The sequence below is a fragment of the Mesocricetus auratus genome, unplaced genomic scaffold (assembly GCF_017639785.1).
Source record: "Mesocricetus auratus isolate SY011 unplaced genomic scaffold, BCM_Maur_2.0 contig_4718_pilon_obj, whole genome shotgun sequence".
Lineage (NCBI taxonomy): Eukaryota > Metazoa > Chordata > Mammalia > Rodentia > Cricetidae > Mesocricetus > Mesocricetus auratus.
In genome coordinates, this window is record NW_024430971.1 from 9,627 (window position 1) to 71,925 (window position 62,299).

Genomic DNA, 62,299 nt, shown 5'->3' on the forward strand with positions numbered 1-62,299 from the left:
ATTTGTTCCTGGTGTTACTTCTTCAAAATCCCTGCCCCAACCAACATCCTTTATTCTTGACTCATTTTAGGTAATATCCTCAGGACAAACTTTATCCTTCCCTGTACAGGTTTTCTCATTTCCTCTTTGTCCTCTCCAACACCCTTTCCCTGATCCTCTCCATTATCTCCCTTATCACATCTCCCACTGGAGTGGCAATTCCTGAAGTTCTTAAAGCCAGTCAGAAAGCAATTTTGAAGGGATGGAGTCATCAAAGAGGAGTGATGCCTGAGACTTTTGTCAAGTCAGTCCTGTTAACAGAGACGAGACAGCCCTATTCGAGGCTATGGAATTCTGGTCCCCCAGGTCCATGAAAACAGGGAAGTAGACCTTCATTGGGTCAGTGCTACATAAGACTCTTTAGGGATGTCCAACAACATTGCAGGGTGACACTTACATGAAGTTTGGGGAAGATCATAGCTGAGGCTGTAAGGATGAATGATAGATACTAGAACCTGTTGCCCTGATATATTGCTGCACAGGACACTGAATTTTGACCTGGATCCTTCCTATTACACAGCAAGACAGTTGTCAAATGGGATATTGCATTTTCCCCAACTGCACACCAAAAGAATAATCAGAGTGCCTCATTTAGTGATTGTAAATGAGGACTTACTCAGCAGAGAGGAAGAGGGGACTCTACTGACCAAGGCTGCCCTATTCCAAACCACATCCTCGCTCACTAGGTAAGGATAAGATATTTCAAAGGCAGAATCCTACTTGTGTGCCTTGATGCATGCTAGTATCTTCAGAGCAGGCCATATCCATCTCATTGCTCATTGTTCCTAGCCCCCTCCCAATATGCTCCTCAAGGGTGGTTTGTTCCTGCTCTGGCTTAACCAGAACCCCTGTCACAGGTCAAAACACCCATCTCTTTTTGGTACTTTGTTGATAGGAAATTCCTCAGGACAGACTGTATTCCTTACTCTACTGCACCCCTCATTTCCTTTTTCCAATTTCCTGCCTCAATCCTATTTCCCAACTGGGCTCCATCTCCCTGTTCCAGGGGACTTACAGTGGTCCTGCTGTCCTTTCCAGAGACACTCACAGATTGAGTGGGAGTGGTTAAAGTGACCAACTTGATGAGCTGCCAAGACAGGTACCAAAGGCATTCCTGGTGGTATAAGCAGCTGTTTACCATGCTCTTTGAGTGGAACTACAAGCACAGCCAAAGCTAGGGAAATAGAGGGTCACCGTGCAGATGTGCCTTATGACCATCTCTTTGTACAAGAGCAACTGCTGCTGCTGAAGGAACCTGAAGGAGATGCAACCATGCACATCACACACAACATCAGGAGGATAGAGGCAGGTGGTGGTTGAAGGTGTTCTGATGGTCTGTCCTGGATCCCTCCTGTGGCAGTCACTCCTCACCAGGCTGGTGTTCTACTAGACCATTTCCGTTTCCTCACTTCCAAACAGAAAGAAACATGAAAGCATCTCTATTAGTGACATTGATAGGACAGGATTTGGTACCAAATATTCCACTATTCTGAACATTTTGCCCCCAGAGCAAACTCTCCTCCCTTCCTTCCCACGTGCTCATGCCCATGCAATGCTGTCTACTTTTACATCAACAGTCCAGTATTTACATATACAGGAAGCTGGAAATGTGCCATCTAATGTACTAGACATCTTAAAATCTGTGCCCTCTCAGTGGGTACAACTGTGATTTAAAATGATAATAAAATAATATCTTATAAACACATGGGACTAATTCGTCTGTGTTAGCAAACCAACCGTACTGCATGTAGGACTCCATGCAGGGCTCACCGTGGGGTGGTCACGCAGCAGCAGCAGCAACAACAGCAGCACAGCGCTCTCAGGGCTTGGGAAATTCGCTTCCTCATCAGGTTCCAGCCCCTGAATGGCCTGGATCCAGATGTTGTGGGTGCCACCTGGGACTGGTCACTCTGACAGTCTGGCCGCGTAGATGGTTCCTCTGTGGAGAAGTCCATGCTGACAAACACAGTAGGAGTTCCATCCAGAGCAGCTTCAGGACAGGGGAGACTGCCAGGTAGACTCTCAACTGAATTCCTGGTGACTGCAATGTCCCCTGTAGCAGTGTTGGTGACGTCCTTCATAGAAGCCTCTCTTTCTGGGACTGTGTTGTCAGGGCAGGGCATCACTTCCCGGCAGGAGTACCTGCTGAGCCTGGGGCAGCTTCTGCACCCCTTGCCTCTTTCTTCCACAGGTTTTGTGTGAAAGTGATTCCCCTGAGCAGAAAGAACTGGTTCACTAGCTCTCTTCTTCAAGGGCAGAGGGAGGCTAAGAAGACCTGAAGAGACCATGTTTACCCAGGACTCATCTTGCACATGGCTATCCCCACAGCTCAGCCTGTGTTTGAGGATGTTTATGGTTGCTGTTACATTATTTGGTTGCCTGTGTTTCAGGGATGATACTATCTCTTCACAGGTGTAGCCCATGGTGCACATAGTCTCCACGACCCTGGGAAGGATTTCCTTATGTGCAGGTGGTACATGTTCTTCAATGTGGCCCAGCCATGGTCGTTCCACAAGCTGACTTATTGTCATTCTGTACCAGGTGGGGACCGTGAGTAATCGTGCAATGATGGTATGGCACGATTTTGACAAGTGGCTGGGAATGGGACACATCGTGGTGGTGATGAGCTGGTACATTCCTTCAATGGTGGTTTCTATATATGGGAAGTGCCCTGTGACCAGGATGTATAGGAGGACACCCAAGCTCCACATGTCACCTGCCATTCCATTATAGGGTTCACTTGCCAAGATCTCTGGGGCACAATAGAGCAAGGAACCACACAGCTCGTCCAACATCTGCCCCTCTGTGATCTTAATTGCCATACCAAAGTCACACAGCTTTGCATTTCCTGCTGCATCGACTAAGATGTTTTCTAATTTAATATCACGATGCGCAATGTGCCTTTGGTGGAGGAAATGAAGTGCTGACACAACCTGCCGGAAAATCGGTCTAGCCTCATCCTCCATTAGACAGCCCAGTGCCCTGAGGTAGCTCTCCAGATCTACTCCTGCCACATATTCCATGATCACATAAGTGGTTGTCACTGTGTCGATCATGTGAAAAAACCGAACGATGTTCCTGTGTTCCACAGACTGAAGGATGTTCACTTCAGTGCTGATGTCAGCCACACTGTTGGTGTTTTTCTCCAGGACCTTGACAGCCACTCGCGTATGTGTGGGAAGGTGGCAGGCCAGCATCACCTCCCCAAAAGAGCCACAACCTAAAGACAGTAACATCTTGAAATCTTTTTCAAGAATGTCCTCTTCCATGTGGCTAGCCATGGTGTTCTGCTCAATTTCAACCTCTTTATCTCCTGTGATAAAGTCACACAATTCTAAAAGAAAGAAAGAATGAAAGAAAGAAATAATGGTAATGCAATTTTAGGAGTACAGTTTACAGCTTTGAAATCTCTGTCATGAAATATGAGATATCCTAATGACAGTCTTCAGTCCTGTAAAAGTACTAGAATACACAGTTTACCTTGTGACCAGACTTAGAAAAAGAGATAAACACACAGAACAGATTTCAATATAAATTTTTACCATTCCTTTATTGAAAGGAACTCGATCTACAGTGAGTGCTCTTGGTAATCAAACACGTATATCTCCTGGTGAAAGAGGAGGAAGATGTTCTAAGGTGTATAAGTGAAAGTTATAAATGTCTGAGGATGAAAAGGCAGAATTGAAGTAAAAAGAAAGAGATTTGAGGAGCATGAAAGAATGAACAATGTTTCAGGTGTCTATTCTCACTTAATCTACTGCTATGTTAAGAGCCCAAAAGTTATAGTCTTAAGATTAACTAATAGTGTTACGGTAAGCTAATAATCTAGCCCTGCCAGGGGACCGCTAACTACAGTTACCATAATTACAAGCTCAAGAGTTTAAATTCATTTTGGTTGTTTTCTAAGTTCACATTACAACCTGCTTCTCATTGTGCTAAAAATATCTGCCTAATCTATAAACATCCAGTGTTCTGGAAACAACATAGTGTGTTAATGCTTTTAACTAGAATCACTTTGGATCCCCTACAAACTGAGTCTTCTGCTTCTTCTAAAATTCAGGTGTCAGTACAGAGTTGGCGTTAGTGAAGTGCGCATGTAAAGAACATGCTGAGATCCCTGACAGAATGAGCTAGTTCTTTTCAAGGATGTGCCAGAACGCACCCCCTCAACCAAGCTCATCAAGAGAGATTAGATACAGATTACATTATAGAACAATTGATATTGTAATGGATAGAACTACTGTCTAGTGGTTCTTTCAGGAATGTTACAGTGTTTATATGATGGGGGAATTCCTATGTAAATGTCAATAAAGCACTATTGGGCCAATAGGGAACCAAGATAGGTGGACAAGGACTCCAGGGGAACTCTGGGAAGGAGAAACACGGAGAGTCAAGATGGAACGCCATGGGGTAGGAAGCCTGGAAATATTCTTCATTAAGAGAAATACTTAGATTAACAATTATGGGATAATTAGTTAAGTCAGAGCTAGCCAGTAAGAAACAAGCGAGGCCAACAGCTTCATAATGAATATTTCCTCCTGTGTGTTTATTTGGGCCTGATGTGGCTCTACAACCATGCTGACGGGAAGGCTTCTCTCAAGGAAAAGGTTTCTCTTAACATTTATACACAGTACACTAGCAAATATGGTAGGAATTCCTACACATGTGTAAATATTGAAATAAGTTAAAATAAGATCTCTTAAACATTCTAATAAATAGCATTATTATATATTTTATAATAACACACATAATTATAAGTCCAATATATAGCATATATACTACACATAATATATATTATTTTTACTATATATTTGTTTAGTTAATTAAGTACAAAATATTTTTTACAAGACAAGAGAAATAAAAGACTGAATATTCAAAATTAACATTGGGTAATTTTTAATTTTGAAAGACAAAATAAAAGCACAAATCATCATAAGCACAAATTTAAAAATAATCTTATTGCATCTTGTTATCCTGTGTTCTTTTGCTATCTCGAGGGAGCCTGGCTATTTTAAAGGGAAATGGAGGAGAAGTGGATCTGGGGGAGACAGGAGCTGGGGGCAGCTGGAAGGATTAGAAGGACATGCAACCAGTATGGACTCATGACAGAAGGATAAATGAAGAGAAAACACATGGATACAAATTTGAAACTGCAACCCTGAAAACCAGAATTCAAAACCAACATTCAGGAAAGCTGCTCCTAGCAGCAATGTCCCCGAGCATTTCAGTACTTCAGAAACCAAGGAAAGGAACATTTTCAAATTGTTTTCATAATGGAAGCATTACTCTAATTTTGAAACAATATAAGACATTTTGAAAGGCATTGTTGGCACACACCTTTAATAACAGCACTCAAGAGGTAGAGGCAGGAAGATCTCTGTGAGTTCAAGGCCAGCCTGGTTTATACAACAAATTCCTGGACAGCCTCCAAAAAACACAGTGAGACCCTGACTCGAACAACAACAACAAAAAGATTCTAGTATCAGGCAAAATGCTTCACTGACAGGTTGCAAAATCCTGAGTGAGAGAAGTAGACAGTGCACATCAACCTCAACACTAAATTAATAACTCCATGATTCCTGATCAAGATGTCTTTAACCAGGAACACTAAATATTCATTCATGTATAGGAATTGTGAAAGCATAACATACACACAATACTGAGGTAAGTCATATAGTCAGACACCAGTAGAATGAAATGTCTTTTTCAGGGAAAAGTTTGGAACTACAGAAGGTGTTACTACAAAGGTGCAGTTCCACAAACACAGGTGTCACATTTTGTCTCCCACAGGTCATCAGCAAGTAGAGAAACAATCTGTATATAAAGAGAAGTACTTGTTAAATTCACTGGATGGGGTAGGGAGCTATAGCAGATGTATATGATCAAACTAGAGTAAAGTCATATCTCAAAATCATGATCGAAATCCTCATCTTTAACAGTTAATGAATACCACTAAATTTGTAAAATACACAAAAAAACAGGAATAATAAAATGACAAAGAAGTTGATTGAAACCCAACCCAGTAATGTAAATGAAGCAGAAAATAAGTCAAGTGCCAAAAGCCATAATGCACTGAAACCTTGGGAAATGCACTCACTATGCGCACATCCAAAAGGTTGGGGGGAAAGGCCAAGTATATGGCAACCAACTGAATCCAACTGCTCTCCCAACACACAACTGCTCTCTGAAGGACAGACAAAGCTCAGGCTCAGGCAGCACCATTTTATTGGCTAGAGACTAGCATACCTCACAAGGAATCTGAGTGATGTCACATGCAATGGACCAATCAAGGCTCAGCAAAACACATCTTATTGATTTTTAAATGTTTTCCAGTTCGCAATTTGCCCCTGGGGACAAATTTCCTAGTAGAGAGGGCTGCCACCCATCCCTACCCCATCTGTGTTAACTTCCCAAAGTCAAAATAGATACATTGCATTCACACAATCACTCATTGATAATATCTATACTACCTACACCCTGAATATAATCAATGAGCTCTTCAAGTGGCCTAAAGTCCAGATCCAATTCTCTTTCCTGTAGCATAAGTCTCATGTTACCCAAGTTGCAACTTGGTGTTGTCCCAACTACCTTTCCCTCAGAAACCTTGAAATTCATGGAGACATTCTTGGTTTGTTAGAATTAAATCTCCTACAGACCACCATTTAAGTTCCCATCTCTACTAACAAAATTTTGTCTCAAAGGAAGTGTGTCCTAACATCACTGAACCTCTGTAATCTCGGGCAGATCCTTCCATACTCTGCTAATAAAGAAAATATAACCAACAGGAGGAAATTAATAAATCAAAGAAAAATCAAAGTATAAGAAAAAACTAGACAAACACTGAAAGTATTGAAAATTTCAAGAAAGTCATTTACAGTGATCAAAACAATTCACTGCTGATTTCTATAATCTCAACATCTGACAGCAATGTTCTCCAAATATTTCAGTAGTCTATATTCTGAGAGAAGGAACATTTTCAAATGTTGTTATAAAGATGCATTCACCCTTATTCTCACAAGTTAATAAACCTTAAAAGGGGCCAGTGTCAGGTAATGTCCATGACTAACGTAGATTAGAATATTCCTTAGGAGTAACCATCCTTAATGAGAGATAGTTCACATCAAATTCACACCACATTAATGATCAAGATTCGTTCACACAGGAACATTAAAATTCCTCCACACACACCATAGCATAATATGCCATTTGTGCATTGTTATCATCACTCATCAAAGGTATGAAATGCCTTTTTTATGATTAAAATAGGAAACTAGAGTGTTACTTTAAATATTCCACTTACACAGACACAAGTTACACATTTGATACCTGGAGGTTCATGAACAAGCAGTGGGAGCAAACTTTCTTCCTTTGATTTAATTCTTACATTCAATGGGAGGGTAAGTGAAATAGAGCAAGTAAATAAGATCAAATTGCAGTATAGGCAGATGTGGGAAGTCAACGTCAAATTCTTCATCTTACACAGTTCATATATACCATTACATGTATAAATTATACAAGGACAAAGGCAAAAATGATGAAGAAAAGAAACTGATAAAAGAAAAACGAGGTGAAGGGATAAAAAAGAACTTACAGTCAAACATTATAACTCAAACTAATGATGTAAATAAGGAAATAAATAGATACCTGTGACAAAACACCAAACTGAAAACCTGGGAAACACACTCACTATGTCAAGATCCTACAGGTTTTGGAAAGTCCAAATTGAAGGAGAATCAAGTGAATCCAACTGCTCACTCCACCTGGACCAACTGATTCTCTGAAGGACAATAACAAGTCACAGTCCTAGGTGGTGTTCTTTCATTGGCTGATATCTAGCTTACCTCACGTGGATTCCAAGTGATGTCACATGCAATGGTCCAATCACGACTTGGCAAAATTCACAGTGATTTTTAAAATTTTTTTCTTTTACATTCGCACCTCCAGCCAGTATACTACTATATTTCTCATGACTGTAAACTAATATTTGTGAATGGTCTCTGTCCAGGAGGTAGAGTTTATTTAACCTCAGATTTATACACTCTAAAGTCAATGGGAGAAACTGATGACCTGGACATCAGCAGAGTTGTGAAGTTGATTATATAGCATTGTAATCTCGAAATTTTTCTGACATCTCCCTGTCCTCACCAAGTACGATTACTGCAATCTCAGTCATTTTTCTCTAGTCGAGCAAGGTCATGTTACATTATAGGTGTCAATATGAATACACACAATCAGAGGTTCTTTCTTTCCAACAGCCCTTTCTCAATGTTAAGAGCATGAGATATATGAACTTTAAACTCACTGTGTTTAAGAGTGTCATGTCCTCCTTCAGTGAGCATCTTACAGAATTGACACGAAAACTTCAAAATTTGTAGTAGCTCCCTGATTCAGATCCCTATATTTCCTATGCTCCAGGAAGACACTGTCTTCCAAACAATGTCTATGCTCTCCTTAACTGCTGCAGTTAGTAAAACTTCTGCATTTATGCCTCATCTCTGCTTACTTTGGCTCTGCAGGTCCTTAGTGTTCCAACACAGTAGCTTCTAACATCTCTGTGAAGCCACAGAGCAAACATCAGCAATACTCTTCTCTACTGTGATAATAGCCTGTGATGTCAGACTTTCTGTAACATATTTGTGTCCCTTTCAGAGCAGAGAAAGGACTTCCCCAAAGGATTAATAAAGGACAGTTCACCTGGATGAACATGGTTCAACAACTATTTCATAGGCTTAGCCATTTGGGGGATTTTTGCATCAATGTTCATGAGGGAGATAGGTCTGTAATTCCCTATCTTGGTTGTGTCTTTATGTGGTTTGGATACTAATGTAATTGTAGCATAGTAGAAAGAGTTTGGCAGTGGTCCTTCTGCTTCTATCATGTAGAAAATTTGAAGAGTACTGGTTTTTTTTTTTAGTTGCATGCAAAGTTTTTTTCCCCCCGCAGATAATTTCCTTTTTTTTCCAGTTTAAATTTAGATAAGAAACAAGGTTGCTTCACAAGTCAGTTCCAGGTCCCTCTCCCTTTCCCTCCCCTCCTCCCGTGCCCTCCCCCAACCCCCCGTTATCCCCTCATTCCCCAGGGAGGGTGAGGCCCTCCATGGGGGTGTCCATAGTCTGTCATTTCATATAGGGCAGGGCCTAGACCCTTCCTCAAGAGTTCAGGGTGAGAGTGCACCTCACATTGTTCTATGGGAGTCTAAAGTCCGTGTGTATACTTGGGATGGGTACTGATCTGCTGCCCAAGGCTCCATAGATTACCTAGGCCTCCTCACTGACACCCAGATTCAGGGGGTCTTGATCAGTCCCATGCTGGATTCCCAGGCTGATGCCTGGGATTCAAGAGTTAACCTTGTATTGTTATAAGCTCTTCCTTGAATTTTTGGTAGAATTCTGCACTGACAGAGAGGGAGGATTGACAAGCAAACTAGTTAAGACTGGATTGGTTTAACCTCCAGAAACAGCTGACCTGACAAGGGTTAGCTCTTGAATGCCAGACTGATGCTTGGGAATCCAGCATGGGACTGATCAAGACCCCCCTGAACGTGGGTCTCAGTGAGGAGTCCTAGGTAATCTATGGGGCCTTGGGTCGTAGATCAGTATTTATCCCAGGCACAGAAATGGACTTTGGGTGCCCATCCAACAAGGAGAGATGCACTGTCACCCTGGTCTCTTGGGGGAGGGTGCAGGCCCTGTGCTGGATGATATGACAGACTATGGACACTCCTCATAAAGGGCCTCACCCTCCCTGGGGAAATGAGGAGATAATGGAGGGGTTGGTGGGATGGCATTGGAAGAGGGGAGGGAAAGGGAGAGGGACCTGGAATTGATATGTGAAGCAACCTCATATCTAATTTAAATTTATTTTTAAAAATAAAAATTAAAACAAAATTAAATGTTAGTTAACGATTATTTAACCTGTTTTTGGGGGTCTTTGTTCCTCCTGGCTATTTGTGAAGCATTTCTTTTAAGGTTTGGTTAGATCTTTCAACCACTGCTTGTTCTGTGGGATTGTAAGGTATACCAGTTATATGTTTTATATTATAATATTTGAAAAAATGTTCCAATTTACTGCACACATAGGCTGAAGCATTGTCAGTTTTTACTTGCGCAGTATACCCATAACAGCCATCACCTCTAAGAGGTGTGTAATAACAGAATCAGCCATTTCAGAGCTGAGGGCAGTAACCCATTGGAAGCCTGGGAACATGTCTATGGTATGGTGTACATATTTCAAATTGCCAAATTCTGGGAAATGAAACACATCCATTTGCCAAAGTTCATTTCTGTGAACACCTTTGGGATTACAACCTGTGGTAAAGGAGTTTGATTGTAGAATGAGCAAGTGGGGCAATTTATTACTATTGTTTTGACTTGTTGCCAGGTGATAGAAATATACTTCTTTAAACCTTTGCCATTAACATGGTGTTTCTTATGAAACTCTGCAGCTTCCAACACATTACCAATTAATAAATGATCAATTTCATCATTTTGGCAGGGCTATTAGTGTCATACTTATTTATTCTTTGGCAGTCATGTTGGAGAGACTTCAAGGGCATAGTTTCTAAACTTATTAGGAGACAGCTGTATCACCAACTTCCTGATGCTCTGGCCTTTTCAATCTTAACACACCCTCTTCCTCAATTTCCCCTGACCCTTATGTCTATGAGTGTTTGACACACTTAACCATTTGGATTAAGCTGTACAACTCTACAACTGATTGGCTTCAGTTTGCTGTAGTGGTCTTTTTATTTTTCAAAGAGAAGCTTCCTTGAATAGAGTTGAGGACCACATTTGTTGTGGATGCACACACTAATGTATACAGATTATTTTAGGAAAGATGCTGGTTTAAGAACTTAGTACTTGTAAATTCTCCTCCAGTATCCATGATCTCACTTACCTTGAGTGGTTGTGTTGGTTTCTAGTACCAGACATGGTTGCCCTCTTGGTGAGTGGTCTTAAGTCACATTAGTCCAATTAATTCCAAGGTATAGTTGACACTATCGCACCCTGGGTATCATACCATGCTGGTTGATGTGGTTCACAGGTGTCATTGCTGCAAAGAACATTGCTTGATTCCCATCTCTGGGTGTTTTGTGGTTACTCTTAGTACATGGAAAATAATTCACAGGAAACAAAAATCCAGGTCATTTCCAGTTCAGGTAACATTAGACATTTATAGAATGGTTAAAAACAATACCCTCTTTTGGAAATAGTTTTGTTTTCAGCTATTTACAAGGGCGAGTGCTTTTTCCCCTGTGGTCTTCAGTTGTTCCTCTTCAAGCTGCTACAAAGCAGCAAGGCTAGAGAGATGCACAACAGGGAGTTTGGCAGGACACTTTGAGACCTAAATGCTTGGGTCTATGGAAAATCTCACCTCTGGAGCCAGCTTCACTGAGTTTACATAGCACATGACAATTTACTAACAAACGGCATTCATCCCACTGTAAAAGTGAAGAAAATACCTGTTTCTGAAGCAACAGAGAAGGGAAAGAGAAGGAGTGTGTAGGCCTGCTGTGATGCATATTGACATAGGGGACTCAGGGGAGGTAATGACCCACCCCTGAGAGTATTACCAGGGAAGAATCCTGATTTTGAATGGTAATCTCTGACATATTTGTATTTTGGAAAATTACACCTCATAGCTTTCAAAATCCATGATCCAAGAGGATCAAGTCGAGAAAAATGTTCTGCTTTTACCCTTGTGTAGGGAAAAGGCCAGCAAAAGGAAAACACGCTAAGCAGAGCCTAAGAAACACACTTTGGCCCTGCAACCAGAACCAAAGAAATGCACCCTGACTTGAAACCAGTTACAGAGTAACACAGTTTGCCCCTGGAATCAGAGCCTGTGAAAGAAATACACGCTGATCCTAAAACTAGAGTCAAAAGGCTAAAAGGACCAGATAAAGTGACAGTTTGACCCTAAAACAAGAGCCAAATCTTACCCTAACCTTATACAGAAAACTAGACAATCCCTAAGCAGGAGATTGAAATCTGACCAATACCCACCCTGGAAACACTTCCCACCCCCCCCAAGGAGCCCTATATGACCTTGTGTCTGTTTACCTTTTGACTGCTAATACTACCCAGCTGTCCTCTGCAACTCTGGCAGAGGTAGCCACTCTCCTGGACTCTTCCCTCCCAATAAACCCCTTGGATGAGCTTTGGGAGAAGAACTTTTGGCATGGAGCACAAACAACCCTGGGCAGAGCAGAGCAAAAAGTGCTGTTAACACTTTTGCCAGGGAAACCTTCCCTTGGCAGAGCTCTCTCCCATTCTCCTGGGAGCAGAGCTGAACTGTAGCAACTTTCCCTGGAAACCTCCTCCTCCTGGAGCAAAATTGCTACACAGGGCAAACATCCCCAGCTGGAAGACCCTCTCCTGCCAGAGCAGAGCTGATTCACTGGGGAAGCCTTTCCCTGAGGCAGGGCTGTAAGCTGCTATGCTTTCTGCCACCTGTGGTAGTCCGTGGCTCCTGTACCTTTCCATTTGAGATGTGTAACACTCAGTATTCTGTGACTCCCAAGTGCCAGAATACCTGTCCCATCCAATCCTTCTCAAATGCCTACACCATGTGACTTGATATTCTCTGGCTATGTTTGGGGGTGAAGGACAAAATGCTTGAAGATGTGTACTTACAATCAGTGTGGGTCTACACAGGGAATTAGGCATGCTGAGAAACCTGATGCATGAATGCTTTTTCACCTACAAAAATACAACAATAGGATTGATATTCCCCTAGAGGCCACTAGTTTAAGTTTAGAACAGGCTTAACTTTAGATTTTTAAGGTCAAAATTTTCCCCTTACTCTGTGTTCATCACCTTGTGAGCAACCACAAGGGAAGGGGAGGCCTGTCAGTCTCTCAGACAGAACCCTTGAAACCCTGTTCACGTCCTTCTCTCATTAGAGACCACTAGGGACACAGGCTGCAGACACTAGTCACTCTTAACCTCCCACAGTGACCTTGATAAACACTTTCAGAAGAATGCTGCTGCTCCAATTGCTTTCCCATTTTCTTGCAGCCTTGGACTTCAATCCATAAAATGCTACCATGACATTTATTGTGGGACTCCCTCTCTCAATTAATCTAATCTAGATATCTCTCTCAAAAAGGCTAGAGGCTTGTCTCCTAGGTGACTCCACATCCTTTAAATTGAGATGATTCTAAGTCACAAAAATTATATCAGCCAAGAAATTAATTTTTAGAAGGGCATTGTCAGCAAGCCTGCATTTTGCAGTGCTAATAAATTAATGGATCCAGATAATTATTCCCAATTACTATTCACAGTGCAACAATTTTTAAACATCTGACAGAATTACATCACCTATACACTACTTGTTCCACATATGCCCGCTGGTTGGGACACTTAAACTTATAAACCCCATCTCAAAAATTTAGGAAACAAACTGATAAAGGACCATGTGTGCTCAAACCCCTCACTCCGTGCAGTGCCCTGCTGTGATCCTCTTCCTGCTGTGATCCTCTTCCTGCTGTGGGTGAGGATCTGTGGACCAGCATACAGGCAACTTCCTAATGAAGTAAGGAGGAGGCAGACACGCTGCTCCATGTAGCTCTGGAGACACCTGGGAGGCGTTCTGTTACCATGAGTTCTGACCCTCTTTGGGCGAAGTCAGAGGTGGAGCAGATTGGACCCCTGAAGATGTGGATGAGAAGGCCTGAGACTGTGGTGGCCACGGAGGTGATGTTGGGGCTTGCTGCCCCACTGTTCTTCGGCATCAATCAAGGTGTTGGAGAGCAGAAAAGGAATGAATTGGAAAACTAGGGCACAGGGATCAGGATACCTTTATTAAGTAAGAGAAGTTACCTTTCCTCAGGGATTTTGATTTTAATTGATAGTCACCCATTGATATCCTGTTCTTTTTTAATTTTCCCCATGTGCAAGCAGTTTGTTCACTTCCTGCTCCTTGTTAGTGCTATGCTGAGAGATCCTGCTATATTACAGATGTTTAACTCATCTGTTTTGTGAAGTTTACACAGTGAGCCAATGAAGATGGAATAGATAAGGTGAAGACTCATCCCAAAATATGCTGTTTGCATACTGAGCTACAGGCATTTGCCTGAGTGTCCCATTCTGTCATCTAAGCTTTGAGAAATGAGTACCTCCGTAATTTTTGTTCTGCATATGATGACACCGAGTACACAGGGATTAAGTAATTTTCAGACAGTAACTCCCAATATTTTAGTTAAAGCCTAAATGTTCCTCAATTCATGTGTGACTGTGGTTATATTTATGTTGTCATGTACACATGGATGACCATTGGCTTGCAACAGAATGAATTTTAGAGCTCTATAAATCATTGATCCAACCCCTGTGTGTAGACTTACAGCATTTAATGCTATCTGTAAGAGTTTTATGCTGTGTTCTATTTGTTTTTGACCCATCTGACTACATAAAGTTGATGAAGTTAGATTTGTTTAATTTTAATAGTATGTTTGGGTGGTAATCCTATGCACCTTGTCTAATACCTATTTAAGGGTGAGTACAGTGAAGGTTTGTCTTTCTGTGACTGGGTTACCGCTATTAGGATAGTTTCTTCTAGTTATATCCATTTGTCTATGTATTTCAGGATTTCATTGTTTTCCACTGAGTAGTGTAAATGTACCATATTTTCTTTATCCAATTTTCATTTCAGAGGTTGTTTCCAGGTTCTTGTTATTACAAATAATGCTGCTATGAACATAGGTGAACAGATGTCCTTGTGGTATATATGTGCATCCCTTGGGTATATGCCTAACAGTGGAGCTGCTAGATCTTGAGGTAGACTGATTTCCATTTTCCTGAGAAACTGCCATACTGGTCTCCAAAGTGGCTGTACAAATTTGCAATCCCACCAACAATGGAGGAGTGTTCCCCTTTCTCCACATCCTCTCCAGCATTAACAAAAATTCAATGCATATGGTAATACATGGATTACTATATTAATTATGAAGAGCTCACATGGAGTCATAGGAAAATGTTTATATCCCCATAGGATATATGAATCCTTGTGGTAATTATGTGTACACTCGTGGGAATCCATTAGTCCCCTTTGAAGGAGGGTTGCTGCTGAATATCAGGCATGGAAGCGCAGGGAGAAATGCTGAAAGCAGCCAGGAGTGTCTAGCTCTGTGACTGACAGTCAGTGTAGGGTCAGGATAATCCATGAGCCATCCACCTCATTCCTCCCAATGAGTCCTTAACTCAGAGTTTCTCAACCTCGTGGTTGTGACCTCTTTGGCAAACCTGTATCTTCAAAACTATTTATATAATATTCATGCCAGTTACACAATTACACTTATGAATTAACAACAAAAATAATTTGACATTTGGGGATCAGCACAACATGAGAAACTCTACTAAACAGAGAAGTTGGTCATTTTAAAGGAAAATGTGCACTTTATATGAACAAGTAGATTTTAAAAGCAAATGAAAGGAAAAATGAAATGAAAATGAAAAGAACAAACATAAAGTTTTTCTTAGCCATGAATGGCTTCTGTTTGAAAGGACATCTGCTGCTCTTTGCAGCTGTCACACTAGTTATAAATCCATAGATCAAGTAGACTGGAGCAGGCTGGGAAGCCCACACCATCCTCTATGCACCACACATGCCCTGTCATACCATGCACAGCACACACCTTGTCTGAAACTCACGTGGACACACTTTCCTTACAATGAGGAAAACTCTTAAATCACAAAGTTCAGGTTATAGATTAGATAGTAGACATGTAAAAACAGAGAATCAAGTGTCTATGAGTAAAGGCATTAAAGACATGCTCTTAAAATGCAGCAAAGTAGACAAACTATAAACAGAAAGAAGACCCATTGTATGAGACTGGGTAAACAACAGATTGGACGCTCGCCCTCCTCCCTTTTCATTGCTAATCTCCACTTGCAATAATTCAATTATACCGTTTCTTGCTCACACGTTCTGCCTTTTTCTTTCTTGACGTTGGGTTTACAGTGTCAGCCAGCAAGAGCACCCTGCTGCTGCGGCGCGGTCGTGCTGCACCATAGGCAGCGCTTGGAGTATGCCTCACTTTCTGAAGCCATGCTGGTGTACATCTTACTGCCCAGCGCTGCGTTTGTACCTTGAGACAATCTGCATTTCTTTTATAAAACTAAGGATATACTTTATAGGCTTTAGATGACTGTTAGGTTTGTAAGCAGTCACTGTGAATATTGAGGTGGTAGTTTTATATGTTAGTTTCTCAGACATAACCTAGTTTAATTTTATATTTTGTTATCTACAATAAGGGGATCACAGGAGGAGAAGGAACGCTGCCTCCAACAGGTAGTCACATTAGAAAGTGGCGAGCATCCAGAGTGAGAGGTCTCCCAGGGAATTAAGGGTTCCTGGGGATGTCTGTAAATTATGTATGTCAAGTGAACATGGTTGGGGGAATGACAGAATAGTTGTGTAAACTTAACCTTGACTTATAAGGTCTTAACTGACTATTCATTGACATCGCATGGAAAACGTTCTATTTTTAAATGATGTTTGTATGTGGACTTCTATTGTCACTCAACTTTGGGCTTTATATTTTCATAGAGTCTTTATGGAAAAATAGAATTTATTTTCCACTTGCTGTTGAGGCTGTTGCATGTCTCATTTTGTCTTGTAGCTTTATCAATGCACTGTTAGGACAGCTGACTTTGATTTCAAAGCAATGGTTGTGGTTGGGAGCTGCACAGTAGCAGCATCAGGGCTGTCTTTGAACTCAGCTCCATGTAAGGTGATTCTGCACACACAGCTCAGGACACAGTGGGGTGGAGAGAACCGTTGATCTTGTGCTTCGTCTCGTGAGTTCTTTCAGAATCTCAGTTGTCAGAATATTTGGAACCACACAGACGTTTCCGGTCACCTTTCTTGGGGGATTGTGCAGTGTTAGTTAAGCTCCCCTCAGAGGGCAGTGACTTGCTAGTGTGAAGCTAACCCGACCTACCAGGTCAGGCTTTGACTGTTTGAAAATGGCTGAGCCTGACAGTCTTGCTGATGGCTTTTGTTATTTATACAACTGATATTTGTATATTTAGCAAACCTCTGAAAGTGTATGCCTTTCTTGAAACCGTTCTAGTGGCCATGAATTTAATACCATGGCCTATCTGTAGAATTGAGTATTTTGGACCAGGTGACCTGTAGCACAGTTGGTGCTGTGTTTGGGGTAAATGCAGTAATGTTTAGTTTTCTACTTTGTCTTGTATAGGATAGAACTGTGTATATGTCACGTTTGTCTGTAAAGGAAAAGTACATAGTAATATTAAAATGATTTCTATGACTGTGAAGCACTCATTAATTTTTCCAATAACTGATAATGTACATTCCTAGTGCTACTGGCTATGTGTATATGTAACTTTTACAGTTCCAACTGAAAGTTGTAAGTATTTCGTTTGGTCAGGGCTCTTTAATCTCATTTTATTTTGCTTTGTTTGAGTTACCTGTAGGTATTTATCCTTGTATTAGCAGTCGAGCACCGTCTCTAATGACATGTATACTAATAAAGAATTGAACAGTTGTAGTTACAGCAGTGAGTCCAGTTATTGCTGAGTTTATAGATTAAAATATGGGAGTGATTTGCTGCTATAATTCCTTTGCAAAACACTGAAGGAAGAGATGGAGTCTAACCACGGTCATGAACTTCAGGGACAGTGCTAAGAAGACACGTTTCATCTCTGGTTTCTTGTTTGAATGGGCAGAGTGGAGCCATCAGACTCCCAGCTGATGCCCCATCTTAGGATGTGAGTGTTTGTGCTTTGCTTTATGAATATGGCCTGTTCCACCAGTGAGCTCATGCCAAGATGCCTCTGTTAAGTTACTTAAAAATAAAAAATAAACATAGATTTTGTATTTGCCAAAGAGAATTGATAGAGGCTGTATCCAGTTACTCTGCAAATGTTTAATTCCATTTGGCTGTACACTGTCCTCATTGTTTTCCTTTCTCACCGTTACTGTAGCTTGACCCATTGTGAGCAAACATGCAGACACCAAGAAAAAAAGAGCCATGAATAGCAAAAAGGGCATAGGTTAGTAGGGGCCAGGCTCACCGCACAGATGCATCTGAAACAGTGCGGCTTATGTCAATCACAAAGCTAGGGCCATTTGAGTCTTAAATCAGTGGTTCTCAACTCCTTCACAGAAGTCACATATCAGATACCCTGCATATCAGACATTTATGTTACAATTCATAACAGCAACATTACAGTTCTGAAGGAGCACCGAAAATAATGTTGTGGTTGGGGTCACCGCTGCATGAGGTCATCATCGCCTGAGATCACCATCACAGCATTAGGAAGGTTGAGAGCCACTGCCTTTCTTGTTTAAAATATGTAACCAGATGATTTTGTATTTCTTTGAGGGAAGTGATTTCTCTTACTGGGTGTTCTGTTTTCGCTGCCATTCACATTCAATTTTTATGTTCCATGTTTCAAATACACTTTATATTCAAGGATTTTAAAGTACCAAAACTGTAACTCAGTACAGTGCATTGTTTTCTGTCATGATGTTAATATTATACAATGAAATTGTATAAAGTGTTGTCAATTTGATTATTGACACAAATAAGATGTTTACAAATAAACTGTGGTGTTGATCAAAAAAAAAGAAAATGCTTTTGTGAGTTCCTCTTTCTCCCTTCAGCAAACAGTTTAACCTTCATAAATATGTTGTCTTTCTTTAAAGGTAAAAGAACAGAGATGAATATATGTATCAAATACACTACTATGATAGAATATAACATGATTATGTGCAAACTTTGAAAATGTCCTTAAGGATTGACACTTTTTTCATTTACTGAAGGTAGATGTTTTCATACAATATATTCCATCTGTTTCTCCTCCCCCAGAACATGTATGCTTGTGTGTGACTTTCAATGCAGCTGTGGCACACCCTTGAGGGTATCATGAAGACAAAGGTCTAGGATGTCCATTACCTTCCTTTACCATCATTCACTTTGGGAAAGGGACTTTCATGTAACTTGGGGCATGTCATTATGCATATACAGTTTAGCTGAGAGTCACAGTGGAGCTACTTTCTCAGTGCCCACCATTCATGTGGCTACAGATACCTGCCACCTTGTTTAGCTTTCTAAGTTGGCACAGATGATCTGAACTCAGGGACTGACAATTGTGTACTCCTTTCAATTCTCTAGTCTTGATCTTCGTGTAGATTACTCCACCATGTGTTATCCATGTGTTACAATGGACAAATTGGATGGTTTCCTTCAAACTATGTGACTGAAGAAGGTGACAGTCCTTTGGGTAACCATGTAGGTTCTCTGTCAGAGAAATTAGCAGCAGTTGTCCATAACCTAAATATAGGTCAAGTACTGCATGTGGTACAGGCTCTTTACCCGTTCGGCTCATCCAATGATGGAGAACTCAATTTTGAGAAAGGTGATGTAATGGATGTTATCGAAAAGCTGGAAAATAACCCTGAATGGTGTAAATGCAGGAAAATCAATGGCATGGTTGGCCTAATACCAAAAAACTATGTTACCATTATGCAGAATAATCCATTAACCTCAGGTTTGGAACCATCGCCTCCACAGTGTGATTACATTAGGCCTTCACTCACTGGAAAGTTTGCTGGCAATCCTTGGTATTATGGCAAAGTCACCAGGCACCAGGCAGAAACGGCATTAAATGAAAGGGGAAATGAAGGAGACTTCCTCATTCGTGATAGTGAATCTTCGACAAATGATTTCTCAGTATCACTAAAAGCGCAAGGGAAAAACAAGCATTTTAAAGTCCAACTGAAAGAGACTGTTTACTGCATTGGGCAGCGGGAATTCAGCACCATGGAAGAACTTGTAGAACATTACAAAAAGGCGCCGATCTTTACAAGTGAACAAGGAGAAAAACTGTATCTCGTCAAACATTTGTCTTGATACTCATCAGCAGTGACTGCTACACAGCTTTAACTCATCATGTAATTGAAGACTGAGAGTGTTGAGCCAATTGTACTTGCTTGGAAAAGTGTTGGTTCTAAATGAGAACTGACTATAATACATGAGTATTTTTGTTATAATTCAACCCATACATACATCTACATATGCATTGTGTCTATATATAAGAGTCTCTATCTTGCTGTCTTCTTTGCTAATTTCTCTTTACTTCTAACATTTAAGGTTTTGTGTTCTGAAAAAGAATAATTTGGTTCAAAAATCTTTATATGGAAGAGTTCTTTTACTGGTGTTTCTTTATTTCCTTGTAAAGACATCCTGTTCTCCCATAGTTCCTCTTCACATAAAATTATATCTATATGGCATATGCTAACCTACATTTCTTATAAAGTATTAATCCTTTCTGTGACTAAATAGCAATAATAAACAGGAAACTAGAAATTATTTCCAGATATTGTATCCATCACAAGCCATTGTAAATATATAGTATGTTGTTTGTGCCTTCATTTTAAAATCCATTCATTGTATTCAAAAGGCCATGAATATAGGTTAGAAAACATAATTTATGGCTGTCTAAACAAAAATGTTAAGAATTAAAGGGGGGTCTTTTCCTCACTTGGTTGTTCAAGGGAACAAAGTAGTCTGTGACAGCTGTTGAAATGAAATGGACGTTTCCAGTGTTCCTTGACCAAAGTGTGTTGTATTAGATAATGCCATATTTATGCCACTGTGAATTAAGTCATGGCCAAGTTTGAGGAAAATAGTAGACGGTGAGATGTGATTTTTTTCTTTCTAAATACCAGTAATTCTACATGGCAGTAAGTTTTCTCCTTTCAGTATCCTACCCTCTCCTCCAATATCTGATCAGATTTACTGGAAAACCATGTTTTGACACTGTTGCATATTGAACCCAAGGTTTCACACATGATAAGCGGGTGCTCTGTCGCTGAGTGTCACCCCAGCCCCTCCTTATCTTTTAGTTTCTTTAACTAGAACAATTAAATGATGTGCTGTGGGGAAATGTGCTATAGTATTATTTAAAAAACAATTTTTCCCATCTAGTACTTTGTGTGAATTCAGTCTTCTGTTGGTCACATTTTTCTTGGTCATTCTGTAAATTTAAGCAAAGTAACAAAAGCCTCTAATGCCATACAAGTAAAGAACATTGCTGTTCTTTGCGATTTTAGACACTAATGTACAAAAATTATAGTTGGTAAAAATTAAAGTTGCATAATTGCACTTTAAAAAATATAATAAAGGGAAGATGCTGAGGTTGGGGGTAAACAAGGGTTGTAGAGCCCAGGTCTCTGAAGTCAAAACAAGGCTGTTCTGAAAACAGCAGAAGCGAAACTCCTAAGTACATTTGCCAGCAGAGATAGGATACAGCATGGATGTCATCTGGACTACCCCAGACATCCTCAGCGTGGGGCCGCTCTATTTCAGCTCCATGTGGGGGCGATCTTCTCACTCACCTCACCTGTGCGGCTCTCATCACACCCTCCTGCCCCATAGCAAGGGCCTGTGACAGACATATCACCAGGAAATCTGAGTGGAGGAGACACAAGAGTCCGGGATGGGCACATCGTCCGGCACACTCTGATGGCGCACCAGGTGCGGGTCATCCCCGAACATTCCACACACCTACCTCCAGCTGGGGTCCCACTAGGATCGCAAGTGTCCAGAGCTGGATGCGAATGCAAGCATGCGCCGACATACACCGGGATGGCAGGAGAGAGGGTGGCAGCGTGACAGCAGCTTGCACACAGGCACATACAGAGCACACATCAGGCAGGGAGGCTAGCAATTTCAAGTGTGTGAGCAAGGGCAGTGAACGTGGTGGAGGCAGCGGCAGAGGCTGCAGGGGAAGCAGCAGCGGCGTGGGTGGGGGCAGGATGAGCTCCCCGGCATATCAGGCCCCTTGGAGGTAAAGAGCGAAGGTGGTGGTCCTCTGGAAGCAGAACAGCGCATCTGCTTTTTGACTTGTGATAAGAAGAAAAATTGGCACCTTGCCTACTAGGACACATTGTTCCAGGAAGACATGACTTTAGATGAACAGAAAGAATTCCTGTTTTAAAGTACAACACACTGACACTCAAACCCACAAGTCTATAGCCACTCAGTTTCCCATTACTCTTCAGATGGGATGATACCATTCATCAGTGCAGGGTAAGCTGGGACAAGGCCCACGGAGCCGTACATGTCTTCCCCTGGGAATGCACTACATCAAGCTCAGGCTTCTGATTCTCATCTTCTACTACAGAGATACTTCATGGATTCAAACATAGCATCATGTCCATATCGTGCACAGATGAGGCCCCTGGATTTCCTGACCTGTAGGTAGACATCTATGAGAAAGAGAGTTGCATCCCATAAGGAAGGTGCCCTAGAAAACAATGTAGATCCACACTCAACAGTGCGACCTAGATAACATCTACAAGGCCATGGTGATACATCTTTCCTGCTTATCCTTATTCTCTCCTTTCTGCACTGGGAATTTTGTCATCCTTACCTTCTGGTCCTGTGGAGTCAGGTTCTGCACTCAGAACCAGGAATACTTATTTACATTGGCAGATTGGAACAGAAAGATGTAATATACACAAATGAAAAGTGTGGACCCTTATTCAGCACCGAACTTTGCTGCTGTTCCAAAGCTCTTCTGGTTCCTCTCTTCTAAAGCTATGGCTCCTTTAGTCAAACTCCCTCCCTTCCCTTCCCATGCTTTCACACTCCAAGCTATGTTTTCTAGTTGGAGTTCAAGTGTCCATGCATTTACATAAGAGAAAATGGAATTGTGTGTATACATATATATATGTATATATAATATTATGTATATACACATCCTAAGTTCCTGCACCTCTGAGATGGTTATAACCTCTCATTTTCAAAGTATATTAAAATAACACTAAGAAAACACAGTGAAGTGCATCTGATTGGACCAATCAAATGGGCTCCCTATAGGACTCCTCTGTTCTCTCTTCACTTTGAAGCCCTTGGCACAAAATTTCTGGGTGTATCTTGGGGTGGGTAGGAAGCAGGAGCAGTACAGTGCATGACAAATTTGCTTCATCAACTTCCAGTCCCTGAGTGGCCCTGAAGCAGATTGTGGGTACAGTCTGGAGCTGCTCACTGGGAAGGTCTGCCCTGTGGAATGTTAATCTGTGCAAAGGCCCATGTTTAGAAAACCTAATGATTTCCAATTCAGAAGTTGCACAGATGAGGAGAAATCATCAGATCTTCAAGAGACTATCCACTGAATTCATATGGAGGGCAATGCCCCGTGTAGCAGGTTGATGATGGCAGCTGTAGTGGATTTCCTTCTGGGACTCTGTCATCTGAACAGGGCACCACCTACAGGCTAGACCACCTGTGCAGCATTATGTTTTTCTGCATCCCTTCCTTCTGATTGGAGGAGATGGTTCCCAGGCTCTCCTCTTCAAGGGAGAGGCAGACTAAGAAGAGTTGGAAGGATGATATTTAGTCAGGGTTTTCTTGCAGATGGCAATCCCCAGAGCTCAGTTTGTATTTTAGGATTGTAGATTGTTGCCTGTATTTAAGGGATGACGCACTCTGTTCACAGGAATATCTAATGCTGCACATAATCTTTATGACACTGGAAGGGTTTCCTTAGTGTCAGGTAGTGCATGTTCTTGAATATGGCCTAGTAAAGGCTGTTGCACAAGCTGACATGATGTTAGCCTGTAGTAGATGTGGACAGAGTGTAATTCTGCTGTGATAATGAGACAGATTTTCATCAAATGGTAGGTAGTGGAGCCCATTGTGGTGTTGATGATCCTTGGAATAGCCTCAATGGTGGTTTCTACTGGAAGAAATTGCCCATGGCAGGAATTGTAGGAAGATGCCCAAACTCCACATATCACCTGACTGTCCATCATATAGTTTCATCGTCAAGATCCCCAGGGCTGAATAGAGAAAAGATCCTCAGATCTCCTTCAACATCTGTCTCTCTGCACACTGAGTTGCCACAGGAAAATCATAATCCTTGACATTGCCAGCTTCACCAAGCAGGAATTCTCTCATTTTTTTTGGTTTTATGAGACAGGGTTTCCCTGTTTTGGAGGCTGTTGGTCCAGCCTGGCCTCGAACTCACAGAGATCCACCTGCCTCTGCCTCCCGAGTGCTGGGATTAAAGACGTGCGCCACCAATGCCCGGCTAAGAATTCTCTCATTTAATATCATGATCTAAAATGGGTCTATGTTGAAGAAAGTACAGTACTGAGAGCACCAGCTGGAATATTGATCTAGCAAACTTTAACCTCTGGAAGCAAAACCATAAAATGGAATCACACTCTGTCTACCAAAGTCCAGGAGATTGGAATATCCTATTTTATCAGATAGGGCCAATATAATTCCAAACTCTCTTCCTCTTCTCCCACTCTCTTCTTCCCAACTACCAATCCCACTACCCCTTGCCGTGTTCCCCATCTGTTCAGAGTATCTTGCTCATTCCTCATCTCTTGGGTACCATGCATATCTCTTAGGTTCATTCCTGTTTCCCAGACTCTCTGTAAGTCATAGGGGAACAGGAACGTTGAGTGGGGGGATAGAATAGGGGGAAGAGGGAATCATAGGTTAGAAGACAAATCAGGCACCAGTGTGACCTCTAGTGATCTAAAGGGATGATACCAATTGGCAAGCTAAGCAATAGTGGAGAGACCACCTCGAATGCTCATTCCTGAAAATGAACTTGATGTCTATAGCCATCCGGGAGCCTTCATGTAGTGACTGATGGAAGCAGAGGCAAACACCCACAGTTAAACACTGAATTGAACCCAAGGAACCCAGTGACAGAGAGAGGACTCCCCAAATGTGAGTGTCAGCGAGAAGGCCTGGGCAACGTATGGGGCCCTGAGCAGTGGATCAGTGTCTATCCCTGGAATACAAACAGTCATCATGTGCCCATAGCAGAAAGAGGGATGCTATCTCAGCCTGGACTCTTAGGGAGTGCCTGGACCCTACCCAGAGTGAAATGACAGATTCTAGATATCCCCTATGTGGAAGGATTTGGCAATAGGGTGGGAGGCAGGGGGGAAAAGGGAGTGCAGGAGGAGGGGAGGGAGAGGGAACTGGGATTGACATGTAAAACAAGCTATTTAAAATTAAAATAAAAAATGTTAAAAGAAAAAAAATAGATAGATCCTTTACTTCATCCTCAGTGACACTTGGAAAAGGTCATTCATTGTGAACAAGATGTCTTCTCTGGGAAGACAAGAATCACTCCACATACAAAAACTGACAAAGAGCATAGCATAGTCACAACCTAAAGTGTACATGGAAGGCAGGAAATCCCACTGCCAAGGACAAGCATGGAAATAAAGAAAGCTTTTTTTGGTTTTATGAGTCAGGGTTTCTCTGTATTGTTTTGGAGGCTGTAGGTACAGCCTGGCCTCAAACTCACAGAGATCTGCCTGCCTCTGCCTCCCGAGTGCTGGGATTAAAGGCGTGCGCAACCACTGCCCGGCATAAAGAAAGTTTTAATACAAACAATTCAATCCTACAAACACAAAACATCAATTGTCTACCTCTGGAACATATTCAGACAAGGGAATCAATATTTGTGTATTGGGAAGTATTGGTCATATGACATGGGCAGGGAAGTGACATAGAGCTTCTGAATATTATCAACTTCACTCCTAGACAACTGTGTGATCTTGATCACATTCCTCATTGTGTACACACATACCACCAAAGTATTAAATAAGCCTCAATATACCTAATACTGTCAAAGAAATGAGCTTATAAAACAAGGATAATCTCAGTCAGAGAAGAAATTGAAATATAGCTTAATTTTAAAGAAATGAATGTTTTCATAAAATCAATGGTGAAACCCACAGAGGCAGGTAACCTGAACAAGTGGGAACTCATGGACTCCATTGGTGACTGAGAGGACAGCATGGAAATGATCCAGACCCCCTGAACCTGGGTGTCATAGAGGAGGCCTTGGCCAATTTATGGGCCCTCACATAGTAGATCAGTATTTATCCCTGGCAGACAAATGGACTTTGGGAGCCATTCCAAATGAAGGAATGATGTCTCAGCCAGGACACATGGGGGAGGGTCTAGGCCCTGCCTGTAATGTTAGGAGAGACATTGAAAGTCCTCCATGTGGAAGGCCTTACCATCCCTGGGGAGCAGAGGAGGGATGGAGTGCAGAGTTGTGGGGGGGTGAGGAAGCAGTGGAGGGAGAGGGAGCTGGGAGTAACGTGTAAAAACTTAAATAAAATTTAAAAAATCAATCAATAAACAACAAAACAACTAAAGTCAAACAAATAATCAGGAAAAATCACTGTTTGAAGACACAACAAGCTTGAAGAGTTCAAATTAATGAGAAATGACTGACTACAAATGCTCCTTCACGAAACAAATCATTTGTAGTACAGAGACAGAACCCACCCCAGGTAACCTTACACTGACTGCTATCTAGCTTACCTGACAATGAGTCCTTGTGATGTCACATGCAACAGGCCAATCACAGTTCAGCCATAGCCATGGGGATTTGTTGTTTTTTCCCTCTCTTAGTGTCCTTATGAACTATACTTATATTTATAATGCCTATGAACCAGTAACTTCAAGAGACTTACTTATGACATGGCACCTTCTTTAACCTTGAGGTACAATGGCCTCCTGAAACATCAGAAGTAAAATTGGGACTTGCCTGATGCCTGGATCTATGCACTGGGGATCCCATCCTCCTGGTCCATCCTACCAAGAGGCTGACAACATACTAATTCCACCTATGCCCACAGGACTAGGTAAGTATTGGCCTATTCATGGTCCTCCTTACGGTGCGCTGCTCAGAGTTGCGTGATTACTGGAGATGGTGCACTAGAGATCCAATGCTAGTGGCCCAGACTAATCCATACAGACCCTGCCAGGATCCTAGTCACACCTCTAACCATGGGACTAAGTAAGTATGGGATCTGATGCTCTGCTTGGAGTCTCCTAAGGCCTGAGGACTGAGAACTGGAGATGCCATCCCAGCAATCCAGTCCAGCCCACCCAGAGATTGCCAAGGCCCTGATTCTAGTCCCGACAAAACCTATGGGAAGAGCACAGACAGGAGAATATTGGGCCTCCTTGTAGCCAACAGTTAGGGAACCTTGGACATGAAGCCACCAGGAGAGGAAGAGACTCCTCCTGCCCTCAATGGAAGAAGGAATGGGAAGAAGGCACATTCAACAACAGAAAATCCAAAATGACACCACCAGAATCTAGAGAAACTACACCAGCAAGAACTAACATCCCAACACAGATGAAGCAGAAGATAATGATCTTAAAATTAACTTCAGAAAAAGATAGAGGTCCTCAAAGAGAATATGAGAAAAATCACTTCAATAATTGGAAGAGAAAAAACTAACAGGAAAATACAAGGAATCAGCAAAACTCTTAAAGGAAGCTTAGAAAACAAACAATCAAACAGATGAAGGAAACATTTCAAGACCTGAAAACTGAAATAGAGCCAATGAGGAAACACAAACTGAGGGAATGCTAGAAATAGAAAAGCTTGGTACAAGTATCAGCAAACTACAGATGCAAGCATAACCAACAGAATACAAGAGATGGAAGACTGATCCTCAGGCACTGTAGATAAACTATAGGAAGTGGACTCCTTGACCAAAAAAAATCTTAAGTCCAACAAATCCCTAACCCAAATATTCAGGAAATATGGGACACCATGAAAAGACCAAACCTAAGAATAATAGGTATAGAAGGAGGAAAAAAACCTACCAAAAACGGTGCAGAAAACATATTCAACAAAACCATTGAAGAAAATTCTCCCAACCTAAAGAAAGGCATGCCAATGCATGTTGAAGAAAATTACAGAACATCAAATAGACTGAAAAAAATTCCCATTATCAGATAATAATAAAAACTTCAAACATACATAATAAAGAGAGAATGTTAAGAGTAGCAAAGGAATAAAGGCCAAGTAACATATAAAGACAAACCTATAAATAGAATTACACCTGACTTCTTCATGGAAACTATGGAAGCCATAAGGTACTGGACAAATATTCTACCAACTCTAAGAGACCATAGATGCCAGCACAGACTACTACACCAGAGCTTGACATCACTTTCACTGATGGTGAGGACACAAAGCACACCTTCTAATCCTTGTGCAAACACATCCAAACACACACACACACACACACACACACACACACACAGTTTTCTTTTTAATATGATCATCACCATGACTGTTTCTCATATACTGCTTTACATCATGCAATGCAGGACATATACAGCGTAGTGGAAATTTTCTTCACTGTTTTTATTGGACATATCCATGTTTTGGCAGGCAATTCACAGTTTTACCTTTTTCAACAGGGGTGATTTCTAAAAATTAACATGTTCCCTCATACTGAAATAAATTATCATTGAACTTTATTTAAATGACTAAACTTAACTTGCTTTCGAGCCATGTTTTCCATGCATTCTCAGTTTTGAGTATTTCCTCTTGACTTTTTGTTAAGACTTATTTTTTTCATTTCTATCTGTGGTTCTATTCTCTAGTACATAGGGCAGTCATTTAGCTTCTATTTTCAGCTATCATTTCATTTTGCATTTGTCTTCTGAATATATTCTGCAGACATTATTTGTACACCCAGAAGGTGTTGTTCCTCAATAAACTCATTGATGAAGTTTTATAATTATATACAAAACTGTTCATTTTATTTTAATAATTTATTTTACCTCCATATATGATTTGTCCCTGCTTCCTCTCCTATTCTTCCTCACTACTCTCCTCTGTCCACACACCCGTAAATCCACTCCTTCTCTGTTTCTGTTCACGAAGGTGTAGGGATGCCATAGGTTCCCATAATGCATGGCATATTTGTTCATATAGGTATATATTACATACTTATAGCTAGCACTCAGTAGATGGAGGCTGGAGGATTCTTAATTGAGGCCATTCCTAGAATGCTGTCCCAGTATTCTATCAATGACAGACACATCATAACAAAACACAAACAGGTGGAAAGAATTTATTTGGCTTCTACATCCTGATCTGCATATGTCACTATGAAAGTCAGTTTTGGAACTCTAGTATGTCAGAATACAGCTGTTTGCTAGAATGCTCTTCATGGATGGTTCAGTTTGCTTTCTTACACAATTCAGGACCAATATACACCAGTGGAGACTCCCACAGTAGGCCTGGGTCTCCCACATTAGGTATTAATAAAGAAATGTCTCCTGTTAAATACTTCCAACAACAATACCACAGTCCTAACTACAGGTTAGGATTGAAGAAACACCAAAGATAACATGACATATAGACATGAGTTTCGTCATTGACTGTAAAAGACAGAATTTCTATCATGTCCTGACTGACCTACCCATGTATGTGAGTGCCGCTTTTGAGGTAAGTGTGGAGATAATGTGGAGGACATGAGCCCTAGATGTGTTTCCTTCTCTCTGTTCAGTCCTATTCTCCATTCTCTACATCTGTCCTCTCCTCCCTTCTTCATTTTGTGTGTATAATAGAGAGAGATTTTTGCATATAAGGTAGGTGCCAGCAAATATGATTTTTATGTGTAGGTGTGGAATTTGGCTATAGGGGAAGAGGCCCTTAGCATGACATAACAGTAGCCGTCAATGTGTATTTGAAGGTTGGTTCTACAGGAGTTGTTTCTGAGGACCTAACACACAGTCAAGTGTATGAGACTCTGAATAGAGTGAGGTAATCCTAGAAGATCAGAACATGACTCCTAGGCCTGTGTGGTATTGACTATACATTAGGAAGTTCCTGGCAGGATCTGACACCTAATCCTCATTGGAGGGATTTGTCTGTAGGCTTGTGATCCTTTGCAGGTCTTGCTACCTAGCTGTGTAGAAAAATGTTAGTTGTTGGATGGAGGGTTAAATATCAGGATCATAGACCTTGACCTATATTCTTGGCATTGTCTATAGGAGAGCTATTCCTGGCAAAACCTGACCCCTAGCCAAGTATGTGTGCATGTGTTGGCAACAATGCTAGGACACCTTGTTGCAGACCTGTATGCACTGAAAAGTTTCTGATACTTCTGGATCCTCCATCTCAACTTCTACATTGTGCATGTGGCATCAAAATGGTGGGATGCCATGTATGTGCTGATGCCTATCATTGTTTGGATGACATCATCAGCACAAGAATGGCAGTAGGTGCTGATACCTAGAAGCTTGAATATGAGAGTGACATGCTTTCTATAAGGGCTAGCAGTGTAGGATGAAAGTGTGTGACAAGCTTGGTCTCACATTTAGCAAGTCCTTCGGGATAGCACATTGGCAGTCAGGTGACTAGATAGACATCACTGTGTATGCCACTGCAGTAGAAGTTAATGTGCAGCATGGCACAGTAACAGTAGTAGAGCCTGAGACACAGCACTCTGTGTGCTTGAGGAAGAGTTCATCAGAAATTGGTGACTTGTACTGAATTTGTGACATGCACAGAGGTAGGATGTCCAATGGGTCACTACATGGCTGGACAATTCTGTGAGTGTGACAGAAAGGTAAGTTCCAGGCATGGACTGACAGCTAGTGTTTTGTGGGGTAGAGAATCAAACAAGAACTGACACCCCGAAATAGACGTGTGGTCACAGGAGAGGTAGGGTGTCTAAAGGGACTGATGAATACCTTTGTACATCAGTGGGTACCAATGGGAGGGTGCATTAAGCAGGGCACCATATGTATTTAATATATTTTAGGTGACAGTATTAATAGGTGTCAATCCAGGCCTGTTAATATTAGAGTAGGTGGGCAGAGGCTGCTCGATTATCCAGAGGAACCTGAATGTAACTGTGTGAGGCACTAGGGAGTCACCGACATGATAGCTAACAATGAACTTGAGACCACTGCAGGAGGATGTTTATTTAAAGAGCCTTCAGCTATCAATATAGGAGCTGTCATGGTGAGTGTGTTGTTTCAGTACCTAGCAGGTGGAAAGTCCTAAATGTTTATGTGGGTTGATGTCATTAGGTGTCCTAAAAGGCCTGATATTAACACTGGAGAATGTCACTTGTGTGGTGGGATGCAGAAGAGGACCTGATACCTTTCAGTGCATGTGGGCCTTCCATGGTGTGATGGTGTCCTTTGGAGTCCAATAATAGCACTGTATTTTGGGCAGAGTGGTAGATTATCCAGCACAACCCTTAAAGCAAGATTAAGTGAGTGTCATTAATGGTTCAATGTCTAGAAATCTATAGGAGGTATGGGGGCTAGTTTGCTCAGCCAGAACTGACACCTAGCTTAGAGAATGTGGCTGGATGGGAACCTCTGCATGGCCAATATTTAGGGATGTTCTGAGGCTGTATGATATGTGAGGGGGCTGTTCAGCAGGCTATGACACGTTGCAGGGCAAGAGAGGTATGGCAAGTGTGGTGTCTAGCAATGTATTATACCTATTCAGGAAAGGAGGCAAGCATGTCATGACTGGAGATTTCTAGATCTGATTCCTAGAACTATGTGCTGAGTGTGTGTGAAGATGCCATTCATGTCCTTAAACTGACAATGATGTAAGGTATAACCAGGGGAGGAGCACGCAGAGCACACATGAGTATCTGGGTATCAAGGACTGATGCTTCCCCACCTGAATCTACCATCCAATAGAGTGCTATTATGAGATCCAGCTGGACAGCAATCTCCATCCCACACAATGTGAGGTATTAGCCCTCATCACTGTACACAGCATCAACCACACTTCTACCTTGACATAACCACTCAATGGACACTGAGAGGATTTGTTGTCTCCTGAGGAGAGCTGTCAGGAGTCAGGGTTTCTCTAGGTGTCCTAGGGAAGTGACTGCTCGAGCCCTGCTACAGTTTCTGAATTATCTTGGCACATGGCTTCAGGGCTCCCATTTCTACATGTTCTCTGTAATACTTATGAACTTTCTCCATTTACGGCAGGAACATATATGGATGTCTCACATGACATTTATGTTAAAATTATATGGTTTTGATTGGGGTCAGTTGACATGGTGACTGTGTTCAATTTTTCAATGTGTTCCCTATTCTTTGTTTTTCAATGTTTTTCTGCAGCCCTTTGTGTACACACCATTATCTCTGCCTTGAATTACATGGGTGACTATGACAAAATGAGTGACAGGATTTAGCTGTGTCTGTTGCTGAGCTTTGTGTTCTGTTCACTGTGTCGAGTCTCCTTTTTGTCCCTGAAAATTTTCTGGATCTCTGGAGATTTACGTGCAGCAGTATAACTAGACACTGGGCCTGCAGGTATACCTTCTGCCCTTGGCATCTCTTCTAAGTTGGGTCCTATTGGTTGTTTTATTAGGTGTTGGACCATAAGACAGGATTTAACTGAGTCTATATATGAAATGCATAGATCTAACACCTCTTGAATAGCAACTGGTGGAATGAAGAGCTATTAATTTGAAGATCTCTCAGGCACACACAAAGTGTCCTAAAGTCAATATATAGAGGTTATATAGGAAATCTGATTGAGGTTTTCAATATGTGTTTATACATTTATCTAATACCAGTGATGATAGTTCAACTGTATGTCTTCAAGTTCTCCTTCTTCAACTTAGGGATTGTCTGGGACAGGGCACCATGGACTCTGCTCTTCTCAAGATCCAGACTGGAGTTCAGAAAGAGGAGTATATTCATTTCTCAAGGTCTTCTGAGACACTTTCTATCTCCATCAGGCATGTTTTCTGGGGTATCCTGCAGACAGAGAGTCAGAGCTAAATTTCTACACTATCGGAATGCAAAGCAGTCTAAGTAGGGCAGGGGTAGAGATTCAACAATATCTACCCACTGGGAGGCTTTTAGTAGTGGACCCTCCTGTAGATTCCTCAGATATTGTTGGTGATTTCAGTCATTGTCTGCACTTGGAAGGTGGAAGTGTGACCACTGAATCATAATCCACAGCGTGTCTTCATAGTGCCCTGTTAAATGTCTGAGCTCCTCTGGACCTCAGCATTGACATGGTAATCTTCCAGAAGATGAGAGCTGAGAGGCATACTCCTTCTTCACTGTCACTAATGCTCAGTGTACACATCTGCAGGTCAGGAGTTGGGGTCTATGATTCTCGTTATGGCCAGGAACCTACAAGAGAAGGCTGATTTTACACCCCTGAGAAGACTTGCAGAAGATTCATTCACCATCCCTAGACCTGTTGCCTTTCAGATAACAGGTTTTTCTTTGTGAGATTCTTGATGTAATGAGGATGGGTCAATCTCCATTTTCATCCCATGTGACTTTTCTGAAGTAGTACTCAGTGTGGTCTCCTAGGAAGATCTTATTGACGCTTGTCCTGGATTCCCTGCTATTGTCCTGTAAAAAGGATCTAGTATCAAGGAGGAGAAGCAGTTTACCACCACCATGTGTGTACCTGGGCCCTGTGCTTCCTACCCCCCATCCCCTTGGACACTCACCTAGATGTCACAGGATGCACATATGGTGAAAAGAGCTTTGTCACAGAACATAACCAGCAGAACCTGGAGATCTGTGGAGAGAAAGGATGGTCAATTACAATTCTGCAGTTGAGCTCTGAGACTTCATGTGACCCAGGCTGTTACCACAATTGTCATGGTATCTGAGTCAAAGTAATTAAAACAGTGTTCCAATCAGTCATGCACTCTCTAATAGAGCAAAGTACCCAACATCTCTATGTCTCAGGTTCCTCCACTGGGCAGTGAACAGAACTGTGTGCTGAGAGCTTGCTTGCACAAACAATGATGCCTGAGGATCAGAGAAGGAAACTTGCCACTAACTAACCACAGAGATCTGTTCAGACAGTCAGAAATTGAGATAGCTGGGAAGACTATAACAGGAGAAACATGAACTCACTCTCTTGTCTGCTAGAGTTGCTAAGGAGGTAAGCTATGGCCATGGCTTGCTCCTTCTCTCTGATATCTCAGCATTTTCCTCTTTACCTGACACTGGGTTTTTATTAATTAGACCAATTAAGATAGACAATTATGCTACTGAACAATGTTGGAGTACTGTGTGTAAAGATGTGGGTACAAATAGCTGGTATTGACTGTCCTGATCCTGTACCATCCATCAGACAGCCAGTGAGGAAGGAAGGGTTTTTTTGTTGTTGTTTTTGTTTTTTTTTTAGGTTGGTATTATAACATTTATTAAAATAATGCTATGGGTTAATAGAAAGAGCAAAGCACCAAAGAATTAAAATGCAAGCTATGTAAAATCCCAACTAAATAGATTACCTAGGCCTCCTCACTGACACCCAGATTCAGGGGGTCTTGATCAGTCCCACGCTGGATTCCCAGGCTGATGCCTGGGATTCAAGAGTTAACCTTTGTCTGGTCAGCTGTTTCTGGGGGTTAAACTGGCCCAGTCTTAATCCCTTTGATCATCAGTCCTCCCTCTCTGATACTGGCTTTCTTGAGTTCAGCTCAGTACTTAACCAGCCACTAAATGTAGTTTCTGTTTCCCAGACTGTCTGGCCATAGGATTGTAGGCTGGCACTCCCCAGATCTATGTCTAAAATCCATATGTGAGAGAGTACATGCCATGTTTCTCTTTTTGTGACTGGGTTACCTCACTCAGGATGGTTTCTTCTAGTGTCATCTCAAGTATACAAACGGACTTTGGACTCCCATAGAACAATGTGAGGTGCACTCTCACCCTGAACTCTTGGGGAAAGGTCTAGGCCCTGTCCTATATGAAATGACAGACTATGGACACCCCCATGGAGGGCCTCACCTTCCCTGGGGGAACGAGGGGATAACGGGGGGGACGGGGGAGGGCACGGGAGGAGGGGAGGGAAAGGGAGAGGGACCTGGAACTGACTTGTGAAGCAACCTTGTTTCTTATCTAAATTTAAAAAAAAGAATAAAAAAAAAAAAAAGAAAAAAAAAAAATCCCAACTAAAACCCAGAAGTGTCAAATGTATTCATTCATCAGCTAAATAAAAGCCAAAGAAAGACAAGACACCTGATATAATAAAGTACTGCAAAACATTTGGCAATATTCAGTTTTCACAATTGTGGATTTTGCATTTTGTATCCTTTTCTCAATCAAGAAAAATCTTCTTTTGAATGTTATATAACATACATATAAAACAAGATAGAAAAATACATTATAAACTTGTAACAATGGCTGTAAATACATTATCTTACATGTTTCTCATAGGCAATGGGTTGGTTATGGTACATACATAGCAGGAAACTACTAGGATTATAAAGAACAGACAAAAAATGCATGTCAGCTGTACGGTAACATACCAGCGATACTCCCATCTACCCATGCTAAAAAATTACATAATACTGTCAGGAAAAAAGTCTTAAAAACTACATACTTTAATAAGAAAAGAATTCAATAGTGATAATACTGAGAACAAAGGCATTCAGAGATTTCAAAAGTCATGCTTTTTCAATTGACTCAAAACACTGCCAACTAAGTTTTCGAAAGTTTGTTCAGAGCCAGCATTACTCATAAATGTCACCTGTCTATTGTTTTACACATTTGTGTTATTCCCCATGAAAGACCTTTGATAAACACCTAAAATGTCCAGGTATAACACAGCTGAGATGAGCCTGGATCAAATACTGGTACTGTGGGGTTTTTGTTGTTGTTGTTGTTTTTTACTATCACCTCAAGTGTTCTGAGAGTCCCAAAGTTATTCAACCAACCAAACAAAATAAAACTAAAAATGGCCCAGCATATATTGTAAACAAATCAAAATCACCACGTGTGTAACAGAAAGACAAAGCAGTGGACATTAAACCAAAGCTGGCTGAGGACAAAACAAGGACTGTCTACTGCATAGTAAATAAACTGAAAATGGTTCCAAGTGAGATACAGTAATGGCGAGGTCACCATGAAGGTGCCCGAGGAGCTTCCTACTGACCTTGACTGTGAAGCCATGAAGGTATGGAAGGGGGCATGAGTTGATGAGCCAGGAATCCACTATCACTTGACATTTGCCACATCTGGTACTGAGCAGTTAATGATTCATCAACTCAAGTATTTAGATGCGGGCTTTGCATACAGACTGCTCACTACAAAACTGCTTCAACTTTGTGAGAAACTGAAGATAAAAAGAAGTGTAGCTGGGTGTTTATATGCACTGGGAGGTTAGCTTTCCACATTCCTTTAAAGTTACAAAGGGAGGCAAAAAGGTGTGTTTAGGAGCAGTTACTAAAGCCAGCAGAGAGGGACTGCACAATGTATTTGGTATGACATGAAGTCTGATTAAATTAGGACTATTTAACACTTTTTTCCACACAAAAACAAATTTCAAAGATTTGTTTTTGTGAAAAAAGCATTGTTAGGCATATTACAATCACCTCCAATTACTAAGAAAAAAATCCAATATATCCCTCTTCTCTAAATAAAATAAAGCTCTAATTTAATTTTGTCTGTAAACTGATGTTCAGATCTCACATAATTTTTTCTAACCTCAGATTCCTCTGGGCTAACACTGAAATCGGTAATAACAAAAACTACTCAATTATGATTTGTAAAAGAATTACATTTTAAAATTTACCAGTCAGACATTAGAAAAGCTATCACATTTTTTTCACAGTATCAGATTTGGCAAATTGACATCAAGATATCGTGACACAGATCATATAATGTAGACCATCAACTCATCGGTTTCCCCTCCTATCTCCTTTCACATACTGGGCGGTGGAGGACATACACTAACTTTTACTCTGAGGAAGGAGCTGATCCTGCAGGACACTTGACTAAATGACCATGAAGGAAAATAAGACACTTTCTTTTTCTTTAGACTAATTCCAATACTTAAAAAATAAAAAACAAGACAAAAATGCTCTTTTGGTCGTTTGTTTCTTGACAACCACCAGAAAAAAATCATTTAATGAAATAAAGGGTTTCTTTGTTCTTTTTCTTTTTTTATAACACTTGAAAATATGAAATGCTTCATTTCCAAAAATATACATATATTTCTCTGCACCAGCACCCTTGTAGAGTAAAAGTATCTACTTTTTGTTCATGTGTTTCAATGCACTACACTTTATCTACAATTTCATTACATGTATACAGCAAATAGACAAGCATGGCTTTTACATCCTTAATGATATTTTCTATACAGGGAGGTTTAAAAATATTTGAACAGTTTGTCCATTAATGTGACACATAATGCATGTACCTTGTTCTTGTATAATTTTTAAGGTGGCATAAAATAAAGATTTGGAAATTTTAACTCAGATACTCAACTTTTTAAAAATGGTGTCGCAGTTTTGCTCTTTGCATTACTTTTCAAAAGTCCTTGTTAAGTTTTTCTCTCATGGTACACTTTGTTCTAATACTTCAAATTTTGGCAAGCAATATAAAAAAAGGCTGCAATTTCTGCCCTTTGAGGGCACTGTAGTGACCAAACAAACAGCATGTCAAATTTTGAATACTTTTGAAGTCACTTCACCAATGACATCCCTGACCGAAGGTTCATGCATGATGCATTGTCACACAGTACATTCAGAGAGAGCTTTGACTTCGCTATGAGAGGAAAAAGATTCCTACAAGTCTCTCACAGTAACTGCCTCTGTCATTGAGTAGTTAGGGCCATCTGTCTCCCCTTCTCGAGAGTCCTTCTTACCGTTCGCTTGGGGTGGGGCATTGAATGATGGTCAGTGCTGTGAGATGAATCGGGCCTTATTGCTTTACTACTATTCAGTGCAGGTTCTAGAACCACTTTCACCCAAACGGGGGAAAAGCTGAGTTGGAGGACAATTTCTTTGTCTTTTGTTTGGTCAGATGGTAAGACGAACGGACAAGTGCCTCAGCTCGCTGCACTGAAGACAGGCAAGCAAAGGCGATCACCAGTTAACGGATCAGCAGGCAGGCATGGTCAGGTCATCACTGGTGAAGAGTTCAGAGGTTAGAAGGTCATAGGTTAGTTGCTGGTGGTGGCTCGGTCTGTGGTCACAATCCTTTGGTAAGGATGGACACGCATATCGTGCCTTCAAACTTTAGTAGCCACCGCACCTAACACACCACTGGGTTAATAGGGTACTCAAGGATTGATGTAGCTGGTGCCAAAGGAAAGAACATCACCCTTTGCAATTGCCACAAACAACATAAAATACCTTGGGGTAATGCTAACCAAACAAGTGAAAGACCTGTATCATGAGAACTTTGAATCTTTAAAGAAAGAAATTAAAAGAAGCCCTCAGAAAATCAAAAGATCTCCCATGCTCTTGGATAGGTAGGATCAATGTAGTAAAAATGGCAATCCTGCCAAAAGCAATCTACAGATTCAATGCAATCCCCATTAAAATCCCAGCACAATTCTTCACAGACCTTGAAAGAACAATAATCAATTTTGTATGGAAAAACAAAAGACCCAGGATAGCCAAAACAACCCTGTTCAACAAGGCAACGTCCTGACATCACCATCCCTGACATCAAGCTCTATTACAGAGCTATAGTCCTGAAAACAGCTTGGTATTGGCACAAAAATAGACAGGTAGACCAATGGAATCAAATTGAAAACCCGGGTATTAACCCACACACGTACGAACATCTGATCTTTGACAAAGAACCTAAACATATACAATGGAATAAAGAAAGCATCTTCAACAAATGGTGCTGGCATAATTGGAGACTGGCATGTAGAAGAATGTGGATAGATCCATGTTTATCGACATGCACAACACTTAAGTCCAAATGGATCAAAGACCTCAACATAAATCCAGCCACACTGAACCTCTTAGAAGAGAAAGTGGGTGGTACCCTTGAACGAATTGGTACAGGAGACAGCTTCCTGAACATAACACCAGTAGCACAGACAGTGAGATCAACAATTAATAAATGGGACCTACTGAAACTGAGAAGCTTCTGTAAAGCAAAGGACACAGTCAGCAAGACAAAAAGGCAGCCCACAGAATGGGAAGAAATATTCACTAATCCCACATCTGACAGAGGGTTGATCTCCAAAATTTACAAAGAACTCAAGAAGCAAGTCTCCAAAACACCAAAGGACCCAATTAAAAAGTGGGCTGCAGAACTAAATAGAGAGTTTTCAATAGAGGAGTCTAAAATGGCTGAGAGGCACTTGAGAAAGTGCTCAACATCCTTAGCCATCCGGGAAATGCAAATCAAAACAACTCTGAGATACCATCTCACTCCTGTCAGAAGGACTAAAATCAAAAACACCAATGACAATTTATGCTGAAGAGGATGTGGTGAAAGGGGGACACTCCTCCATTGCTGGTGGGAGTGCCAACTGGTTCAGCCACTTTGGAAATCAGTATGGAGATTCCTCAGAAAAATGGGAATAAACCTACCACAAGACCCAGCAACTCCACTCTTAGGCATATATCCAAAAGATGCCATTCATACAACAAAGATGTCTGTTCCACTATGTTCATAGCAGCTTTATTTGTAATAGCCAGAACTTGGAAGCAACCTAGATGTCCCTCACCCGAAGAGTGGATAGAGAAAATGTGGTACATCTACACAATGGAGTACTATTCAGCAGAAAAAAATAATGGAATCATGAGATTCGCAGGCAAATGGATGACACTAGAAGAAACCATCCTGAGTGAGGTAACCCAGTCACAAAAAGAGAAACATGGCATGTACTCTCTCATATATGGATTCTAGACCTAGATCTGGGGAGTGCCAGCCTACAATCCTATGGCCAGAGAGTCTGGGAAACAGAAACTTTATTTAGTGGCTGATCGAAGAAGAGGCAGACTCCCTGGTTAAGTACTGAGCTGAACTCAAGAAAGCCAGTAACAGAGAGGGAGGACTGATGATCAAAGTGATTAAGACTGGGCTGGTTTAACCCCCAGAAACAGCTGACCAGACAAAGGTTAACTCTTGAATCCCAGGCATCAGCCTGGGAATCCAGCATGGGACTGATCAAGACCCCTTGAATCTGGGTGTCAGTGAGGAGGCCTAAGGAATCTATTGAGCCTTGGGCAGCAGATCAGTAGCCATCCCAAGTATACACACGGACTTTGGACTCCCATAGAACAATGTGAGGTGCACTCTCACCCTGAACTCTTGGGGAAGGGTCTAGGCCCTGCCCTATATGAAATGACAGACTATAGGCACCCCCATGGAGGGCTTCACGCTCCCTGGGGGAATGAGGGGATAATGTGGGGGTTGGGTGGATGGCACGGGAGGAGGGGAGGGAATGGGAGCGGGACCTGAAACTGACTTGTGAAGCAACCTCGTTTCTTATCTAAATTTAAACTGGAAAAAAAGAAAGTTATTTGAATGCATGTTAAACATTAATGTAATTTGTGAAAGGTTATATCTGATTTTTTTTTACCAAAATAAATCTGGAGAAAAAAAAGGAAAGAACTCAGTCAAACATACCCAGGAGCCAATCTTCACTATTCTGATGGATCATATGAAAGTCACGTGAAACAGGGTTACTGTTACACGTTAATACTCTGTGCCTTAAATCCAAGGATCTACCAGCTAGGACATACCTCCTTCAATTAACTGCCTTGTGTCCACAAAAGCATTGCTGACAACACTTATGGTGGACACAGACTCTATTCTGCAAGTCACATTTGCAGTTAGCCCCCTGTTTCAAGTCCTTCCTTGATGAATGTTCCTTCAGGTACAACCCTGACCCTATCCACATGAAAAAAGAAAAAAATGGTAAGATTCTGCCTAACATGTTTGGAAGAAATTGCCATTGATGCTATACAGTTCTTGAAGACAGACAGCACTCAGGAGTCGAAGCTGGCTTGGATCTCTGTGATTTTGAGATCTGCCTGTTCTACACAGAGAGGCTCATGTTAGCCAGGTACCATAGGGAATCGTCTCTCAAAATATAAAATACAAAATGGGCATTCAGGATATTTCCCTGTCTCATTTCCTGATTCAACCTGGCATCATTGATCTGCATGAGAAACAAGGCATGAGCACAGGTGATTCCCATAAACTGAAAATCCCTGTAATCCACTATGCAAGCTGCTACTTGTTCTGTGCACATGGTACTCATCAGACGGTCAGAGTTCTAGAAGGGATGTGACAGCATGACCTACCTGTCATCATGCAGGAATGAAGATGTGCTCAACAAATTCAATTTGCACCATTGCTTGAGAAAATGCCAGGATCAGATGATCAGAAGGTAAGCTGGATGCCAAGCTCAAAAGAAGATAGAACTTCTCTTTCCACACATCTGCAGTCTCATTCTGTCAGTACTCTTCAGTCAAGCAGGTCAATGGTAACTGTCCCTCTGTGCTGGCTATTCTAGCATAGGCCACCTGATATGCTCCTTTTTCTTCAGGACATCAAGACCAGGCTTCTGAATCTCACCCTCTCCCACAAAAAGATACTTACTGTACTCAATCTTAAATTCAGTAATGATTCACACAGATCAGGGCCTGGGAATCCCTGTTGAGTTCAGTTCCCCTTAAGAACTCACTGAGCTGCTCCCTACCTAAAGGTTTCCGGGAAAACAGTTCACACTACACTCGCCACTGCTTCACACTGAATCTGTGGCTGTCTTCAAGGGTTGCATCATGATCAAGGATTCCTTGTAAGTATGACCCCTATGGTCATCATTGGTCATAGAAAAGCCATGACTGCTGGAATTAAGGTAGAACTCAGCATCATGGGTGGAATGGCCTAAATACCTTCCAATTTTGTAGCAGAACAATGATAATGTAAGATCATATGTGAGTCATAAATCCATAGGTGCTTGCCTTTGATTATATGAGACAAAATGCATAAAAGCACCAGGCACATAGTGTGTGTGTGTGTGTTTCTATCTGGGCATGCTTATAGCAGTGTTTGTTGGGCAGGAGTATAGAGTAAGAATGTGTGATGAGCTTGCTCTCAACCTTAGCACATCATATGGGATGGCAGGTTGGAGGTCAGGTGACTTGATAGACATCACTGTGTATGCCACTGCAGTAGAAGTTAAAACACAGCATGGCACAGTAACACTAGTAGAACCTGATCCACAGCACTTCGTGTGCTTGAGAAGGAGTCCAGGAGGAGTCCATCAGAAATGGTGACTGGCACTGAAGTTGTGACATGCACAGAGGTAGGATGTGTCAATACTGGGCAAGCATTTTCATGAGTGTGGCAGGAGGTGAAGTTCACAGCGTAGTCTGACAGCTAGTAGTTTGTGTGGTAGTAGGTCAAAGAACACCTGATACCCAGAAGTACATGCTTGGTCATAGGAGTGGTGAGTGTTTAAAGGTTCTGATGAGTAACTGTGCATATCAGTGGGGAGGACTAGGACAGGGCATATAGCAGGGCACCTTATGTATTAAATATGTCTTAGATGATGAGATGAATTTGTTTCTATCCAGGCCTGTTAATATTAGAGTAGATTGGCAGAGGCTGCTCTGTTATCCAGGGATACCTAAATGGATGGGTAATTGTGAGGCATCAGGGTAATCACCCGGCATGATACTTATCAATGAAGTTGAGACTACTGTAGGTGGATGATTATTTAAAGGGCCTTGAGCTATCATTTTAGGATGTGTCATGGCCTGAGTGTTGTTTCAATACCAAGCAAGTTTAACATCCTAAACCCGTATATGAGTTGATGTCATGAGGTATCCTACAACAACTGATATTAACACTGGAGAATCTCACTTATGTGAGGGCCTGATATCTTTCAGTGCATGTCTGTCTTTCATGGTGTGATGGTGTCTTTTGGAGCCCAATAAGAGCTAAGGATTTTAGTCAGAGTGGCAGATTATCCAGCACAGCCCAAAAACTAGAACTTAATGTGGGGTTCAGTCAGTGTCATTCAGAGTTCAATGCCTAGGGATCTATGAGCCGCATGGGGGTTGTTTGCTCAGCAAAAATTGATGCCTAGAACTTAGCATGTGGCTGGATGGGAACTACTGCATGGCCAATATTTAGGGATTATTTGAGGCTGTATGGTATGTGATGAGTGTTGATCAATGGGTTCTGACAACCAGTATTGTATTGTACCTAATCAGGTAAGGAGGCATATGTGTCAGTACAGGAGTAGTTATCTAGGCCTGACCCTTGAAAATTATATGATGAGTGTGTGTGTCATTCGTGTCCTTAAACTGACAATGTTTAAGGAGTAAAAAGGGAGGAGCATGGAGAGCACACATGAGTATCTAGGTATCAGGTCCCGAAGGTTCCCCACCTGACTTTACCCTCCAATACAGTGTTATTATAAGATGCAGAAGGACAGCTGTCTCCATCCCACCCAATGGTAGAGGTATCAGCCCTCATCACAGCAAACAGCACACACTACACTTCCACCTCAACATAACGATTCAGTGAGCACTGAGAGAGATTTTTTTGTCTCCTGGGATGCATCAGGTTTCAGGCTCTCTCTAGATGTCATAGGTAAGGGTCTGCTGAAGCCCTGTACCAATTTTCTGAATTTTCATGGCCCATGGCATCAGAGCTCTCTTTTCTACATGTTTTCCATGTTATATATGATCTTTCTCCATATCAGGCAGGAACAGATGGGGATATCTTCCATGACATTTATGTGAATTCACTCACATTGGGGTCAGTTGAAATGGAGACTGTTTTCAATTTTCCAATTGGTTCGCTATTCTATATCCTTAAATAATATTCTAGAGCCCTTTTCTCTGCCTTAAAATACATGGGTGACTATGGCAACATCAGTGACAAGGTTAGTTTTGTTACCTGTTCCATGTTTCCAGTCTCCTCTATGTCCCTGTAAACTCTCTGGAACTCTGAAGCATTAGGGGAGACACTGGAAACCGACACTGGGCCTGGAGGAATCGCCTGCCCTTGACATCTCTCCTAGGTTAGGTCTTACTGATTGTTATATTAGGTGTTGGAGCATCAGACTAGATTTTAATGACTCTATAGATGAAATTCAAAGGTCTAACACCTTTAGAATAGCAACTGTTGGAATGAAGAGCAAATAATTTGGAGATCTCTCAGGCAAATGTAAAATGTTCTGAATGCCAATTTATAGAAATTGTATACGAATTCTGATTGAGTGCTTCACTACTTATTTGTACATTGTCTCAAATACCACTGAGAATTGTTCAACTGTATGTCCTCAATGTCTCCTTCTTTAAGTTACTGATTGCCTGGGGCAGGGCTCCATGGACTCTACCCTTCTTAATATCCAAAATAGTACAGAGAAACCCTGTGTCGTAAAAACCAATAAACAAAAAAAAAAAAAAAAAAGAGGAACCCATTCATTTCCCAAGGCTCTTCTGAGACCCTTTCTTTCCCTTTCAGACATGTTCTCTGGGTTATCCTGCAGACACCGAGGTATAGTTAACTTTCAACATTGTCAGAAAGGAGAGCAGTCTATGTTGATCGGGGGCAGGAATTCAAAATATCTCCCCACTGGGAAACTTTCACTAGTGGACCCTCCGATAGATTCCACAGATATTGTTGGTGATTTGGGTCGTTGTCTGCACTTAGAATTTGGAAGAGTGACCATTGAATGGTCATTCACAGCGTGTCCTCTTGATGCACTATGTAAACTCTGAGCTCTCTGGACCTCAGGATTGATACGGTAATCTTCCAGAAGATGGGAGTAGAGAGACACACTGCTGTTTAAATATCACAAATGCTCAATGTGCACATCTGCAGGTCAGGAGTTGAGGGTTCATGACTCACTTTGTGACCAGGCACAGACAAGAGAAAGCTGATTTTAGACATCGAATGATACTGCAGAACATTCACCAGCCCTAGACCTGTGGCCTCTCAGATAATAGCAGGTTTATCTTTGCGAAATTCAGGACCTAACAAGGAAGGGGCAATATCCATTTATGTCCCATGTGATTTCCTGAGGTAGAATTCAGTGTGGTCTCCTAGTAAGCTCTGATTGACACTTGTAATTGAATCCTTGCTACTGTCCCATAAAGGCTCTAGTATTAAGGAGAAGCAGTTTACTACCACCATGTCAGTACCTAGGCCCTGTGCTTCCAGCAACCCTTATCATTGGACACTTACCTAGATGTCACAGGATGCACATATGGTGAAAGGAGCTTTGTCACAGAATATGTCCAACAAAACCTGGAGATATACAGAGAGAAAGGAAGGTCAATTACAATTCTGCAATTCTACAAGACTTCAAGTGACCCAGGCTGTTACCACAATTGTCAGAGTAGCTGAGTTAAAGAACTCAAACCCTGTTACAAATACTCATGTTCCCTCCAAAATAGCAAGCTACTGAACATCTCTGGGACACACAGTCCTCCACTGGGAGGTGAACAGAACTATGTGGTGATATCTTGCTTGTACAAAGAAAGGCTGACCGAGAATCAGAGAATGAAGCTTGCCACTAACTAACCACAGAGGTCTGTACAGACAGATAGCAAATGAGATAGTTGGGAAGAATATAACAGGGGCAAACAGGAATGAACTCTCTTTTCTGCTGAGTTGCTGAGGAGGTAAGCTATGGCCTTAGCTTGCTCCTTCTCTCTGATATCTCATCATTTTCTTCCATATAAGACTCCAAATTTTTATTAATTAGAACAATTAGGAATGGCAATTACATGGAAACTAGGAGTAGTGTGGGACTGGGCATTTTGACGTCATATTTTTAAATTTGCCTACCCTCTTAGAGAAACAAGTTATTGTGCCAAATGTAAAGGACAGAGGACAGTTTCAAATACAAAGATAAAATTAATACATGAAGTGGATGTGGAGCTAACAGCACATAGTCAGTATCAGTATTTGAAATTTTCCAGAAAACAATGCATCTTAAGATGACTGTATTGTATATGACAAACAAGTCCCAAAAGCCAATCACCTCTTTTCTTTCATATGTAAAATCTGAATGTCTATCAGGCCAGAATTTAAATGACAGGACTCAAAGGACATGTACTAGGACAGTTGTCTTTGGGATGGTCCACAGTACTGAGGAGGGGAAGGATCACCTCTACCCTGACAACAGCCCAGTCTGCTGCTCAGAGTCCTAGTTGGCTTAGTATCAGGACACCCACAGCCCTAGATTCCCCATTAGCCTGCAGCTATGAACAGGGATCCATGGCCTAAAGTGAAAACCAAACAGCTTTTGACAAGTAAATGCAGCAATGTGAGGCCATTACAAGACTAGCCATGGAAGCCAGCAGGAAAATGGAATCTTCCTTGTGTTGGATGAGCACAACTAGAAACTCCTATCCAGAGTATGTGTCTTTCTGCTGTGTCTCTACCATTAGTGTCCTTGAAGTGAAAGCTCTGGCTTCAAAATCCCAAAACAGCTATCAAATATCTTGGTGACCTGCCTCGGTTCTAAGACTTGTTCTGATGGCCTAAAAGAAAAGAACTCAATCACTAAGATCAGTAACTCAATCAATCAGACCAGGGAGCCAATCTTCACTATTGTGATGGATCAGATTAAAGTCATGTGACTTGTAACTGGAATGAAGGTGGAGAGCCAGGGGAAAGGAGGTTAGTGCTACAGGTTAATACTCTGTGCCTTAAATCTAAGCGTCTATCAGCTAGGACACAACTGCATTGGTTCAATGCCTTGGGTCCACAGAATTAATTACAGAACTTCTCACCTCCAGGGGTCTTTTGTTAGTGGACACAGACTTTATTCTGCAGGTCACATTTGCAGTTAACACTCTGTTTGAATTCCATGATGGATGGATGAGCCTTCATTTCAATCTCTGACCCTTTTCAGATAAAAAAGCAAAAAAATTGTAATATTCAATGTCACATGTTGGGAAGAAATTACCATTGATGCAATACAGTTCTTGATGTCAGACAGCACACAGGAGATGAGGGAGGCTTGCATCACTGTGATTTTGAAATCTTCCTGTTTTACATAGAGAGGCTCAAGTTGGCCAGGATCCTTATTGAATCATCTCTCAAAATATAAAATACAAAATGGGCTTTCAGGAAATTTCCATACCACATTTCCTGAATTTAACCATTTCACAGCCCAGGCTTCTTTGATCTGGAACAAAAACAAGGCCTGAGCACAGTTGATTCTCACAAACTGAAAATCTGTGTAATCCACTAAGCAATCTGCTTCTTGACCTGTGCACATGGTACTCATCAGATGGTCAGGGTTCTAGAAAGTAAGTGACAGCACAAGCTACCTGTCATCCTGGAGGGATGAACTTCTGGTCAACAAATTCAATATGCACCATTGTTTGAGAAAATGCCAGGATCAGATGATCAGAAGAGAAGCTGGATGCCAAGATCAAAAAGAAGATACCACCTGTCTTTCCACACAACCATGATCTCTCATTCTGTCATTACTCTTCAGTCTGGTATTTAAATGTTAACTTTCCCTCAGTGGTGAGTATAATAGGATATGCCAACTCATGTGTTCCTTTCTTCAGCATATCAAGACCAGGCTTCTGAATCTCACCCTCTCCCATAAACAGATACATACTGTACTCAATTTTACCTTCACGTGATGATTCACACTGATCAGGGCCTTAGAATCCATGTTGAGTTCAGTTCCCCTTGAAAACTCACTGAACTGCTCCATACCTGAAGGTGTCCTGGATAACAGTTCACACATCACACTCACCACTGCTACACACTGAACCTGTGGCTGTCATCAAGGGTTGCACCATAATTAAGAATTCGTCTTAAGTACGAACCCTATGGCCATCATTTGTCATAGAGAAGTCATGGTTGCTGGACTTGTTAAGGGGGAAATCAGCATCATGGGTGGCAAGTCCTAAATACCTTCCCACTGTGGAGAAAACAATGTTAATGTAATATCAAATGTGAGTTATAAATACATAGGTGCTTGCCCCTGAGACAAAATTCATTAAAGGACCAGGCTCATTGTGTATGTGTGTGTGTGTGTGTGTGTGTGTGTGTGTGTGTGTGTGTGTGTGTGTTTCTTTAAGAGCAATGTTTGTTGGAGAGCAGTGTAGGGTAAGAATGTTTGACAAACTTGGTCTCAACCTTAGCACATCATATGGGATGTTGGGTTGGCGGTCAGGTGATTTAATAGACACCACTGTGTATGGCACTGCAGTAGAAGTTAAAGTGCATCATGGCATAGTAATATTAGTAGAGCCTGAGTCACAGCACATTGTGTGTTTGAGGAGGAGTCCATCGGGAATGGTGACTGACACTGAAGGTGTGACAGGGAGAGATGTAGGATGTCCAATGGGTCACTAATGGGCCGGAAATTTCATGAGTGTGACAGGAGGTGAGGTTCACAGCATGTTCTGACAGCTAGTGAATAGTGGGAGAGGAGGTCAAACAAGACCTGATACCTAGAAGCAGATGTGTGGTCACAGAAGAGGTGGGGTGTTTAAAGGGCCTGATGAATAACTATGCATAGCAATTGGGAAGAGTAGGACAGGGCATTTGGCAGAGCACAATAAGTATTCAATACAGGTTAGATGATAGGATGAATTTGTGTCAATCCAGGTCTGTTAATATTAGAGTAGGTTGGTAGACGCTGCTCTGTTTTCCAGGGGACCCTGAAGGTAAGTGTATGTTTGAGGCATTAGGGAAGTCACCAGGCATGATACACATCGATGAATTTGAGACTACTGTAGGGGGATGTTTATTCAAAATACCTTCAGCTATTTTTATAAGATGTGTCATGGCCTGAGTGTTGTTTCAATACCTAGCAGGGTTGACATCCTAAGAGTGTATGTGTTTTGATGTCATGAGGTTTCCTATGAGGACTAATGTTAACACTGGAGAATGTTACTTGTGTGGTGGGATGTAGAAGATGGCTTGATAACTTTGAGTGCATGTGGTTCTTTCTTGGTGTGATGCTATCCTGTGGAACCCATAATAGCTGTGCATTTTGGGCAGAGTGGCAGATTATCCAGCACAGCCCAAAAACTAGCACTTAATGTGGGGTTAAGTGAGTGTCACTCAGGGTTCAATGCCGACAAATCTATGAGCCATATGAGCGTTCTTTGCTCAGAAAGAATTGATGCCTAGAAATTAGCATGTGGCTGGATGGGAACTACTGCATGACCGATATTTAGGAATGTATTTGAAGATGTATGGTATGTGAGTAGTGTTTATCAGTGGGGTCTGAAGTCCAGTACTGTATTGTACCTAATCAGGGAAGGAGGCATATGTGTCAGGACAGGAGTTTATACGCCTGACCCTAGAAAACTATGCTATGAGGGTGTGTGTGATTGTCATTCATGTCCTTAAACTGACAATGTTTTAAGGTGTTAACAGTGGAGGAACATGAGGAGCACAAATGAGTTCTAGGTATCATGCTCTGATGCATCCCCACCTGACTATACCCTCCAACGCAGAGCTATTATGAGATCCAGATAGTCAGCTGTCTCCATCCCACCCAATGGGAGAGGTATCAGCCCTCATCACAGCACACAGTGCACACTACACTTCCACCACTACATAGGCAATCAATGTGCAAATAGAGGCATTTGTTGTCTGCTGCGGTGTGTCAGGGTCCAGGCTCAACCCTGTTAGAGTTTCTGAATTTTCATGGCACATGGCATGTTCTCCATGTTATTTATGATCTTTCATGAATTATGTGGATATCTTCCATGACATTTATGTGAAATTTATAGGGTTTGGATTTTGGACATTTGAAATGGAGACTGTTTTTAATATTCCAATGGGTTCACTATTCTATGTCTTTAAATAATGTTCTACAGCCATTTATATACATTTCATTTTCTCTGCTTTGAAATACATATGTGACTACAACAAAATCAGTGACAGGATTTGGCTGTGTCTGTTGTTAACCTTTTGGTATCTTACAAGTTTACAGTCTCCTCTATGTCACTGTAGTCTTTCTGGAACTCTGAAGCTTTATGGAAGGTACTGGTACCAGACAATGGGCCTGGAGTAATCTCTTCTGCCCTTGATATCTCTTCTAGGTTAGGTCTTATGTGTTGTTATATTAGGTGTAGGAGCAAATACTGTATTTTAATGAGTCTATAGATTAATATCAAAGTTCGAACACATCTAGAATAGCAACTAGTGGAATGAAGAGCTGTTAATTTGGAGATCTCTCAGGCAAATTCAAAGTGTTCTGAATGCCAATTTACAGAGATTATATAGGAATTCGGATTGAGTGTTTCAATACTTGTTTGTACATTATTTGTAATAGCAGTGACAATAGTTCAACTGTGTGTACTCAAGTTCTCCTTCTTCAAGTTAGTGATTGCCTGGGACAGGGGTCCATGGACTCTGACCTTCCCATGTTCCAGTCTAGAATTCAGAAAGAAAAGCACATTCATTTCTCAAGGGTCATCTGAGATACTGTTTTCCCTCTCAGACCTGTTTACTGGGTTACCCTGCAGACAGAGAAGTATGGGTAACTTTAAATACCATCAGAAATCATTGTTGTCTATGTTGGCCAGAGGCAGGGATTCAAGAATATCTACCTACTGGGAGTCTTTCACTAGTGGACATTCCAGTAGGTTACATGGTTATTGTTGGAGATTTCAGTCATTGTCTGCACTTAGATGGTAGAAGACTGACCACTGAATGGTCCTGAATAGCATGCCCTGATAATGCCCTGTGGAACCTCTGAGCTCCTCTGGACCACAGGAATGACATAATAAGCTTCCAGGAGATGGGAAGTGAGAGATACACTCATCTGTCAATATAAACAATGCTCAATGTGCACATCTGCAGGTGGGGAGTTGAAGGTCCATGACTCATGTTGTGACCAGGCACAGACAAGAGAAAGCTGATTTAAGACAACAAATGAGACTGGCAGAAATATTCATTCATCAGCCCTAGACCTGTGGCCTCTCAGATAATAGCAGGTTTATCTTTGTGAAATTCTGGACCTAACAAGGAAGGGGCAATCTCCATTTTCATCTCATGTGACTTTCCTGAGGTAGAATTCAGTGTGGTCTCCTAGTTAAGCGCTGATTGTCACTTGTAATTGAATCCCTGCTACTGTCCCATAAAAAGGCTCTAGTATCAAGAAGGAGAAGCAGTATTCCACCACCACGTGCTTAGCTGGGCCCTATGCTTCCTGCAACCCATCCCATTGGACACTTACCTAGATGACACAGGAATCACATATGGTGAAAAGTGCTTTGTCGCAGAACATGTAAAATAGAACCTGGAACTCTGCAGAGAGAAAGGAAGGTTAATTACAATTCTGCAAGTGACCCAGACTGTTACCACAATTGTCATGGTATCTGAGTCAAAGAAATTTAAACAGTGTTACAAATACTCATGTTCCTTCCAAAAGAGCAAGGTACTGAACATCTCTGGTACCCAGTGTCCTCCACTGGGGGGTGAACAGAACTGTGTGGTGATATCTTGCTTGTACGAAGGAAACTTGACTGAGAATCAGAGAATGGAGCTTGCCACTAATTAACCACAGAGGTCTGTACAGACAGATAGGAAGTGAGATAGCTGGGAAGACTATAACAGGGACAAACAGGAACTCACTTTCTTGTCTACTGAGTTGATAGGGAAGTAAGCTATGGCCATGGCTTTCTCCTTCTCTCTGACATCTCAGCACTTTCCTCCATATCAGACTCCAGATGTTTATTAATTAGACCAATTAAGAATGAGAATTATGCAGGGCGTTGGTGGCGCACGCCTTTAATCCCAGCACTAGAGAGGCAGAGGCAGGTGGATCTCTGTGATTTTGAGGCCAGCCTGGTCTACAGAGCGAGTTCCAGGACAGCCTCCAAAACAATACAGAGAAACACTGTCTAGGAAAACCAAAAAAAATGAATGAGAATTACAGTACTCACAAAATTGGAGTAGTGTGTGTAAAGATGTATGAATAGCTGGTATTGACTCCCCTGTTACTGTACCATCCACCGGGCAGGCAGTGAGGAAGGAGGGTTTTAAGTTGTGAGTCTTTACATGAGTTGATTTCTCTCAGGTAACAATCTAAAGGCCACAACATGATCCCTCCCATGCCAGAGATATAAAGAGTGCACATTATGCTCTTCTGCTCTCTTGGGCATTATGTCTGCATTCTGAGATTCACATTCTTAGACACCATCACATGGGTGTGGAGACCCTGGTCCACTTGTGCTGTCTCTTGTGAAATTCCATGAGCTGCCACAGTAGGGAAGTTTCCGTTGCCCAAGTATTGGTGTTAGTTAAGGGCATGAGGACTGAAGCCTGCTGTACTGGTAAGTACTGACAAACACACCAGCCACATCTAGCTGGAAACAGCTCACTTTCTCTGGGACTGTTCCCTTACTAGCAAGTGTGACCATTTATGCTAGTGGCTAGAAATACAACATAGAATATGTCACTAAGGAATATAGGATGAATGTCATATATATAATATCTTATTGCTATCATAATATAACTGTTTGAGAAAATGATCATTCTCTTAGATTCTAATTGTTCCTCCTCAAATGTGTTTTGCATCACACAGGAGAGAAGTGCTACCTACACCACGTTTTCTCAGCACCCTCTGCTGCCATGCATAGGGTGATGCTGTAGTTATCACATTTCAAGACACAGACCGCTTGAAAAGCTCAACTCTGTGAGAAATGACTGAGTCCAAATGCTCATTGCCTTTAGCCTGCAGCTACGAACAGGGATCCATGGCCTAAAGTGAAACCCAAACAGATTTTGACAAGTAAATGCAGCAATGTGAGGCCAAGACAAGACTAGCCATGGAAGTCAGCAGGAAAATGGAATCTTCCTTGTGTTGGATGAGCACAACTAGAAACTCCTATCCAGAGTATGTGTCTTTCTGCTGTGTCTCTACCATTAGTGTCCTTGAAGTGAAAGCTCTGGCTTCAAAATCCCAAAACAGCTATCAAATATCTCAGTGACCTGACCTCGGTTCTAAGACTTGTTCTGATGGCCTAAAAGAAAAGAACTCAATCACTAAGATCAGTAACTCAATCAATCAGACCAGGGAGCCAATCTTCACTATTGTGATGGATCAGATTAAAGTCATGTGACTTGTAACTGGAATGAAGGTGGAGAGCCTGGGGAAACAGAGGTTAGTGCTACAGGTTAATACTCTGTGCTTTAAATCTAAGCGATCTATCAGCTAGAGACACAACTGCATTGGTTCAATGCCTTGGGTCCACAGAATTAATTACAGAACTTCTCACCTCCAGGCGTCTGTTTGTTAGTGGACACAGACTTTATTCTGCAGGTCACATTTGCAGATTAACACTCTGTTTGAATTCCATGATGGATGGATGAGCCTTCATTTCAATCTCTGACCCTTTTCAGATAAAAAAGCAAAAAAAAATTGTAATATTCAATGTCACATGTTGGGAAGAAATTACCATTGATGCAATACAGTTCTTGATGTCAGACAGCACACAGGAGATGAGGGAGGCTTGCATCACTGTGATTTCGAAATCTTCCTGTTTTACATAGAGAGGCTCAAGTTGGCCAGGATCCTTATTGAATCATCTCTCAAAATATAAAATACAAAATGGGCTTTCAGGAAATTTCCATACCACATTTCCTGAATTTAACCATTTCACAGCCCAGGCTTCTTTGATCTGGAACAAAAACAAGGCCTGAGCACAGTTGATTCTCACAAACTGAAAATCTGTGTAATCCACTAAGCATTCTGCTTCTTGATCTCTGCACATGGTACTCATCAGATGGTCAGGGTTCTAGAAAGTAAGTGACAGCACAAGCTACCTGTCATCCTGGAGTGATGAACTTCTGGTCAACAAATTCAATATGCACCATTGTTTGAGAAAATGCCAGGATCAGATGATCAGAAGAGAAGCTGGATGCCAAGAACAAAAAGAAGATACCACCTGTCTTTCCACACAACCATGATCTCTCATTCTGTCATTACTCTTCACTCTGGTATTTAAATGTTAACTTTCCCTCAGTGGTGAGTATAATAGGATATGCCAACTCATGTGTTCCTTTCTTCAGAATATCAAGACCAGGCTTCTGAATCTCATCCTCTCCCACAAAAACATACTTACTGTACTCAATCTTACCTTCACGTGATGATTCACACTGCTCAGGGCCTTGGAATCCATGTTGAGTTCAGTTCCCCTTGAAAACTCACTGAACTCCTCACTACCTGAAGGTGTCCTGGAAAACAGTTCACACACCACACTCTCCACTGCTTCACACTGAACCTGTGGCTGTCATCAAGGGTTGCACCATAATTAAGAATTCGTCTTAAAAATGACCCCTATGGCCATCATTTGTCATAGAGAAGTCATGGTTGCTGGACTTGTTAAGGGGGAAATCAGCATCATGGGTGGCAAGTCTGAATTACCTTCCGACTGTGGAGAAAACAATGTTAATGTAATATCAAATGTGAGTTATAAATACATAGGTGCTTGCCCCTGAGACAAAATTCATTAAAGGACCCGGCTCATTGTGTGTGTGTGTGTGTGTGTGTGTGTGTGTGTGTGTGTGTGTGTGTGTGTGTGTTTAAGAGCAATGTTTGTTGGAGAGCAGTGTAGGGTAAGAATGTTTGACAAACTTGGTCTCAACCTTAGCACATCATATGGAATGTTGGGTTGGCGGTCAGGTGATTTGATAGGCACCACTGTGTGTGGCACTGCAGTAGAAGTTAATGTGCATCATGTCACAGTAATATTAGTAGAGCCTGAGTCACAGCACATTGTGTGTTTGAGGAGGAGTCCATCGGGAATGGTGACTGACACTGAAGGTGTGACAGGGAGAGACGTAGGATGTCCAATGGGTCACTACTGGGCAGGAAATTTCATGAGTGTGACAGGAGGTGAGGTTCACAGCATGTTCTGACAGCTATGGATAGTGTGATAGGAGGTCAAACAAGACCTGATACCTAGAAGAAGATGTGTGGTCACAGAAGAGGTGGGGTGTTTAAAGGGCCTGAAGAATAACTATGCATAGCAATGGGGAAGAGTAGGACAGGGCATGTAGCAGAGCACAATAAGTATTCAATACAGGTTAGATGATGGGATGAATATGTGTCAATCCAGGTCTGTTAATATTAGAGTAGGTTGGCAGAGACTGCTCTGTTATCCAGGGGTACCAGAAAGTAAGTGTATGTGTGAGGCATTAGGGAAGTCACCAGACATGATACCTGTATGAAGTTGAGACTACTGTAGGGGGATGTTTATTTAAAGGGCCTTCAGCTATTTTATAAGATGTTTCATGGCCTGAGTGTTATTTCATACTTAGCTGGTTTGACATTCTAAAACTGTATGTACTATGATGTCATGAGGTATCCTGTGAGGCCTGATGTTAACACTGGAGAATGTCACTTGTGTGGTGGTATGCAGAAGATGGCCTGATAACTTCAGTGCATGTGGTTCTTCCATGATGTGGTGCTATCCTGTGGAACCCATAATAGCTGTGCATTTCGGGCATAGTGGCAGATTATCTAGCACAGCCTACAAATTAGCACTAAATGTGGGGTTAAGTGAGTGTCACTCAGGGTTCAATGCCGACAAATCTATGAACCATCTGAGCGTTCTTTGCTCAGAAAGAATTGATGCCTAGAAATTAGCATGTGGATGGATGGGAACTACTGCATGACCAATATTTAGGAATGTATTTGAAGATGTATGGTATGTGAGTAGTGTTTATCAGTGGGGTCTGAAGTCCAGTACTGTATTGTACCTAATCAGGGAAGGAGGCATGTGTCAGGACAAGAGTTTATACGCCTGACCCTAGAAAACTATGCGATGAGTGTGTGTGTGTGTGTCATTCGTGTCCTTAAACCGACAATGTTCAAGGTGGTAAAAGTGGAGGAGCATGCAGAGCACACATGAGTATCTAGGTATCAGGCTCTGATGCTTCCACACCTGACTCTACCCTCCAATGTAGAACTATTATGAGATCCAGATAGACAGCTGTCTCCATCCCACCCAAGAGTAGATGTTATCAGCCCTCATCCGAACTCACAGCGCACAAAACACTTCCACCTCTACATAGCCAATCAAAGTTCAAATAGAGGCATTTGTTGTCTGCTGAGGTGTGTCAGGGGCCAGGCTCTCTCTAGATGTCCTAGGTAAGTGTCTGCTCAACCCTGTTCCAGTTTCTGAATTTTCTTGGCACATGACATGTTCTCCATGTTATTTTTGATTTTCTCTATATCAGGCAGGAACTTATGTGAATATCTTCCATGAATTTTATGTGAACTTTATAGGGTTTGGATTTTGAACATTTGAAATGGAGACTGTTTTTAATATTGCAATGGGCTCACTATTCTGTGTCCTTAAATAATATTCTAGAGCCATTTATGTACATTCCATTTTCTCTGCTTTGAAATACATAGGTGACTACAACAAAATCAGTGACAGTATTTGGCTGTGTCTGTTGCTGAAATTTGTGATCTCTTAGTCTCCTATATGTCACTGTAGCCTTTCTGGAACGCTGAAGCTTTATGGGAGGTACTGGAGCCAGACACTGGGCCTGGAGGAATCTCTTCTGCCCTTGACATCTCTTCTAGGTTAAGTCCTATATGTTGTTATATTAGGTGTAGGAGCAACAGACTGTATTTCCATGAGTCTATAGATTAATATCCAATATCTAACATCTCTAGAATAGCAACTAGTGGAATGAAGAGCTGTTAATTTGGAGATCCCTCAGGAAAACAAAAAGTTCTGAATGCCAATTAATAGTGATTATATAGGAAATCCGATTGAGTGCTTCAATACTTGTTTGTACATTGCTTCTAATACCAATGAGCATATTTCAACTGTGTTTACTCAAATTCTCCTTCAAGTTAGTGATTGCCTGGGACAGGACTCCATGGACTCTGCCCTTCCTAAGATCCAGTCTAGAGTTCAGAAAAAAAGCACATTCATTTACCAAGGGTCTTCTGAGATAATTCTTTCCACCCGACATGTTTTCTGGGTTATCCTGCAGAATAGAGGTATAGGTAACTTTAAACACTGTCGGAAATCATTGTGGTCTAAGTTGGCCAGGAGTAGAAATTCAAGAACATCTACCTACTGGGAGGCTTTCACTAGTGGACCCTCTGGTAGGTTCCAGGGATATTGTTGGTGATTTGTGTCATTGTCTCACTTAGAAGGTGGAAGACGGACCACTGAATTGTCCTCCACAGCATGCTCTCATAATGACCTGTGGAACCTCTCAGCTCCTCTGGACCTCAGGAATGACACAGTAATCTTCCAGGAAATGAGAGGTGAGAGACACACTCCTCTTTCAATATCACCAATGCTCAGTATGCACATCTGCAGGTCAGGAGTTGGGGTTCCATGATTCATGTTGTGGCCAGGCACCCATAAGAGAAAGTACACATTATGCTCCTCTGCTCTCTTGGGCATCATGTCTGCATTCTGAGACTCACATTCTTAGAGAATATCACATGGGCTAGGAGCCCCTGGTCCACTTGTGCTGTCTGTTGCCACAGTAGGTCCCTTGCCCAGGTATTGGTGTCAGTTAAAGGCATCAGGACTGAAGCCTGCTTTACTGGTAACTACTGAAAAATGCACCAGCTATGTGCCAGCAGCAAACAGTTCATTGTCTCTGGGCCTGTCTATTGTTAGCAAGTGTGACCATTCATGCTCGTGGCTAGAAATACAACATAGAATTTGTCACTAAGGAATATAGGAAAGATGGCATACATATAATATCTTATTGCTATCATAATATATACCTGTGTGAGAAAATGATCACTCTCTTAGAGTCTAATTGTTCCTCCTCAAGTGTGTTTTGTATCAGAGAGGAGAGATGTGCTACCTACACCACGTTTTCTCAGCTTCCCTCTGCTGCCATGCCTAGGGCGATGCTGTAGTTCTCACTTTTTCAAGACACAGACCGCTTGAAAAGCCCAACTCTGTGAAAAATGACTGAGTCTAAATGCTCATTCACCAAACAAATCCATTGTAGTACAAGGACAAAATACAGCCCAGGTAGCACTTTACATTGCCTGGTATCTAGCTTACCTCACAATTAGTCTTTGTGATATCTCATGCAACAGACCAATCACGTACAGCATAGCCCACGGTAAATTGTTGTTTACTTTCTATTTTGATCAACTATACTAATACTTCCCATGGCCATGAACAAAAAGTTTTAAACGACTTAATTATGATAGGTCACCTTCTTTAACCTCGTATGTACAAGGGCCTAATGCAACACAAGAGGGAAAATTGTGGGATGGACATCAGGAGTGGGATGCACATGGTTACATGGCATTTTCTTCCCATGTTCCTCCAGTCACCTAACATTATCTGGTTTATTTTTCAGTGTTCTCAGCAGAAGAGCCCAGTGGGGATGGCATATACAAACATAGGTGACAGTGATGACATTTCACATCAAATCCCTTTCATGAACCTTTGCCCCTTCAAAAAGAGTAATAAAGTAACAGAAAATCTTACTCTGATAGACAGGAGAAACTTTGATCTTCTCAGGGTGATGGACACATATACATTAACTGCTTCCAGCTGAATGTATGTGGGTTTTTTACAGACTATCACTTCAGCCCTCAATATTTATAGTACTTTTACATTTTCCTGATGGATAACAGCATTACTACTGACAGACCCAAGCCTTTTATGTTGACATTTAGAGCGTGACATTCAGAGGACAGCAGACAGCTGACATTGTGATGTTCTACATCTCGCACCATATGAACAATCTCATTTCTGGAGGTCATGAGACTTAAGTCATCACTGTCAATTTGAGAGTTTATGGGACTCTGACATGTTCCTGTCTGCTCTAAGTAGCAGCAGTGAAAATTTTCGCACATTTCTATAGTCAACCAAAGTCCTTACATCTTCAGAATGTCCTGGCCCTTGCACACCCTCATTTTGTTTTTGTCTCCTACACCCATCATTTAACTCTGAGAACATGGGCTCCATGACTGACCCTGATCATGTTAAAAAAAAGTCCTTGTTGAGGCTCCTTTTTGTTGTCCTTATTGATTGCAAACATTTTCTAATGCAATCTGGAATACATGGATTGAGCACTGTTTTTGTGTAAAATGGGGGATAGATAGTATCTATGGCCTAGTACATACTGGGTACTGAGGAGGATGGAATTCAGTTAGGGAAGATGGAGTTCTGATTCAAGGAAAGTTCAAGGACTGTCAAAGCAGTTGTTGGGCCTGTAAATGGCAGATCAGGCTCAAGTCAAGTTTACTTTGTTTTCAGGTGTTAGTTACTGGGACGGCCACCAGGGTAGCACAGATTTATAGCGCAAGGCAGCAGCTTTTCTTACCAAGGGTCAAGCTCACCCCACATTCTAAAGTCTTCTGAGCATTTCAGTTCTGGGAAGGGGAGACCCTGGAGAAACTAGTGCAGTAGAAGATTTTTATGCATGTGTTCCCTGAGCTTTGAGTTTCTGAGGTTCATTCACAATGCTGATTTAAAGGGAAGAGTTTGCGTTAAAGGTGGGGGATCTAGAAGACTTACTGAGAACTGGAAATGAGTAGTGATCTCTGTTTGTCCTCTCAACAGAACCTGGAAATTCCAGAGAAGTTAGCAATGCAGGTTGAGTCAGAATCGTCAGTACTTAGTATGCATCAGTGTACTACACCGGTGTCCAGGACTGACTCCTTGTGTGTAGCATGCAGGAGGGACAGGACAGCTGAAGGTGAAGACAAACACACTGTCCCTCTTTGGGAGCAGGGAACCCATGTCTGAAATGAGGCACAGACTCTCAAGTCCGAGTTGATGGATTCCTACTTAGATAGATGGAAAAACCAATGTGTGTTCTCTGGTCATACCTCAGGTTCTTTCAGAAATCGATAGCAAAATCCCACAGGACACACAACATAACAGCATCCTTCAGTGTTCTCTCAGGAAAAGTAGAGCGAGATGAAAGGGGCAAAGCCCCTTAGATCTGTGGCCTTGTGCAAATTAGATAAGCATCCTGTGTCTGAAATGAGGAACAGACACTGAAAGTCGGAGTTGATGGATTCCTACTTAGATGGAAAAACCACTGTGTGTTCTCTGCGAGGAGGAGGAAACAAGGGAAGGAGCTTCATTGGTCCTCATGGGGGAATCATTTCACCAGGAGAACAACCTGAAGGGATGTACAGATTAGTGAGTATTGCTGAGGTGTTTCCCTGGAGAGTGGTCCACAGGTTGTGTACATTCAAGCCCAACTTGGATATTGTATTGTCTCAGAGACACATTTGCTACAGATTCTGAGGAAGGCCAGATTGGAAATATTTTCCTTGAGAATTGTGGTTACCTGGGGAGAAACATGTGGTAGATGGCTTACTTCCTCCTGGTCTGGACACAGACACTATATGTTGGGTAACTGGGCACACTGCCACCTGTAATTCCTGCATAGCTCCTACTTCTGCTCTTTCAGACCACAGCTAGAAATCTCCAGCCTGTGTCTCCTGATGTATAGAGTTCATCACTTTAAACACAAGGACACGTGGACAGGATGGACAGGGAATCTGAGATATGCAGCACTCAGTCTCCACTGTTCTTGCCCCACTGCACATCCCTCTCCCCATGGAGACTCCATTCTGTCTCTCCCATCCCCTCTAAATCCTCCCTCTGCAAATTGTCTCTTACTCCCAGTGTATCCCATGTTCTCACGCTCTCCAATTCAACAAAGTCACTCGAAATAGAAGCTGGGAATAGTGTGGGAAGTTGATTTTGAAGTCACATTTGAAAATAATCCTAACCACATAGAGAAACAAGTTATTGTGCCAAATGCAGATGGGAGATGCCAGTTTGAAATACAAACAAAGATGAAATTAATACATGTAGAGGATGTGGGGCTAAGAGCACATATTCATTGTCAGTATTTGAAGTTGTCCAGAAAACAGTGCATCTTAAGATGACTGTATTCTATGTGACAAGCAAGTCTCAAAAGACAACCATCTCTTTTCAGTCTTATGTAAAATCTGAGCTCTGTAGGAACCACAACATAAACAACAGGACATGAAGGACCTGGAATAGGACTGTATTCTCCTGGGATGTTCCACAGTGTATTGGGGCAGGGAATGATCACCTCTACTCTCACAGTCCAGAGTGTCCTGCCCAGATTTCTAGTTGGTTCAGCATCAGGAGTCCTGTAAACCATGGACTCCCCATGAGCTGGCAACAGTGAACAAGGTTCAATGGCCTAAATTGCAACCAAACAGGTTTTGACAAGTAAAGACAGCAATGGTGGAACCGGACAAGACTATCCATGAAATTCAGCAAGGAAGTGGACTGCTTGCTTGTGTTGGATGAGGACAACTAGAAGCTCCTATCTAGAATGAGTAGCTGTCTGCAGTGCATCTACCATTAGTGTCCTTGAAGTAAAACCTCTTCCTTCAAAATTCCAAAACAGGTACCAAATATTCATAAACCCACCTTGGGTCCTAATTTTTGTTCTGACGGCCCAAATGGAAAGAACCCAATTAATTAGACCAGGGAGCAAACATGCACACTTCTGATTGGTCAGATTAAAGTCATGTGACTGGTAACTGGACTGCAGGTAGCAGATCCTGTGGAAAGGAGGTTAGTGCTACAAGTTAACACTCTGTGCTACATTTCCAATGATCTACCAGCTAGGACACACCTCCTTCAGTTCACTGTCTTTTATCTACAAAAGAATTGATGACAACACTTCTCACCTCTAGGGTTCTATTCATAGGGGTCACAGACTCTTTTTTGTAGGTCACATTTGCAGTTAGCCCCCTGCTTCAAGTCCAGCCTGCTTGAATGTTCCTTCAGGTAAAACATGAACCTGTCAAGATGAAAAAAGATCAGAATAGGAACAATTTCACCTCATATGTTTGGAGGAATTCACCATTGATGCTATACAGACCTTGAAGCCATGAACAGTAGTACACATGTGTGATTGCAGCACACAGCAGAAGAAGCAGGTGTGGATATGTTTGAGTTTCAGATCTGTCTATTCTACATAGAGAGGATCAGGTTAGCCAGGACACATAGTGATTTCCTTTGTATAAACAAAATGTAAGTTGTGCATTCGGGAAACTTCCCTGTCTTCTTACCTGAATTCAAACATTTCGCATCCCTGGCATCATTCATCTGCAAGAGAAACAAGGCCTGAGCACAGGTGATTCCCACAAACTGAAAATCGCTCTCATGCAGTAAGCAAGCTGCAGCTTGTTCTGTGCACATGGAACTCACCAGATGCTCAAGATTCTAGAAAGTATGTGACAGCAGGAGCTGCCTGTCATCCCTTAGGGAAGAAGCTCTGGCCAACAAATTCAATATGCACCAGGTTTGAGGGATCAGACAGTCAGAATAGAAGCTGCATGCCAAATTAAAGAAGAAGATAGCACCTCTCTTTTCACACCTCTGTAGTCTCTCATGTCACTGTTCTTCATTCAAGCAGGTCAATGGTTCCTTGCCCTCTGTGCTAGGGAAGCTGACCTAGGATGCCTCATGTGCTCCTTTTCTTCAGGACACCAAGACCAGACTTCTGAATCTCATCCTCTCCCAAAAACAGACTCTTACTGTACTCAATCTTACCTTCACGTGATGATTCCCACAGATCAGGGCCTGGGAATCCAGGTTGAGTTCAGTTCCCCTCCAACATTCAGTGAGCAGCTCCCTACCTGAAGGTGTCCTGGAAAACGGCTCACACACCACACTCGCCACTGCTTCACACTGATCCTGTGGCTGTTGTCAAGGGTTGAAATGTGATCAA

The 62,299-nt window shown here is 41.8% G+C and overlaps 2 protein-coding genes and 1 long non-coding RNA gene across 4 annotated transcripts; 2 read left to right on the top strand and 1 right to left on the bottom strand.

Annotated features, from left to right (window-relative positions):
* Positions 1-1,805: 1,805 nt before the first annotated feature.
* On the bottom strand, positions 1,806-6,591 carry LOC101836636 (putative sperm motility kinase W). Its single transcript, XM_040740944.1, has 2 exons — positions 6,510-6,591; positions 1,806-3,373 (listed from the first exon to the last, which is right to left on the bottom strand). The coding sequence occupies exons 1-2, from the start codon at positions 6,589-6,591 to the stop codon at positions 1,806-1,808; spliced, it is 1,650 nt and encodes a 549-aa protein (XP_040596878.1).
* Positions 6,592-13,640: 7,049 nt separating this feature from the next.
* On the top strand, positions 13,641-20,000 carry LOC121138135 (cytoplasmic protein NCK1-like). Its single transcript, XM_040740945.1, has 3 exons — positions 13,641-13,736; positions 16,000-16,118; positions 19,201-20,000. Exons 1-3 carry the CDS (start codon positions 13,641-13,643, stop codon positions 19,919-19,921), a joined length of 936 nt encoding a protein of 311 aa, XP_040596879.1. The 3' UTR covers positions 19,922-20,000.
* A 20,233-nt stretch (positions 20,001-40,233) lies between these two features.
* LOC121138136 lies at positions 40,234-60,221 on the top strand. Of its 2 annotated transcripts, XR_005875320.1 has the most exons (4): positions 40,234-41,396; positions 56,733-56,849; positions 57,917-59,715; positions 59,990-60,221. It is a non-coding gene; the product is annotated as an uncharacterized LOC121138136 (long non-coding RNA). The 2 variants fall into 2 exon arrangements; XR_005875319.1 differs by lacking the exon at positions 57,917-59,715 and having other exon boundaries at positions 40,239-41,396.
* The last annotated feature ends 2,078 nt before the right edge of the window (positions 60,222-62,299 follow it).

Coding starts and splice junctions, on each gene's coding strand:
- LOC121138135 (XM_040740945.1), top strand. CDS start 13,641: ATGAGTTCTGACCCTCTTTGGGCGAAGTCAGAGGTGGAGCAGATTGGA. Junction 13,737..15,999: donor AGACTGTGGTGGCCACGGAG/GTGATGTTGGGG, acceptor TTGGGTTTACAG/TGTCAGCCAGCAAGAGCACC. Junction 16,119..19,200: donor ATCTTACTGCCCAGCGCTGC/GTTTGTACCTTG, acceptor ATCTTCGTGTAG/ATTACTCCACCATGTGTTAT.
- LOC101836636 (XM_040740944.1), bottom strand. CDS start 6,591: ATGAGACTTATGCTACAGGAAAGAGAATTGGATCTGGACTTTAGGCCA. Junction 3,374..6,509: donor TGATTATATTCAGGGTGTAG/GTAGTATAGATA, acceptor TCTTTCTTTTAG/AATTGTGTGACTTTATCACA.